A 72,089-nucleotide genomic window follows, 5' to 3' on the forward strand; every position below is an offset into this window, starting at 1 on the left:
TTTTGGTGCAACCTCTTGGGTCATAGGGCGGCGGAATGTACAATGCCCGGTCCACAACAGCTATCAAAACCCCCTGCGCCTGCAGGAACGCCTGGGAAGAGTTCAGGTCGACCCCGGCAATCTCCCGAATGGACTCAAGGGGTAGTTCACACAACGCCGGTGAACACTGTCCCGATGACCTAGCAGGAGGGTTCCCCAGCAACGGCAAAGGCACCACTGGTGGCGTACGACAGTGATGACAATGAATCCGAGGATCCAATGGTAACCGAACCAATTCAGCCTTTCACCATCCCAATTATGATAAGGGAGTTACACACACAAAAAAGGGCCCGATACGGGGCGTTACTTGACTCAGGGTGTACTCGGTGTCTCATCAATCAAAAGATAGTGGATGAGCTAGGTATAGGAGTAAGAAGACTGGCGAGGCCCATTAGATTTGAGCAGGTAGACGGCTCGATTCTCGGGGGGAGGCCGGCTACCCATGTCATGGAGCCGGTCCGGCTACAGATAGGAGAACATTGGGAACTCATCCTATTCATTGTAGTAGCCACAATGAATGAATTCCTGATATTAGGCTTAGCATGGATGGACAAATGGGGTCCCATGATATGGTGGGAGGGGGGGTTCCAGAAACTACAGATAGCCACTGGCCCCAGTCTACCACCACACAAACGGGGGTGGGCGGAGGGGTCTGTAACCCATGATAAGCCTGTGTGTCAAGCCACCCAGGACCCCACATTCCCTCAGGTTTATACTGATCTGGCGGATGTATTCAGTGAGGCAGAATGCAAGAACTTGCCCCCTCATATGCCCACAGACTGCGCCATCGAGTTGATACCTAGGGCAAGGTTACCAAAACCCCGGATGTATTCGATGATGCCACAAGAAATGGCCGAGTTAAGAAGGTATATAGATTAGAACCTGACGAGGGGTTTTATTAAGCCCAGTAGATCCCAGTTAGCTGCACCTGTACTTTTTTGGGAAAAAAAAGATGGTGGGTTACATCTGTGTTGATTTCCGGGGTCTCAATGGCGTTTGTGTGGAATATCTCTACCCCTTACCATTGATGAAAGACCTGTTAGCGACCCTTGCGAAGGGCCGGTTTTTTTACCAAGTTGGACTTACGGGAGGCATATTATCGGGTCAGAATCCGACCGGGTGATGAGTGGAAAACCACGTTCAACTGTCCATTAGGGAGCTACCAGTTCCAGGTGATGCCATTTGGGCTGCAAGGGGCCCCAGCGGTGTTCATGCAGCTCATCAATGAGGTGCTGCATGAACACCTATCCCGGGGGGTCCTTGTATACCTTGACGACATTTTGATATACACCACCACAATGGAGGAACACACTGGATTAGTGAGGCAGGTGCTTCAGAAACTCCTAGCGGCCAAGTTGTATGTGAAGCTTTCCAAATGTGAAATCCATCAAACCCGGTTGGATTATCTAGGCTACCGTATTTCTAGCCAAGGGGTGGAGATGGATCCACATAAAGTGCAGACTGTTCTGGAATGGCAAGCTCCCCGGACTAGGAAGCAATTACAGAGCTTCCTAGGTTTTGCCAATTTCTATCGGCAATTTGTTCCATCTTTTGCACGGGTCGCCTTGCCGTTAACTGACTTACTACAAACAAAGAAGACCAATACCAAACCCTGGCCAGCCCAACCCCTTTCCTGGATGGTGGAATGTCAATGGGCGTTTGAGACATTAAAGGCCCACTTTGCACCAGAGCCCATATTAAAACACCCTGATCCCGAACAGCCGTTCGTTGTTCAGGCCGACGCCAGTGATGTTGCAGTGGGCGCGGTTTTATTACAATTGAATACTGACGGCCGTTTACAACCCTGCGCCTATACATCTCGGAAGCTAACACCTACGGAAAGGGGTTGGACCATCTGGGAAAAAGAGGCCTTTGTGGTAAGGTGGGCACTCCTTACATGGCGGCACTTGCTGGAAGGGGCCCAACAGAGGTTCGAGGTGTGAATGGACCATAAAAATCTTGAGGGTTTACAGACACCCAGACGCCTATCACCAAAACAGGTCCAATGGGCACAATATTTCCAAAGGTTCCGTTTCACCCTCAAGTATGTCCAAGCCGGGAGGAACTTCCTTAGCTGACGCATTATTACGTATGCCGCAGTACCATAGCCGCAGGGAGGATGTGGTACAGGCTATCATCCCGCCATATCAACAGGTAGGCCGGGTGGCCGGGGCTGCCATAGGGGAACGCCTCACTGAGGAGCTAAAAATGGCGTTGATAAATGACCCATGGTTAAAGGGGAATCAAGGGCTGTGTACAATGCGAAATGGAGTAGCATGGAAAGGGGACAAAATATATATCCCAATGGACCTTCGGGTCATGGTCCTACAACGGTGCCATGACGTCAAACCAGCTGGCCACTTCGGGTTTCTTAAAACCTTACATCTCGCCAAACGGCAATTCTGGTGGCCTTATATGAGGGCAGAGATAGAGGAATATGTCCAGAGCTGTCCGATTTGTGCCATGACGAAAGCACGACCTGGAAAACCACTCGGCCTATTACAGACAGTGGCTAATCCCGTTCGTCCATGGGAGGAGATCGCCATCGACTTTGTGGTAGATCTGCCTGATAGTAACGGGAACACGGTTATATGGACTGTAATAGATTTATTTTCAAAGCAGGCCCATTTTATACCCTGTGGGGGAATCTCTTCAGCACGGAGACTAGCTAAGTTATTCATTGAACATGTCTTATCGACGTATCATCTCAGAGGGGTTCAATTTACTGAAAGATTTTGGTGTGATTTCATCTGGCTGATCGGCTCCACCCAGGGGCTAAGCTCTGCATTTCATCCTAGCACCAATGGAGCGGCTGAAAGAACTAACACCATGATTGAACGCTACTTGAGATGCTACGTCGACTACCAACAGAAAACCTGGGCTAGCCTCCTTCCCTTTGCGGAGGTGGCGTATAATAATGCGGTTCATGGGAGTACTGGATTCACCCCATTTCGGGTAGTTAACGGGATTGAATTCGTAGCCATAGTGGAGCAATGACCCCCAAAACCCCGAAGGAGTGGGCTGATGCAATACCTGATGTCTGGGGTTCAGTCAAAAAGGCATTACAGAAAGCAGTTGAAACATATAAGAAACAAGCCGACAAAAAACGGGTAATGCCAAAACCCTTTAAGGTCGGGGATATGGTATACCTCTCAACCAAATATATCAAATTAAGGGTGCCCTGCAAAAAATTAGGACCAAAATACCTGGGCCGGTTCCCGATTATTCAAGTAATCAACCCTGTAACAGTAAAATTGAAGCTCCCATCCCTTCTGGGCCGCATACACCCCGTATTTCATAGCAGTTTGCTGAAGCCCGTAGAATCCCATAAATTGAGACCCATACCAAGCCTTCCCGGAGCTGTGGGAGGGGATCACTATGAGATAGACGGCATTCTCAATTCATTTATTTATTTTTATTTATTTGTTTCCATTTCTATACCGCCCTTCTCCAAATAGGACTCAGGGCGGTGAACAGCCAAAGTAAAAAAAAAAAAAAACAGAACATACAAAATTTAAAAAAAGTTTAAAATAATTAAATATTTTGGCCGTAAATTAAAACAATCCGATTTAAAATCAATTTAAAATTTAACTCATGATTTAACTCATAAAATTCATGATTGCAGACTCCAGTATCTGGCCCGGTGGAAGGGGTACCCAGTCACCGACGCATCCTGGGTACCTGGCAGGGATGTGAACGCCAACAGACTCTTAGGGCAATTCCACCACCGTCATCTAGACAAGTATCTAGTATCTTTGTTCTGTCTTCCAGGTGGACCCCTGGTAGAGGGGAGCCGCCTGTGAAGCCCAATCCTCGGGCTTGACACAATTGGGGACAACGCGGAAGTAGTGGAGGCGAAGGCAGCAATATCTGGCAGCGGTGTAACCTACCAGCACATGTCCTGGATCCTGGGAGACGCCGAAGAGCCCATGCACCTCTTGCCTGAACACTGGCCTGGAAGGCTGCCGGGGAAATAGCCTGACATACTCTTTAGTCATCTATGCCAGATGTTAGCTGCGGGGGGGGGGGGGGGGGACACACTGTAGGATAATTGGGTAATTGATGGTTGGGTAATTAGATAATTAGGAGAACAAAAGCCAGATAATTGGGGTTGGAGAGTGGGGGATAAAAACAGCGCTGGAAGGCGGCTGCTCCCAGCGCTGAATTCACATGTCTTATTGCATTTTCACCACGTTCTGTGGCTTGCCTGTAATGGATGAAATAAAGACACAGCTCCAGCTACCATTGTGGTCATGTCGTGTTCGCTTTATTGTAGTTCCAGCCAGGTCAGCCCTGACAGGCTGAGAATGGCTGTCTGAGGAAGCTTTGCAAATAGCTGAGGAAAGAAGGGAAGCGAAAGGCAAGGGAGAAAGAGAAAGATACACCCAATTGAATGCAGAATTCCAGAGAATAGCTAGAAGAGATAAGAATGCCTTCTTAAATGAACAATGTAAAGAAATAGAAGAAAACAATAGAATAGGGAGGACCAGAGATCTCTTCAAGAAAATTGGAGATATGAAGGGAACGTTTCATGCAAAGTTGGGCATGATAAAGGACAAAAATGGCAGGGACCTAACAGAGGCAGAAGAGATTAAGAAGAGGTGGCAAAATTACACAGAAGAGCTATACGTGAATGAGCTCAATATCCCTGATAACCACGATGGGGTGGTCACTGACCTTGAGCCAGACATCCTAGAATGTGAAGTCAAATGGGCCTTAGGAAATCTGAGCAACAACAAAGCTAGTGGAGGTGACAGTATTCCAGCTGAGCTATTCAAAATCTTAAAAAGACGATGCAGTAAAAGTGCTACACTCAATTTGCCAGCAAATTTGGAAAACTCAACAGCGGCCACAGGATTGGAAAAGGTCAGTTTACATTCCAATTCCAAAGAAAGGCAATGCCAAAGAATGTTTAAACTATCACACCATTGCACTCATTTCACATGCTAGTAAGGTTATGCTTAAAATCCTACAAGCTAGGCTCCAGCAGTATGTGGATCGAAAACTAGCAGAAGTACAGGCAGGATTTCGAAGAGGCAGAGGAACTCGAGATCAAATTGCCAACATACACTGGATCATGGAGAAAGCTAGGGAGTTCCAGAAAAGCATCTACTTCTGCTTCATAGACTATGCTAAAGCCTTTGATTGTGTGGATCACAACAAATTGTGGCAAGTTCTTAAAGAGATGGGAGTACCAGACCATCTTATTTGTCTCTTGAGAAACCTATACGCGGGTCAAGAAGCAACAGTGAGAACTGGACACGGATCCACTGATTGGTTCAAAATTGGGAAAGGAGTCTGGCAAGGCTGTATACTGTCACCCTGCCTATTTAACTTATATGCAGAGCACATCATGAGAAAGGCAGGGCTAGATGAATCAAAAGTTGGAATTAAGATTGCCGGGAGAAATATCAACAACCTCAGATATGCAGATGATACCACTTTAATGGCAGAAAGTGAAAAGGAACTAAAGAGCCTCTTGATGCGGGTGAAGAAGGAGAGTGCAAAAGTTGGCTTGAAACTCAACATTAAGAAAACTAAGATCATGGCATCCGGCCCTCTCAATTCCTGGCAAATAGATGGGGAAGAAATGGAGGTAGTGACAGATTTTATTTTCCTGGGCTCCAAGATCACCGCAGATGGGGACTGCAGCCAAGAAATTAAAAGACGCTTGCTCCTGGGGAGGAAAGCTATGGCAAATCTAGGCAGCATACTAAAAAGCAGAGACATCACCCTGCCAACAAAAGTGCGTATAGTCAAGGCTATGGTTTTCCCAGTTGCGATGTATGGCTGTGAAAGTTGGACCATAAGAAAGGCTGAGCGCCAAAGAATTGAGACCTTTGAACTATGGTGCTGGAGAAGACTCCTGCGAGTCCCTTGGACTGCAAGGCGATCAAACTGGTCAGTCCTACAGGAGATCAACCCTGACTGCGCTTTAGAAGGCCAGATCCTAAAGATGAAACTCAAAATACTTTGGCCACCTAATGAGAAGGAAGGACTCACTGCAGAAGAGCCTAATGCAGGGAAAGATTGAGGGTAAAAGAAGAAGGGGACGACAGAGAAGGAGGTGGCTGGATGGAGTCACTGAAGCAGTAGGCGTGAGCTTAAATGGACTCCAGAGGATGGTAGAGGACAGGAAAGCCTGGAGGAACGTTGTCCATGGGGTCGTGATGGGTTGGACACAACTTCGCAACTAACAGCAGCAAACTAGTTAAACAGCCACTAAATTCTGTGTACACTCCTCAAGAGTAGGGCCTTGAAAATATATTAGATTTTCCAGTCAATTTGTCTTGATCATTTTGCTTACTCCCTTTGCAGGCATGGTTTTGTTGTAATGTACTTCTACATTTGATTTGCTGTACAAAATTTTCCTGAAGTAGCTGATATTTTTCCTTCTTCCTCCTCCCTTGCTTTAGTTTGCTGGAGGAAATGGTCCAGGAACAAGCCCTGGGAGAAGTGTGCCACCTGTTGCACGATCATCACCACAACATTCCTTATCTAATCCGTTACCTGTAAGTATTTGACAGAATAGAGTAGTATCCTGAGAAATTTCTGAGCACATTTATACATCTGTTAATACATTATGTGATGGAAACAGTGCAGATCTTCAAGGATTCATACAGTAGGATCTCTCTGCCTTCCTGTCCTGTCCTTCTCTTGATTCTCAGGAAGTGTTCATCTTCATCACCTTTTAAGCAAAATGTTACAACATGCAGGTATATAGTACACAGGTCTATAGTTGCAAAAACACTCCAACCTGTATCATGATAGTTAAAGGCTCATTTCTTAAGTTTCATATTGCAGCTATCCTTCATGGTTATTGTCAGGTTTTTCATATATCTGCCTCTCAAGCAGGGGATGCCACTGGCAGAATATGCCATCCAGAGTCACCTTATGGAGGGAGATGGGTGACATAAAAATGTAATAAATAAATTCCCAATATTCTGTTTAAGTACAGGTTTGTTTTTCTCAGGGTCCAGGATGTGTCCCTTTACTAAGCCTATTACTATGAGAAGAAAAAATGAGGTGATAGATGGTGTTTGAGGATGCTTGTCTAAACATTTTTTTAATCTAAATCATTTATCATGGTTTTTGCAAATCCCCAGAGAATGTTTAAGTCATTGAGCTCAAGTACTAGTCTACTCTGTGTGTGTGCGTGTATGTATGTGTGCTTTCTGTGTTTCTGCTGTCTTTGACTTCTATTACTAACAAATAAACCAAGAGTATAAAGGCATTAAAAAAATTCAAAATTGAAGGATTCCAATCAAACCTTTGTTTTGTAAAAAAAGAAAAAAGTATTTTCTCATCATTTTCTCTCAGTAGATACAAAGGACAACAAATTCTTTCAAAGGTTTTGCTTCCTGAAAAACTTTTGGTGATTATGATAGACCCCTTCAAACTGAACACAAATATAATTTTAGAATGACTGTATCATGTAGAAATCTTGAAAAATATGAAATTAACTTTTAATGACTGTAATGTATTTAATTGCATAATGTTTCTGTCACGCTGCATGAGTTCAACAGGGCTAAAAGTGTTTTGTTGCTGATTTTCGTTTGTACTTAAGTGTCTAATGCATATTGCTGCAGTGTCTCCAACAGTAGTCTGCCACCATTGATGGATATCAGTTACCCTGATACCGTTTTTCCATTGTGGCAATGTCCTGGTGAAAATTTTCACCATGCTCGTCACTGACTGCACCTAGATTTGAGGGAAAGAAGTCCCAAGTGTGAATGCAGAAAATAAATCTTCAGTGACATGTTGCACTTCATGGTCTTGTATGCTGTGAGACTTTTGTCAATCAGCTGAATGTAATTTGGTGCTCGGTAGTTGCCAAGAAAATTCTCAATGGCATCCTTGAATGCTTTCCAGGCGATTTACTCTGGCCCTGCTAACACATCTTTGAACCACTTGTCATTGATGATGTATCTGATCTGTGGACCAATAAACATGCCTTCCTTAACCTTGGCATCAGTTATTCTTGGAAACATCTGTGTCAAATAACAAAAACCTTCACCTTCCTTGTTTATCGCTTTTGCAAATTTTTTTGTCAGTCTGAGTTTTATGTGAAGCGGAGGCAAAAATATCTTTATTGGGACAACAAGTGCTTCATGTGCCACATTTCTTCTGTCCTGGAACCAAATTCTTTTGGCATGGTCATTTCTTTTTAATGTAAACTGACTCTCTTGCACGGCTGTCCCATTTGCATATGTAACAACAGTACTTGGTATATCCAAGCTGCATTCCAAGCAGCAGAGCCACTACTTTCAGTTCTCCACAGATATTCCAGTTGTACTTGGTGTACTGGATGTGCTTCAACAACAGTTCCGTGTTTTCATGTTTCTTCCATGCGTGCAGCATAGCCAATAGGTACGGAAGGGTGTACATTGCCATTGTGTAACAAGACAGCCTTGAGGCTTAAATCTAATGAATCAATAAAGAGATGCCATTCTAGTGAGCCATGCTCACAACCCAAAGCTGTGAACAAACCGTCAATGTCAGTACAGAAAACGAGGTTGTGCAAAGAATCTTGTTAAATCATCTTGGCAGCTTCGAAAGACAGTCATTTTCATACCTGGTGATAGCAGACACCATCCTTGCAGTCTTGAACCCAATAGATTTGATTTTGACAAACATAAGTCCCTGACCAAGTCATTTAATTCTGCCTTGTGTTATGTGATGAGGCTCACCAGAGATACACACTTCAAAATCCAGATCATTGTCACTGTCTGTGCCTGACTGGTGCACTGCAGTATCTTTGTTTCATCTAAGCTCTATTTGTGGTTTTGGTACTGGCAGATTGTCGTCATGTGACACTAGTCTCATGACTGAAGACAGATTGAGGTATTTAATTGATTTCTTATTTTTAGCAGAGAAACCAGCAACATTAGTCAGACAGAAGTAACAGTCTGTCAGGTGATCATTCTGTTCTTGCCGTATCATCGCAACAGCAAATGGCATTGACTTCCGAGTCCCTCTGAGCCAAGCTCTAACATCAACAGCGCATCTTGCATAACAAAATGTGAGGAGCTCAAACCTTGTCTTGATCACCAATCTTACAACCAAAGTGCACTTCATATGCTTTCTTAACAAGTCCAGTCACAGTTTTTTTGAGGGTTAAGTGTGCACTCACCACAAATGTAGATCACGGCTGTACCGACATTGAGTTACACAAAGCATCTTATAATACAAGTGAAAATTAGTAAACTTAAAATATATATAAGAAGAAATTCAAAAACAGAAGATTTGTATAAAATGGTACATGACAGGGTAAATTACAGGTTAGTTTCATGATTAGCATCCAAAAATCTGTAAGATACACCCTGACGTGTTCCGGAAGCAAAATCTTTGTTGTCCAGTGGAATTAGACTAAAGATTATAAAGGTCCATATTACCTGGCAGAAATTATACCTGAATGTGGCTTCTTTTCCCCAATGATTTTTAAAAATCATTCTTCATTCCCATTTAGTGTAGCTAAAGATAATCTTTTGTTCTTCAAGTGAAATATATAAGGAAGACATATCTTTCTTCAAATATTTGAAGAGTTATTGAAAAGTCAAAAAAGTGATAGATAAGAGCCAATATGAAGTAGTGATTAAGGCATTGGACTGACACTCGGGAGACCCAGGTTCTGATCCACCCTCAACCATAGTTAACCCCTTTTAGTATCTGAAAGGTGGGGGGCATCACTTTAATTTTTAAAATCAAGGCCTCCATGGCCATAAGAATAGTTAGTAGCAATGCCATGAGAAAGAGCAAGGACACTACCCCCTTCCCCCAGTGTCCAGTGTTTTGGGAGTTCTGATTCACTCTTACTGGGCCTTCTGCAGTTTTAAGGCACTTGTGTTTTTTATTTCATTTTGATTCACTATGAAACAAAACCACACAGCAATAGGTCATTTGCCATCAGGTTTTGTTAATATGATTCTTGCGGACCCCTGGGGCCGCAGAAATGAAGAAAGAAGTGTACAGTATTTTACTCATGCAACTGCAAGGTATCAAATGAACCCAGGCTTTTGCTTTTCAAGCATGTAACACTAAAGTTTATATTATATTAAAAAATAGAAGGAACTCAATGCTGATCTTTTCATTTGCTTTTAAATATACGGTATACTTTAGAAGCACTGGTGTTGCTTTTATTAGATGTATCCTCCCTGCAAAAACATTTTGCTAGCTTTGTGTCCAAGCTGCTGCATTGCTCAGTTTTATAACTTTTTCTCCACACAACCTTTTTTTCTAATGATTTTCTTTAATATGTTACAGCGGCGGATGGAGCAGCCGCTTTATGGGGTAGACAGCAGTGCAGCCAAGGAAGTGCTAGAGGAGCATTCTGCTCTCCCAACGCTGGTATCGGTGATGATAGCAAAACAGCGGCTAGAGGGCGAGCAGCTGGCTCAGAGGGGTACAAGCCTCTGTCTTCAATTTGCTTCGGTGAGCAAGGTCTTAATGATGAAACTCAAGGGGGATGGAATGGATCTTGTATGGTTAGACAGTATGTAGCTTCCCACTGCTACAGTAGAATCTATTTTATTTCTTAAAATTCTGGTTCTTGGTTGCTACAGTTCATAACAGTATAATAGCAAAATAATAATAATTCCACAACATAGAATTATTTTGGAATTAGCCTTTCTTGAGGTAGATGTTTGGAAGGCGAAACACAATTATTTTGATAAAAATGTGGAATGTTAATTTGTGGCTATTAGAATTTAGAAGCCCACCGTTTCTCACCTCAAAAAGTTTATACCTTATGAATCATCCATTCACTTCTTTTCTGCAGTGCTTCCGCAAATTCCATCTTGATACACATTCAAGGAAAAGGGACCTTGAAGAACAAATTCAATTTCTAGAGGTTGCTATTCAAGCCATTGTCCCATAAGCCAGCACTTTGTCAAACTTAAAAAAAAAATCCTTTTTAAAAAGTCTTTGAACTCTTTCTGTGAAAACAATAATTAATGCAGTTTACATTATCTGTGTGAGCGGACAAACTTGAATTTTGATTAAGGCATGAATCTCATGTTTACACAGTTTAAAATTTTATTCCTGGCCTCTTTTAACAGATTACCTTTGGGTGTAGAACTAGTAAAGAATTGGGTATAAAACATGCTGCCTCTTAAGGTTGACCAAATTCAGCTAGTTAGCTTAAAGCTTTTTCTTTCAAGTAACTGGGGAAGAATGTGTTTTATAAAATACTGTACCTACAGATTATATGCTACATCTCTTCTTATTACAGGCCCAGCAAGGCAGTCCTTCCTCAGCAATTTCAGGGAACACAGAGCATTCCGGCACCTCTCAAAAACAGATTTCCATCCAGCACAAAAAAACACAGGTACAAGGCAAATGAATATCATAGTGCAAAGTTAGATCTGACTAAAATCAGATATATTGTCCATTTGAGAAAGAAATGGAAGTATACTCTGGTTTCTCTTCAGATCATATAAATCTTTTGCCTTTTATTAGAGAAAGAAATGAAAGCTTATGATGTAAGGACATAACACTGCCAGAAGAAACTTCAAACTTAATCAGCAATTGATAATTCCTTCTAAGAATGCTTAGCTTTAGGGGGCATTGTGCGACGTAAAATAGTCTCCATTGGATAACAAAATTCAAAAATATTTTTGATGTTGTTCGTGCCTCAACCTTCCAACTTCTATCTTTTTCTGTAATCAGCAGCTTCTGCCCTTTGAACAATAAATATAATATTTTGTTTTTTTTAGCAATGAAAATACTGTTAGTCCTGATTTTTTCCCCTTTGTAAAATGGATATTCAGTTCATATTTTGGCCTAAAGATTTGCTCATTCTTTAGTATGTATGAAGTATTTCTACTTAGGCTTCTCAGTTTTTTAAAGTATTCATTCTTGCTAAGAACACCTGGATCAGGACAAACATTGAATATCTTCCTTTTAAAATTTAAGGAACCTAGGAAGTTCCTTCACTTCATTTTTGTTTTTTACTGTTGATTGCTTTAAATTATAAATTTAAATTCCAATTCATATAAGGCCCCATTATAGCCTTATGTAGCTGAGGAGATGCAAGGCACATTTTTCAGTCACAGGAGAATGTGTTTTAGGAAACCAAGCTAACTGTTTTCAGAATATTTAAAAATTACTTGCTTTTGTAAGTGAAAGCTTGGGTGTATTACATATTGTTTACATTTTTTTTGTCTTTTCCCAAGGCTAGAACTTGTATCAGACTTTGCTCTTCCTCTGCTTTTTTTTCTTTAGATTGTTCATTTGTTTGTTTTTAATGTTATGCTGTGTTTCTTTAAACCTCCTATTACTCCCTTCTCCCTCTCTTTTTTCCTCTGTCTGAGGCATCTGGCTATTTGGAAGCATTCAGATCCCCAAATGTCTAAAGCAGGGATGAAATGCTCCCGGTTTGGACTGGCTCGGGCGAGTAGGTAGCGATGGCGGCAGGCAGTTGGGAGAACCGGTAGCAAAAATCCCTGCCCCCGCCCCCCATGCCCAGCCGAGCCGCGCGATCATCAGAGGCTTTTTTTTCTTTTAAATGCCTCTGACGAGCCAAGCTCTGATGATCCCAGCTGAGTTGCCTGATTGGCAGAGGGTTTTTTAAAAACCCTCTGACGATCAGGCAACTCAGCTGGGATCGTCAGAGCCTTTTGAAAGCATTTTTTAACATGGTTTTACATGTAAAAAATGTTTTTAAAAATAAAAAAAAAATTGGCCATGCCCACCCAGTCATATTACCCCCCCCACCAAGCCACGCTCACAGAACCGGTAGTAACAAATTTTAGATTTCACCACTGGTCTAAAGTATATCTCTCTGTCACTATTGCAGCGAACACTAATGTTGCTGTTTTGGGATAGGTTAATTGTGAGCTCACCTCAGCCACTCCACCAGAAATGAGCAGAACTTCATATGCTAGTACTCATTGCCATGTATACAAAAATGAAGATTCAAATCCCAGTTCAGCCTACATTTGGGTTAACTTGGTGAAGAATATTATCAGTGATCATGTAGTACTGTAGCCTAGACATGCTGGCTCATACTGCCACCAGAAGGGCTTCTAATTGGATTGCACTGATCAAGTCTTTCAAAATTTTATCAGCTTGCCAAGTTTTCAAGGGCTACTGTTTTATCTGTAAACCACCCAGAGACATGCAAGTGTAATGGGATGGATGGATGGATGGATGGATGGATGGATGGATGGATGGATGGATAATTAGGAACCTGAGGGATCAAGATGCTTGTATCTCAGCTTTTTCCTATCAAACATGGACTTTGTCTACTTCAACTCCAATGTGCTCTTATTTAAATGCATAGGGAAACTGAAGACCATGTTCACAGGCAAATTGTAGACACTGAGTGATAGTTCCATTTGTTTTGAAGCATCTGTGGCACCCCTCTTATACGGACTGACTCTTCTGGGAGATAATTATTTAATTCCCTTTATTTCACAAGTGAGTTTGTGGGAATCAAAAACACAGTGCCTGTGGAAATAGATTTGCCAGCTTCATTAATTCATTCAGTGCTTGGAGCAGAGTGGCATAGAAATATCATTAAATAATTGTGGGGAAATTCAACCCATTTCTAGTAGACCAGATAAGGCTTTTTTTTTTTAACAAAGTTGAGAAGACCAGGCTTAGTTATACTTTTCATCAGATGTTTTGATTTTGTTTAAAAACAATCCTCCTGGCTAATTATAAGACATTCCACTCCTTGATTATGTTGTTTCAGACAACAAAACTATATGCTAGCTTTTGTGTTCATAACATATTTGACTACTTTGTAGATCATTTCTTAAGAATTCTTTTTTCCCTCTCAAGTCTGATCTTACAATGGAGAAATTATCTGCACTAGAAAACAGTAAGACCTCTGATCTGGAGAAAAAAGAAGGCAGAATAGATGATTTATTAAGGGTAAGTAGTTGTAAATTCAACATCCCATATTTAAATTTCTAGCCATAGAATATATCTAATATAAATGTAGGCAAGAGGTTAGTGATATCATTTAATGTTTATGGAATGGAAATAGATTATTGTGGAGAAAATATAAGTAATCGCTGAGAGCTGACACTGACTTGATGGCATATAACACTATGTAACACAATTTTTGTTCCTGGTTTATAAGTGTTATATTTCAACGGCTTATGTCCAAAGCCTATGCAAAAGCAGCTGTATTCATCACAAACTTTGATTTTGTGACCACAGCCTACAAAAGTTTCATATTTATACAGACAAAATAGGCAAATGTTTATCTTCATTAATTAATCAGAATAGAGCTGGAAGGGACCTTGGAGGTCTTCTAGTCCAACCCGCTGCTCAAGCAGGAGACCCTATACCATTTCAGATAGGTGGCTGTCCAGTCTCTACTTAAAAACATCCAGTGATGAAGCACCCACAACTTCTGAAGGCAAGCTGTTCCACTGGTTAATTGTTCTCACTGTTAGGAGGTTTCTGCTTAATTCCAGGTTGCTTGTCTCCTTGATTAGTTTCCATCCATTGTTTCTTATCTTGCCTTCTGGTGCTTTGGAAAATAAGTTGACCCCTTCTTCATTGTGGCAGCCCCTCAAATACTGGAATACTGCTACCATATCATCTCTATTCCTTCTTTTCTCTAGACTAGCCATACCCAAATCCTGCAACCATTCTTCATATGTTTTAGACTCCAGCCCTTTAGTCATCTTACCGTGTTTCCCCGAAAATAAGACCCTGTATTATATTTTTTTGAACCCTGAAATAGTCATTTATGAAGATATTGAAGAGTACTGCGCCTAAGAAAGAACCTTGTGGTACCCCACTGCTTACTTCCTGTTGGATGTTTATCCTACGGTTGGGTAGATAATATATAGAAAACTATGTTCTGTAACTTTAACTGCTACAAAGATGACTAATTGGCTGTGCTAAGCAGACATATAAGGAAGGCAGGAAGTTCGTTCACTTCTGCTCTCACTCTTGCTCCTGCTCCTGCTATTAGGAGGTTGAACTGCTGGAAGGAACTGTGTCTGTGTTTGAAGAGAACTGGAATTGTAAGCAAACTATGTTTTGTGTTAAACCGTGATTGTTTGAAGAAGTTGTTTTGAGAAGCCAAGTTTGTTTTTATACTACAAGTAAAGACTGTTTATTTTTCTTTAAACGTTCAGAGTCTGTGACTATCTGTGTGTTTTGCTAAGCATCGTATCTATTCGCTGTCTGGTCCTTTGCACTACTTTGCAGAGGGCAGTTTTACCCTCAACACTTCCCTCCATGTAGACGTAGTACCATTAAGGACTACTTGTTGAGTATGGCTTGTCAGCCAGTTACGAATCCATCTGATGGTGATGCTTTCTATCCCACTTTTTTCTAGTTTACCAAGAAGTAGGTTGTGGTCTACCTTGTTGAATGCCTTGCTGAGGTCTAAGTATACTATGTCCACAGCATTTCGCTGGTCTACTAATTCAGTCACTTTGTCAAAGAATGAAATAATATTGGTTTGGCATGATCTGTTTTTAACAAACCCATGCTGACTTATATTTATTAGTTTACTTGTTTCTAGATGTTCACAGATCTATTTTTTGATTATCTTTTCCAGTATCTTCCCAGGTATTGATGTTAGGCTAATTGGTTTGTAGTTTCCTGGATCTGTCCCCCCCCCCTTTTTTTTTTTTTTTGAAGATGGGAACCACATCAGCTCTTTTCCAGTCCTCTGGTAGTTCCCCAGTGCTCCAGGATTTTTGAAAGATATGGTACAGTGATTCTGAGATGACATCTGCCGACTCCTTTAGAACTCTGGGATGTAATCCGTCAGGTCCCGGTGATTTATATTCATAAAGATCAGACAGGTGTTCTCTTACCATTTTCTTGCTTATTTTAATTTTTATTTCTAGTCTGTCTGCAGTTATGTTTTTGGTAGGTAGTCTCCCATTACTGCTGTGGTATGTTTCCTACATACATTTGTTAATTAATTAGCAAAGAGTTCATCTATTTCTACTGCTTGGTTGGGTGGCCTGTAGTATACAGTTGCAAGAAAAAGTATGTGAACCCCTTGGGATTACGTGGAGTTTTGCATGAATTGGTCATAAAATGTGCTCTGAACTTCATCTAAGTCACAACAATAGAAAAACACAGTCTGCTTAAAATAATACTACACAAACATTAGATGTTGCCATGGTTTAATTGAACATAACATGTAAACATTCACAGTGCAGGGAGGAAAAAGTATGTGAGCCCCTAGCCTAATGACTTCTCCAAGAGCTAATTGGAGCCAGGAGTGAGCCAACCTTGACTCCAATCAGTGTGATGATATTGGATGTGTTTCTGACAGCTGTCCTGCCCTTTAAAAACACACACCTGTTTTGGGTTTACTGGTTTCAAGAAGCACTGTCTGATGTGAACCATGCCTCGCAGAAAAGAGCTCTCAGAAGACCTACGATCAAGAATTGTTGACTTGCATGAAGCTGGAAAGGGTTACAAAAGTATCTCCAAAAGCCTTGATGTTCATGTGTCCACGGTAAGACAGACTGTCTACAAATGGAGAAAGTTTAGCACTGTTGCTACTCTCCCTAGGCGTGGTCGTCCTGTAAAAATGACTGCAAGAGCACAGCGCAGAATGCTTCATGAGGTAAAGAAGAATCCTAGAGTGTCAGCTAAAGACCTACAGAAATCTCTGGCACATGCTAACATTTTTGTTGACACATCTACAATAAGGAAAACATTAAACAAGAATGGAGTACATGGGAGGACACCACGGAGGAAGCCATTGCTGTCCAAAAAAAATATTGCAGCACGTTTGAAGTTTGCAAAAGAGCACCTGGATGTTCCACAGCACTACTGGCAAAATATACTGTGGACAGATGAAACCAAAATTGAGTTGTTTGGGAAGAACACACAACACTATGTGTGGAGAAAAAAAGGCACAGCACACCAACATCAAAACCTCATCCCCACTGTAAAACATGGCGGAGGGAGCATCATGGTTTGGGGCTGCTTTGCTTCCTCAGGGCCTGGACGGATTGTTGTCATTGATGGGAAAATGAATTCCAGAGTTTATCAAGACATTTTGCAGGAAAACGTACGACCATCTGTCCGCCAACTGAAGCTCCGCAGAGGATGGGTGATGCAACAGGACAATGACTCAAAGCATACAAGTAATTCAACAAAAAAATGGCTTCAACAGCACAGAATACGCCTTCTGGAGTGGCCCAGTCAGAATCCTGACCTCAACCCGATTGAAATGCTGTGGCATGACCTTAAGAGAGCGATTCACACCAGACATCCCAAGAATATTGCTACACTGAAACAGTTTTGTGAAGAGGAGTGGTCCAAAATTACTCCAGATCATTGTGCAGGTCTGATCTGCAACTACAGGAAACGTTTGGTTGAGGTTATTGCTGCCAAAGGAGGGTCAACCAGTTATTAAATCCAAAGGTTCACATACTTTTTCCTCCCTGCACTGTGAATGTTTACATGTTATGTTCCATTAAACCATGGCAACATCTAATGTTTGTGTAGTATTATTTTAAGCAGACTGTTTTTCTATTGTTGTGACTTAGATGAAGTTCAGAGCACATTTTATGACCAATTCATGCAAAACTCCACGTAATCCCAAGGGGTTCACATACTTTTTCTTGCAACTGTACCTCTATAGCCATGATGGCAAACCTATGGCACGCGTGCCACAGGTGGCACGCAGAGCCCTCTCTGTGGGCACACGAGCCGTCGCCCAGGTCAGCTCCACCCCGCATGCGCGCGTGCCTCCCACCGGCCATCTGATTTTCGGGTCTGTGCCACAGATGCGCAGGGGGTGGGGCACATGCGGGAGACGCCCAGGGTGGTGGCAGGGTCACGCGAGCATGCGCGGGGGGTGGGAGGAGCATGTGGGGGGGTGCTCTACACCCCCTCGCTGTCCGTTTTGGGCCTAGCAGGCCTCCCTGCAACCTCCTGGGACCAAAAATGGACAAAAAGTGTATTATGGGTGCAGGCACGTGCACGCTCTGTCTCTATTCACTTGGGTTACAGGTGATTCCTATAGCCTCGAATAGACTGGCCACATAGTTGCAGAAGCACAGCCCATCTTGCCGACTAAAGACGTTGGAAAAATGTTGGTGACGCTTTCTCTGATCTGTGACTTGCACACTTTCATCCAACAAGTTCCACTCCTTGAGCCTAGATGTCAGAAGCTCAGCATGGGACTTGGTAAGACCAAGGTCTCTGATCAGATCGTTGAGGTCTTTCTGGTTGGGGAAGTATGGTTTTCTCTCCTCAGCCGCATCTGTGAAATTGTAATCTGTATCTGCAGTATCTTCCTCACTGTCTGACTTGCTTCTCTTTTCTGAAGATGGCTGAGCCCTCTCCAGAGAGATGGGAACGTGGAACTCAGGGCAGTGTGGTACTGGGGCGATGGATGAAGGAATGTCTGGATACATGAGAGGAGGTGCACTCTTGCCAGTTTGACGTTTGGAAGGGTCCACCATTCAGAAGTAGCAGTTGCTTGAGTGGTCAGTTGGTTCCCGCCAAATTCTTGGAATAGCAAACTTCATGGCTCTCTTTTGTCCTCTGTACCAGCCTGTAAACATAGCATAATTATATAAATTTAAAAAATGATATTTCACACATTACCTAATATTGTGCAAGATATTACTATAGGACATAAAATATATATTGTAGTCTGTATTTTCCTAGAACAGGGGTCTGCAACCTTAAACACTCAAAAGAGCCATTTGGACCCTTTTCCCACAGAAAAGAAAACACCGGGAGCCACAAAACCCTTCCCGTGCCTGACTATTTCTTGAGCGGCCACAAAACTAGCATATGTAGTTGAATTAAACATTCTGTTTTCTTCTGAAACTTTTCTTTTCCTGGATTTATCCATGGTTGGCCTAACTGGGAGTTGAAAAGCTCAATAAATCGGTTGCCAGCGGGTGTCGCACATTGGCTGTTGTGACGCATATTTTGAGTGACAGGGAGCTGCAGCAGAGAGGTGAAAGAGCCACATGCGGCTCCAGAGCCGCAGGTTGCTGACCCCTGTCCTAGAACATTGAAAATAGTGAGATTTTTCTTAATTGCAACTCATTGAATAATAAATCACTGAAATTCCATCTAGCAAGCTGCAATTGTTCACCTTACCTTCAAGAGTTTTCTTGCAGTGTTTGCATGTGAAATGAGGTACCCTGGGCTTGTCTTGATCCCCCATAGGCATGCCAAAGTATGCTTTGTAGGCCTTGCATATCTTAACAGACGCTTTCACGGAGTACTTTTTTGCTCTTGTCTTGATAAATTGTCCACACACATAGCAAAATGCATCTGCTGGGTGCAAACCTCTTGATGCCATCTAAATCAAATATTGCTATTCACTATTCTCTTACTCAGCAATTAGACAAATAAAATGTTGATTTAAGGGACATGTACTTTTATACTTCTATGGATACTACTGGATAGTCCCAGAAAGTACTAGAAAGTTTTAAAAGATTCCAGAAAGTTCTAGAAAATTTGGGCCAATTCTAGAAACTTCTGGACAGTTCTCACAGTTCCAGAATATTCAGGAAGTCTACTCAGCATTGAGTGTGAATCAAGAATGTTCTCGAAAACAGATCAATTTCAAAATATTACCCTGATCACAGAAGCAAAGTTTTTGTAGAACAATAGCTATTTTCTATTTATTTTAGGCATAAGGGATTAGGAAAACACACTTTGTACCCAGGAACAAAAACTGAATTGAGATTTGTTATGTAGTGTAATCAATTATGTGGAAAACACTTGATAAGAGGAAAAATGTATCCTCTCTTGATAAATATGGACCTCTAAGTTCATTTGAGAGCTTTACAATCTTGATACTCAAACAAGCTCCCCCCTTCCTTTTTACACTTCCTCTGCAAACTGTTTTTGGATTTCAAGTCTTGTGGAAACCTCCAGAAGGATAGCCATGGTTATTTTCTGCATCAAAAACTATGGAAGTATTTTCTGACACTTAATAAAGAATAATAAAGTCATTAAATGGATTCTGTTCTGGTTATTATTTTGCCATAATAATGTACTAGGGTAAAGCATTTTTCTTAAAGAAACACAAACCCTAATTTATAAGTTTCTTACAATTGTACAATTAATTTTGACGAAACAATTCTATGTAGGTCCAACAGTTGAGCAGTCTGAAATTCTGCAGACTGCAGAATTCTATTGCATACTCCTGAACATCATATAGAGTATTTCAACTTCAGTTTAGTACCTTCTCATTGAATGAATAGGAATAGTCAGTTTTTCAGTTGTCTTTTTATGTGGGGAAACTCTCACATCTCTCAAATCCACAAGCAAAGTAATTGGAATAGTGTGGCACTCTGGCAGAACTCAAGCCTTCTTTTTCTTCCTTTGCAAATATCTCCTTAATTCCTCTCTTTATTTCCCTTCCCTCACCTCAATGTGTATATGTTTCCTTCTGGGGAAATTTAATAATAGTTTGTTTGCTCAGTTGTGAATTATCAGTTTAGGATGAAAATACTTTCTCAATTCTTGGGGGGACACATTTCTTTTCCAAGTGCCCTTTACGCTATTGTTTTCTTCCAGTTTTTGAGGGAAATTTGTCTTTCAACAAGGAGCATTCCGGACTCCTCCCCCAAAATGGCTGCTGAACGGTAGGAGATTTTTCTTTCCTGCTGAGGTTCTGCTGATTTTGCTGCCAAAGCTGGTCCTTTGGCAGCACTGCTCCCTGGATTTCAATGGGAGCATTTAGGAATAACCCAAGGCAACTTTTGGATGACCTTGGACTCACCTGGGACAAGGAATCTTGAAGATTACTGGGAGCTGTGGAAAGTTACGTCATGCATCTCTTAAGAACACCTGGGTTTTAACTACACTTTTTGAAGTTTCTGTTTTACTTTGTTTTTTATCTCTAAAAGTTAGCTGGCTGGTTGAATGCTGATTTATTTTAACCCGTTGCTGGATCTTATCTGGTTTTGTTTTTTGTTTTTTTGTCTCTTTCCTTTGATCTATTTTACTGCTTTGAATAACTCTTGCTTCTCTGTAAGGCAGTCACGGCATGTTCCTGGGTACTGAAAGTGTTTTCACTTGATTTACATCTATATTGGACTTTCACTACAGGGATTTTGCATTTTATTAATTTGCAACAAGTTTGGAGTTTTTTATTTTAATTTTCTTTTAATTGTGGATCGAAATATCCAGAAAATATCCTCTCTGCTTCTCTATCTATTTTCTCACTCTGAGGAATATTACTTCAGCATTCTTTGTTCCCTGTCTCTGAGTAGTTTTCTTATTTCTTGTTGCCAAGTTACATGACAGCAACAATGTATCAGATTATAGACAAGGAACTGTGGCTGACATTTGAAAAAAAAGACTGCTTTGTAGCATACAAAGCCAACTTGAAAACTTTTTTAACATAGCTCTGTTTATTTATTTATTTATTTATTTATTTATTTATTTATTTATTTATTTATTTATTTATTTATTTTTTGAATTTGTGTACCGCCCTTCTCCCCCTAGGGACTCAGGGTGGTGAACAGCCGAAATTAAAATACATACAATATAAAAGTTAAAATAGCTAAAATAAATTAAATCAATAAGCCCCCAATTTAAAACCCCAAAGCTATACAATTAAAAACTAACCCATAAAAAACCTAATTAGGCTAGGCCGGCTTGCTGAAATAAAAACATCTTCTGGGCCTTACGCAAAGTGCGGAGATCCAGGATCAGTCGTATTCCGGGAGGAAGCTCATTCCAGAGGGCGGGTGCCCCCACAGAGAAGGCTCTCCCCCTGGGGGCCGCCAGCCAACATTGCTTGACCGACGGCACCCTGAGGAGGCCCTCTCTGTGAGAGTGTATTGGCCGGTGGGAGGTTATCGGTAGCAGAAGGCAGTCTCGTAAATACCCTGGCCCTAAGCCATGGAGCGCTTTAAAGGTGAGAACCAACACCTTGAAGCGCACCCGGAAGACCACCGCGAGCCAGTGCAGCTCGCGCAGGAGAGGTGTTATATGGGAGCGCCATGTCGCTCCCGTAATCACCCGCACGGCCGCATTCTGGACCAGTTGGAGCCTCCGGGTGCTCCTCAAGGGGAGCCCCCTGTAGAAAGCGTTAAAGTAGTCCAGGCGGGAAGTGACAAGAGCGTGAGTGACTGTGCATAAGGACTCCCGATCCAGAAAGGTGCGCAACTGGCGTATCAGGCGAACCTGATAAAAAGCCCCCCTGGCCACGGCCGTCATATGCTCTTCTAAAGACAGCCGTGTGTCCAGGAGGATGCCCAAGTTGCGAGCCCCCTCTGTGGGGGTCAATGACTTGCCCCCAATAGCCAGCAATGGCACCAGCTGGCTATATCGGGATGCTGGCATCAACAGCCACTCGGTCTTGGAAGGGTTGAGTCGAAGCCTGTTCCTCCCCATCCAGACCCGCACGGCCTCCAGACACTGGGACATCACTTCAAGGGCATCATTGGGGTGGTTTGGGGTGGAGATGTACAGCTGAGTATCATCAGCGTACAGATGACACCACACCCCAAATCCACGGATGATCTCACCCAGCAGCTTCACATAAATGTTGAAGTGGCGAGAGGACCGACCCTTGCGGCACCCCACAAACAAGGCGCCTCGAGGTTGACCTCTGCCCCCCTGCCAACACAGACTGCGACCGGTCGGAGAGATAGGAGGAGAACCACCGCAAGACGGTGCCTCCCACCCCCAATCCCTCCAGCCGGTGCAGCATGATACCATGGTCGATGGTATCAAAAGCCGCTGAGAGGTCTAATAGGACGAGAACAGAGGAGCAACCCCTGTCCCGAGCCCTCCAGAGATCAACAACCAATGCGAACAATGCCATTTCCGTGCTGTACCCAGGCCTGAAGCCGGACTGGCACGGATCTAGATAGACGGTTTCATCCAGGTACTGCGGGAGCTGTTGCGCAACCACACTCTCAACAACCTTCGCAATAAAGCGAAGGTTGGAGACAGGATGGTAATTTGCCAAAACAGCCGGGTCCAGAGAAGGCTTCTTGAGTAACCTCCCGGGTAGCCAGTACCAGCCAGGAGGGACACAGGTCCAATAAACATGTGGTTGCGTTTAACCTCCCCAGAATCCTGTCCACATCCTCAGGAGTCACAGGATCGAACTCGTCCCAGATAACATTCTCAAGACCCGCCTCAGACACCCCGCCGGAATCTACCCAGTCAGAGTCCAAGCCTTCCCGAATTTGAGTGATTTTATCGTGCAGATACTGTGCAAATTCCTCAGCCTGCCCTTGCAAGGGGTCCTCCCGCGCTCCCTGATGTAGGAGGGAGTGGGTCACTCTAAACAAGGCGGCTGGGTGATTATCTGCCGATGCAATAAGAGCGGAAAAGTAATTACACTTTGCCGCTTTTATCGCCACTAAATAGGTCTTAATGTGAGACCTAACTAGTGTTCGGTCGGATTCGGAATGACTGGCCCTCCAACCACACTCTAGGCGTCTTTTCTGGCGCTTCATCTCCCTCAGCTCCTCGGAGAACCAAGGAGCTGGGCAGGTTCGGCGCCAGGTCAGAGGCCGCAAAGGCACGACTTGATCCAAAGCCCCGGCGGCCGTCCTATCCCAGGCGGCCACCAGTTCTTCAGTTGAGTCCTGAGCCAGAGTTTCAGGAAATGGCCCAAGCTCCCTCTGGAATCTATCCGAATCCATCAGGCGCCTGGGGCGGAACCACCTAGTTGGTTCCGCCTCCCTGCGGTGGGGTGTAGCGGTCAGAAAGTCCAGCCTCAGGAGAGAATGGTCAGACCATGACGGGTTCAATAGCTATATCCCCTATATCCTGGCCATTCAACCACTGACCAGAGACAAAAACCAAGTCCAGAGTGTGTCCGCCCATGTGAGTAGGGCTATGAATTAGTTGTGTCAGGTCCATGGCCGTCATGGAAGCCATGAACTCCCGAGCCACCTCAGACGCCTCACCGGCAGATGGCAGGTTGAAGTCCCCCATGACCAACAGTCTGGGGGTATCAACCGCCACTCCGGCAATAACGTTGAGAAGCTCGGGCAGGGCCGCTGTCACGTGGCAGGGAGCCAGGTACGTGATCAGCAGGCCCACCTGGATCCCATGGCCCCACTTCACCAGAAGAGACTCACATCCAGCTATCTGTGTTCCTTTACAATAGCAGAAAACTTACCAAGTGGGTAAGTGATAAATTGGTTTTCCCTAAGAAGATTGAGGAAGATTGGGGAATGAATTTATTATATTCAACTGGACAACAATTTAATCTGGACTCTCTTGGGAAGATAGATTGATTTTGGAGAATGAAATTTATTATATTTAACCAGACAATAATTGATAAGAGAAGTTATTAAGCAAACATGAATATTCGATCCAGGATGAATCAGAGTTAACTGTTGTGATGATTTGGGATAGATAAGAAGCCTTAGTAAACTTTTTATGAGTTGAATACAATAACAGTTAACAGAGAGTTTTGAAATTTTAATCTTGTCCTTTTTTTGTGGCTGCCTGTTAACTATTTTGTCAATATAGTAGATAGATGACAGGTTAATAATTTGCAAATAGAGTTTGAAGTTTAAAAATGTTAGGGCCTGTTTCGCAAGGGGTAGGAAACATATTGTTGCAATATATTTATCAGTATTCAACTAGGGATAGTATGTGTATGGTTTTTTTGCTTTATCACGTGTCCACCATAAATGATAAAAAGTCCCTTCTTTACTTTTACACTTCCAACATTCATTTGACATACCTTTATACATCTTAGATAACGTATCTGGTGTTAAATACCAATGATACATCATCTTATGGAAATTTTATTTTAGATTATAATTTAATGTAAATTCTAAACCCTTTGTCCACATATTTTCCCACTGTTCAAGTATCACGTTATATCCAAAATTCCTTGCCCACTGAATCATACAATGTTTTACATATTCATTTTCCAAATTCAATTTCAATAACATTTTATAGATCTTAGCGATAATATGTTCATCGTTTCCACATAATAAAATTTCCAATTCATTTTTAACAAAATCAAATCCATAGCACTTTTTATCCAGTTTAAATCTTTCAGTTGTTGATAAGTAAACCAATGGCAAACATAACCTGATTCAACTTCTTCCCTCGGCTTTAATATTGGGTCACCCGAGTTAAAAGATAAAATTTTACCATATGTCAACCAGTTTGGCTTTGCCACCATTTCTTTTCTAAAGAAAGCTTCCTGGGGTGACACCCAAAGAGGCAACTTTGTAGAGAGCCTTGTTTTATATTTATTCCAAACTCTTAGTATGGCACATCTAACAAAATGATTATTAAATTCAATGTTAACTTTACTTTTATCATACCATAAGTAGCCGTGCCATCCAAACCTTAATTCATGGCCCTCTAATATTGTTTTATATACCATACAAAAGTAGTCCATTTGAAATATTTCTTAGCTTAGAAAGATGTGTGGAATCGGCTATTTCTGAGGGAAACTAATGAGAGTTTTCTGAAGAAGTGGAATCCTTTCCTCCTCTTGATTATCTTTTCCTAACTTTTTTTTTCATACAGTACTATTATACTACAGTTGCCAAGGACTAGGAAAAAATGGGAAATTTTAGATCTCTGAATCCCTATGGACCACTCAAGTTCCTTGCATTCCCTTCCCAGAAACTTCTGTGGATGATTTAAAAGCAGAATGGCCTCAACCATTAAACCCACACAAAAGTTATTTGCTTCCTTGCTTCCTTTATGGCCCAACATGTTTACTCCTCTTTTGACCTCAAACAAATTAAAATAATGACATTTTCATTCTAGGAGAAATCGTGCATAGACTAAAAAACCCTCCAACAAACTAAATCTCTTCCTGGGTATGATGCCATAGACAGTCAGTGAACAACTGGACAATAACTCTTAGTGCTTGTTTAGCTCTGGTTTACTTAAACCCCAGAGAAATGAATCAGGGAAAGATTTTCATGGCTTCTCTAAAATTTTATTAGTGACTTCATAAAAAGTTTACTTTAATCTCACAACCAAAAACTAGCTCAAATATTTTCAAATTAAAATTCCTTAAAACCATTCAGTAATTTTGCCATTAGAATAAGATACTTTTTCAAAATCTCAAGTCAAATGGGAATTCAGTCATTAATTTCCTGATCCCCCCAAATAATATAATTTTATTCCATGTCTAAGTCCATCCCTTTGCCAAACAACAGATGGTTAAAAACAAGTATGATGGTTAGTTGTTAAGACACCAGGCTAGAAACCAGGAGAACATGAGTTCTACTCCCACTTTAGGCACAAAGCCAGCTGGGTGACATCTTGCCAAGAAACCACAGCAACTTGTCAAGGCAGTTAACAGAAGTCAACACTGACTTGATGGCAGACACACACACGATGTATAAAACTCAGAACAATAAAAATAGCTGTACCAAGGGTAAGACAGATATAAAGAATATTGGGTAGGTTTACACATTGTCCTGATCCAGTACCTATGGGAAGATCCAGGTCTTTAAGGCCATTCTGAACTCCACCAGGTCAGGGCCATATTTACCTTGGTGGGGGATGGTTTTTCAAATGGCAGACATAGCAACCGAATGGAGATGTTTAACTCATGATTCCAAATTAAACCAATTCATGAACACACTCATATCTGTTATCTGTTGAGCAGTTATCTGTTGAAAAGATATTCTACTTTCTGTTGATTACCATCTCTTATCAATTGTTGTCTGATTAAATATAATAAGGCCATTCTCCAAAGACTATCTTCCCAAAAGAGTCCAAATGAAGTTGTTTTCCAGTTAGGTATGATAAATCCATTCCCTAATTTTCTTCAGTCCTGATAGGGGAAACCAATTTATCATTTCTCCACTCAGTCCGTGTTCTGCTGTTGTAAAGGAATGCAGGCTTGAACTTCAAGAAGTCAGGTGGAATCCACTCAGTTCTAAGTCTGTAAGATCCATATATCTTTCAGTCTCCATCGAATCTTCTGCTTTCAAATCAAATTCCTTTTGTGAATCTGATTTATCTACAGTTACTTGTATCTGAATATTTTACTCAAACATTATCATCACATCAAAACTTTTTAAAAAAGCTTTCAACTAGGGATTGTATTTTTTTCAGATGCCAGCCACATTCGCTTGTCTGTAATCTGATACATTGTTGCTCTGTGTAATTTAGCAAAGCTAGATAAGAGAACACAGGAAACGGAGAACATTGAAGTAATATTTCTCAGAGTAAAAAATAGTGAAGCAGAGAAAATATTTTGTGGATATTTTGATCCAAAATTAAAAGAAAAATTTAAAAAATAAACTCTGAAATTTTGCAAATTAATAGAATGCAAAATCCCTGTGGTAAGAGTCTAATATAGCTATAAATCAAGTGAAAACACTTTTACCACCCAGGAACATGCTGTGATTTTCTTATGGAAAAGCAAAAGTTATTCAAAACAACAACATAAAGACAAAAGGAAAAAAAACAGATTAAAGTTCAGCAGGGGGTTAAAATAGATCAACATTCAACCAGCCAGTCAACTTTTAAAGATAAAGAGCAAAGTGAAAAAGTGAAGTTAGAACCCAGGTATACTTAGGAAAACAAACTCAGGACCACTGACCTTCTGCCTACTCCCACAAGGAACTGAAATCTTCAAGTTTCCTCTTCCTGGGTGGGTCCATGGCTGTCTGAAAGCCATCTTGGATCATTCCTAAGTGCTCCCATTCAAATCCAGGGAACAGCACTGCCAAAAAACCAGCTTTGGCAGCAAAACCAGTAGAACATTGGCAGGAGAAAGAAAAGTTCCTACCATTCAGCAGCCATCTTGGGGGAGGAGCCTTTTGAGGTCATTTTCCTGATCAAAAGTGGTTTTGGTATGTGACAACATTTACTTCAGAAATACACACTTTTTGTAGTCTGTATAAAATTGGTAAATTAAGTTCAGTAACATTTGGCTACTTCCTGCAAAGAACAGTAAAGCAGAAATACTGATCTTTGGTAGGCGTCTCTTTGGTCTACTGTTCTGATATATTCCAAGATATAAAATGCTGTCTGTGGTGCTCAAGAAAATGTGGAAATTTGGATTTCTATATACTATAAAACTATCATGTCTCTTTGACTATAACCTTCAATTGGACGAAACAATGCATCATAGACCAACAATTTTTTGAACCAAGGTACCTCAAATGAGCTAAGTTACAGAATGCATCCAAAATCTGGGACTCACAACTCCCATGGTATTGAAATTTGGCAAATTTGTGGCTGCTTCAGTGCTTCTGCAATGCCGTGCCACCACTTTGCCATCCAAAGGTTCTGATCTGTCCCCGTCCACACACACACACAAACACAGCCAGCCGAGGGTTAAGGAAACACTTTGGCACACACCCAGGTCTTTATCTCCAACTTGGCAGCGATTTACACACCGTCTGCCAAGTGCGTTTATTTCCACAAAACAGAAAGATAAGATACTTAGCGTACAAAAAGTCCAATCAGAATAATATTTCTCTCAGCAGTTCCGGACGAGGCTTTAGTGACTATCCAAGGTTTACTTTCGTTCGTCACAAGGATCACTGGCCACCACCCTCTATTATATAGTCTCTGGGGTGTGGTCCAGTGACTCAGTTCTAATCCCTAGCACGCCTCCTGAGCTGCTGCAATCGTTTATCACGCCTTCGGAGGCGTGCGTCCAGGAATGATGTCTCTCCCTCGCTCTCATCCGAGCCACCTGTCTCCCTGCTAATCTCCTCTCCCTCGGCCGGCACCTGAGACAGTGCCAGAGGGGAGGGGCCTGGAGAGGGAGGCCTGGCTGACTCCTCTTCCTCATGCTCAGAGCTTTCTTCCTCCAATGGGACAGGCTCAGAGGGCGGGGCCACAACAGGTTCAATAGACAGGTCCCATCCTAGCCCTCCAGATTCCAGGTAGACAAGTCCTACCATTGGCTGTCAGAGGTTGGTCAGCTGCAGTCAAACCAACAGGAAGTCAAAAGTCACCCCCACTGCTTTTTTGCTCTTGGTCATTCTGTTTCTCTGTATAGGTAGGGAAATATCGCTGAAATGGCCCAACAGATTATGTGTTGTCTAGTAACATAGAAAACTGTTCTCTGAACCTCACAAAAAGCATGTAAACCCACCACTCCTCTTCTAGAATCGGATTTTGATGGCTCTTCTGTCTGGAGAGGCAATTACAAAATGGACCTTTCCTACTTGCTCTAGGAGGTATAAAACCACCTCCTTGAGATTCAGAGAAGTGAAGTAAATGGTAAATCCAAATTTATTGCTTGTGTGCATGAGTATGCTTTTTGTTGCATTTGGTAACTGTGATAGCTTTAATTTATTTCTCCTTATCATTGCAAGATACTGAATTGTAACTAATGGTGAGTAGTTTCTGTTTTGTTCACCTGCTTTGTATTATTATTTTCAGGCAAACTGTGACTTAAGACGACAGGTAGATGAACAACAGAAAGTGCTTGAGAAGTACAAAGAACGGTTAAATAGGTGTGTAACAATGAGCAAGAAGCTACTTATAGAAAAGGTGAGTTTTAACCAGCTCAACATGTTTTGAATGTTATATCCCCATACCCTGCATAATTGGGTACCCTTAATTGTTTCAGATAATTACTCTAGTAGTAATAACAAAAATAATAGACTACATAGTTGGATCATCAAATGTTTGAAGATAACTGGTGTCAGTAAAAACATTACAGGTAGTCCTCGATTTACAACCATTAGTTTGGTGACAGTTCGAAGTTACAACAGCACTGAAAAAAGTGACTTATGACTGTTTTTCCACACTTACGACCGTTGCAGCATCCCCATGGTCACATGATGAAACTTTGGACACTTGGCACCTGGCTCATATTTATAACAGTTGCAGTGTCCTGGGGTTATGAGATCACCTTTTGCGACCATCTGACAAGCAAAGTCAATGGGGAACCCATATTCATTTTACAACCATGTTACTAACTTAACAATTGAAGTGATTCACTTAACAACTGTGGCAAGAAAGGTCATAAAATGGGGCAAAACTCACTTAACTGTCTTGCTTAACAATGGAAATTTTGGTTTCAATTGTGGTCGTAAATCGACGACTACCTGTAATGTTTTTACTGACACCAGTTATCTTCAAACATTTGATGATCCAACTATGTGGTCTATTATTTTTGTATTATTTTTAGAATGTGTATAGAAAAAAGAATGAAGCAGTAGAGAACAAAATTGGCGGCTGGAAATGAAAAATATGGGCTTGTCAACATTAGGAGAGGCATCTTCCAGAGTGTGGCTAAGACACTGAGCTTGTCGATCAGAAAGGTCGGCAGTTCGGCGGTTCGAATCCCTAGTATAGGTCTCCTGCGTGAGCAGGGGGTTGGACTAGATGACTTCCAAGGTCCCTTCCAACTCTGTTACTTACTGATTCACTATCACCCTTATTATTTGTCACTGCTGTGTTCCCACATTCAGTGATTTTGAAGAAAACAAATCTTGACTATCAAAAAGCAAAAAATGCTAATAAAATTTCACACTTGCTTTATATGGATGATCTGAAACTTTATTGAAAATCAGAAATCAAAATCCAGTTATTGATTTGATTGATTGATACTGTAAGAATTGCACTGATATTTTATTTTATTTATTATTTATTAGTTCAATTTATATGCCGCCCTTCTCCGAAGACTCAGGGCGGCTTACAATGCACTTATAGCAATAGCCTTCATTCTTTTGTATATACCTGCTTATTAGGGCTTTTGGCCCCCCATAAGTGGTGTTTCTACAAAGTCATCTTATTGTCCCCACAATCCGGGTCCTCAATTTACCTATCTCGGAAGGATGGAAGGCTGAGTCAACCTTGAGCCTGGTGAGATTTGAACTTGCACTAATTGCAGGCAGCTGGCAGCTAAGTGCTACATAACAGCACTTAGTCCGCTGCACCACCAAGGCTCTTATAGTAATGGAATTGAAATGCTGAATGGTCAAACCATCGGGAGCCACCAGGATGAAGCCTACAAATATCTGGTAATTTTACAGTTGGATAACATCAAGTATGGACAAGTTAAAATGTGATTAGTAAAGAATACATCCAAAGAGTGAAAAAATCACCAAAGACAAAATTGAATGGTGGAAACACAATCAAAGCCATCAACACCTGTGTCATACCTGTGATACAATATCTACTGGAATAATTAACTGGACACAAGCTGAAGTGGACAGTTTGGACTACAATACAAAAAAAAAAACCCCTGATGACTATTCACTATGCATTGCTTCCCCGTAGTGATATTGATAGCTTATATCGGCTGATTATGTAAAAGAAAACCAAGAATAAGCATTGATACAAGATAAAAATTGGAACTTACTGAATGTACAAGAAACAAAACATGAATATTGAAATAATGCAATAAAATACAAACAGAATGCTGGCAAGGAAAACCATTACATGGTCAAATTTTTGTAAAAGATTGAGGGGAAAGTCGATAAAGATAAAACCTCACAGGGGCTTACAACTGGACTGTTAAATTGAAAACTTAATTTGGGAACATAAAAGTTGAAAAAGTAGTTGAAAATGAGTAGGTTAAAATATTGTGGAGTTTCCAAATACAAACTGATAATGTCTTTGCTCATAACACACCAGATTTAACTGTGGTTGAAAAGAAGAAAGTGTGAGGGGCTGTGACCAGCGCCGCAGCAGTACAGTGTGGATTCCGGTGCTCTGGGAGAACACCGATATCCCAGCTGATTTGGGGATCCCTTGGGATCATAGCTGTCCTGTAGGGACAGCAAAGAACGGAGGCACAGACTGGCAGAGAGAGGGAAGGCGCAAGTCCCTTGAAGTGCCGGCATTAGTCTTCGACCCAGCAGCGAAGGAAGGCAGCCATCGGAGCTGTCAAAAGCCAGGGCGGTCGCTAACAAGAAGAGGAAGAAAAGTGAGGATCATCTGGATGAGAGAGTGATGTCCTGGAAACAAGGTTCCTTTAAAAAAAAAATTTCTCTCTTGAACTTTAAAAGTGTTTAGATTAAAAAGAATTGGCAAAGAGGAGAGGGGAGAGAGCGGAACAAAGCTACCTCCCCACTTCCGGAACAGCGGCGAAGAGGCGGAAGCCATTAATAATGACAAATTAGCAAAAGTGGAAAAAGCAAGTTAACAAATTTAATAAAATTGGAAGCAGATTGGGAAAAGGTTTCTCTGACAAATGAACTGTATTTTGAAAACTTAAATTTGCTGTAGTTGGAAGTTTAAATCTGAAAAAGGAAAGTAAATTGATATTTTAACACTATTTCAAGTGAATATGGTGCCATCTAGTGGTGACAGAAGAAACCTAAGAGAGTAAAGGAATAGACCAGAGTGAAACGACCTTGGACAGTGTTTTGGAAACTGGCAAGAAGATTTTGATAAGAAGTAGTCTTGTGACTTTGCAATAGAAAGGGAAAGAGATAGAAGGGGGGAAAAAAGATTGAAAGTTGTTTCTCTTTTTTTTTTGTCTAGTTTTTCTTTTTTCTTTTTTCTTTTCTTTTTATCTCTTCACTCGATGGATTTATAGACTTTGGAAGAATTTGGAATAGTGATATTTTGGAATATTATTCGTTTTTTTCCTGTCTTCCTGGTTGTTTCTTTTTCCATTTTTCCATTTTCTTTTCTTTTCTTTTCTTTTCTTTTCTTTTCTTTTCTTTTCTTTTCTTTTCTTTCTTTTTTTTTTTTGATATTGTAGGAGTACCGTCTTGCTGGATTTAATTTTTTTTATGATTGGTATGGTTTTCGTTTGTTTTTTTCTTTTTCTTTTTTAATTTTTTTCTGGGAGATTACAAATATTTTTTCCACCTTTTTATTGCAGATTGGATATCTTGAGCAAGTACTTGGGCTTTGAATCGTCATTTTTGGCTATAACCTCCCCCCCCCCCCCCATCTTGTTTTTCTTTTTTTCTTTTTTCTTTTTTCTTCTTCTGGCCTTTGTGGGGCATTCTAATTGTTTTTGATTTTTGATCTTTTTATTTTTGGGTTGTTTTTTCTTTTTTGGATATTGTCTTTCTATCCTTTTATTTTTCTATATGGAGCAAATCAGTGTGGATTAAGGTAGCAAGAACCTGAAGAGTCTGAGTTTGAATCTGAAGAAATCGAATTTTTGGATTATAAATTGAGCAGTAAAATTTGAAAGACAAGATGAAGAAAGGAACACAACATTTATCATCACCATCAATATCTGCAACACCTGGCACTATTGGGCCAAAAACAACAGAAAGAACATCACAACAAGAGAAAATAAACACAGAATTAAAAAACTTGCTACAGACTATATATGAAGATCTGAAGACAAGATTGGACAAGGTAGATGGGAGAATGGAAAAAATGGAAGGAGAATTGAAAGAAGTTAAAGAGATGATAGGGAAAAATGAACAACAAATGCAACAAATGGAAGAAAAAGCAGAAGCAACAGAGAAAAAAGTTGAAGAGATGGATTATAGATTTACAAATACTGATAAGAATCGGAAAAAACAATTATAATTCTGAAATGGATAAAAGTGACTACTATTTAAGATTTCAGAATATAGAAGAAGAAAAAAACTTGGCAGAGAAAATTGCAGAGATACTAGCAGAAGCAATGGAAGAAAGCAAGGAAGCGATATTAAATGGGATTGACGAAATATATAGAGTGCACACAAGATATGCGATAAGAAACAATTTGCCTAGAGAAATTCATGTCAGATTTACCAAGAAGACATTGAGAGCAGAGATATTGCAATTGATGAGAAACATGACGATAAAGCACAAAGGAAGAGAAGTGGTGGCACTGAAACAAATACCAAGAAGAGTGAGAGATTTGAGAAAAGAATATTCTCTCACGAAATGTTTGATAAAGAGAGGAATAAATTTTAGATGGTTGATTCCAGAAGGAATATTGGTGAACTGGCAAGAACAAAGATATAGATTAGATTCAATAGAGAAAGCGGAATTATTTTATAAACAACATATAGATGACCAAGAACAGGAAAGATTGAGAGATGAAAGTGGGGATGGACGACAGGAGGAGAAGAAAGAACAGCCAAAAGAGACAATAAAAGAACAAGAAGAGAGAGCGTTGAAAGAAGGAGCAAGAGCAAAAGAAGTTAAAGAACAAAGGGAGATAAGAATGACTAGATCGACAAAGCAAATAAATAAGAAATGGAAGAAGAAATAAAAATAATATCCTTGAATATAAATGGATTGAATTCGGCAATAAAAAGAAGGAAAATATTTAATAAACTAGAGAAGCTAAAATTAGAAATTATATGTCTACAAGAAGTTCATATTAGAAAAAAAAACAAAAAACTTTCGGAACGAAGAAAATTGGGGACATTGTATACGACATTGACATGTCAAAGTAAAAGAGGAGTAGTATTTTATATTAAACAGACAATACAATCCAAACAAATATTTGAGGATGAGGAAGGAAGAGTATTGATGGTAGAAATTGTAATGAAATACAAAAAAAATATTACTTGTGGGTATATACGCTCCAAATGAAAATCAAGAAGAATTTTATGCAAAACTACACAGGACATTACTAAAATATTAGTATGAAGAAATTTGCATAATAGGAGATTTCAATGTGATTGTTGATAATGAGTTAGATTATAAATCAACTAAAATAAATAAAAATCCAAGAAAGACTCTTCTGAAAACATTTCATATAATGATAGATGAACTAAGCCTGCAGGATGCTTGGAGGAAAAGAAATTTAAAGGAGAAACAATATACATTTTATTCAAATAGACATACTGTATGTCATGGTCTAGAATAGATATGATGTGGCTGTCACTAGATTTAATATCTAAGATAGATAAGATTGATATAGAAGCAAATATATGGGCAGACCACAATCCAATAATGATGACATGGAAAGTACAAAGAAAAAGAACGAGATGGACATTAAATCAAAGTTTATTAAATGAGAAAGACTTTATACAATATATGGAAAAAGAATTGACTTTTTACTTTAAAGAAAATAGAAAAGAAGATACAGCATTGCAAAATGTATGGGATACTAGCAAAGCATATATAAGGGGTTTGGCAATGACTTATACAGGAAAAAGAAATAAACAGAATAGACAAGCTCAAAAGAATTTAGAGGAGGAATATAAGAAGTTAGAGAAAGAATTGCAAAAAAATCCACAAGATAAAAAAACCAAAAACCTACAGGATTTGACAAAACATAAATTGAATTTAATAGAAAATGAAGATTTGGCAAGAAAAATAAAAGCATCCAAACAATTTTTTTTTGAAAACGCAAATAAACCAGGAAGATGGTTAGCATATAAGATGAAGAAGGAAAAAGAAGGGAAATTTATAAGCCAATTATCAGACCAAGAGGGAAAGATACGTTACCGAAATGAGGAAAAGAAAAAAACCCCTGAGGAATACTATAAGAAATTGTATCAACAAAAACAGATACCAGAAGGAAAAATAGAACAATATTTGGAAAAAGTAAAGACTCCTAAAATACCAGGAAAATTTAAAAAAGCACTGGAAGAAAGAATATCAATGATGGAATTGATGGAGGGAATTAAAAAGCAGAAAAATGGAAAAGCCCCAGGACCAGATGGGATACCAGCAGAATTATATAAAAAGCTATAGGATTTTTTAAATAATATACTGCTACAAGTATTTAATGACCTATTAATAGAAGCCAAGGTACCGAATTCATGGATGGAGGCATATATAACACTTATACCAAAAGAAGAAACAGATTTACAACAAATAAAGAATTATAGACCAATTTCACTATTAAATGCAGACTATAAAATATTTGCATCAATTATGGCAGAAAGATTGAAAAGGTTGTTAAATGAATTTATACACTTAGATCAAAATGGTTTTCTGCCTAAAAGACAAATTAGAGGTAATATAAGAATTATACTGGATACATTGGAATATTATGAGGCACATCCAGAGAAACAAATGGCATTGTTATTCCTAGATGCACAGAAAGCATTCGATAATGTGAATTGTCAATTTATGATCCTACAATTACAAAAGATGGATTTTGGGGATAGATTTATTAATATGATTAAGACTATATATAAAGACCAATCAGCAAAAGTAATAATGAATGGTGAAATGACAGAGAAAATAGATATAAGAAAAGGAACTAGACAAGGATGTCCATTATCTCCATTATTTATTTTGACTCTAGAAATTTTAAATAGAAAAATAGAAATTTTAAATAGAAAAATAAGACAAGATAAAGAAATAAAAGGGCTGAAAATTAAAAAAGAAGAATATAAGTTACAAGCATTTGTGGATGATTTATTATTCATTATGGAAGAACCAATAGAAACAGGCCCAAAGTTAAGCAAGCAAATAGAGGAATATGGAGAAGTAGCTGGATTGAAGATAAACAAAGATAAAACAAAAATTATAGATATCCAAATAGTGAAGAAGGTGAAATATTTGGGCATCAAATTGACTTCAAGATGTATTACAGTGAAGGAAGACAATTATTATAAACTATTTATTTATTTATTTATTTATTTGTTTAAATTTCTATACCGCCCTTCTCCAAATAGGACTCAGGGCGGTGCACAGCCTAAGTAAAAACAAAGCATACAAAATTTAAAAAAAACAGTATTAAAATAATTAGATATTCTGGCCGTAAATTAAAACAACCCAATTTAAAACCAATTTAAAATTTAGCTCAAGCCAGCCCAGCTAGTTGAAATAAATAAGTTTTCAGGGCCAGCCGAAAAATCCGGAGGTCTGTTATTATACGTAACTCCGGGGGAAGGTTATTCCAGAGGGTGGGCGCCGTCACAGAGAAGGCTCTCCCCCTGGGGGTCGCCAGCCGACATTGTCTGGCGGACGGCACCCTGAGGAGGCCCACTCTGTGCGAGCGTACTGGCCGGTGGGAGGCTATCGGTGGCAGTAGGCGGTCTCGTAAGTACCCCGGCCCTAAGCCATGGAGCGCTTTAAAGGTGGTCACCAACACCTTGAAGCGCACCCGGAAGACCACCGGGAGCCAGTGCAGCTCGCGCAGGAGAGGTGTCACATGGGAGCGCCTCGTCGCCCCCATAATCCCCCGCGCGGCCGCATTCTGGACCAGCTGGAGCCTCCGGGTGCACCCCAGGGGGAGCCCCATGTAGAGAGCGTTGCAGTAGTCCAGGCGGGAAGTGACTAGTGCCTGAGTGACTGTGCGTAGAGAGTCCCGATCTAGAAAGGGGCGCAACTGGCGTATCAGGCGAACCTGATAAAAAGCCCCCCTGGCCACGGCCGTCAAATGGTCTTCTAAAGACAGCCGTGCGTCCAGGAGGACGCCCAAGTTGCGAGCCCTCTCCGTGGGGGCGAGTGATTCGCCCCCAATAGCCAGCGATGGCGTCAGCTGGCTATATCGGGACGCTGGAAGCCACAGCCACTCGGTCTTGGAGGGGTTGAGTCGGAGCCTGTTTCTCCCCATCCAGGCCCGCACGGCCTCCAGGCACTGGGACATCACTTCAAGGGCATCGTTGGGGTGGCCTGGGGTGGAGATGTACAGCTGGGTGTCATCAGCGTACTGATGGAACTCCACCCCGAAGCCACGGATGATCTCACCCAGCGGCTTTACATAAATGTTGAACAGAAGGGGCGAGAGGACCGACCCTTGTGGCACCCCACAAGCAAGGCGCCTCGGGGTCGACCGCTGCCCCCCCGTCAACACAGATTGCGACCGGTCAGAGAGGTAGGAGGAGAACCACCGCAGAACGGTGCCCCCCACCCCCAACCCCGCCAACCGGTGCAACATGATACCATGGTCGATGGTATCAAAAGCCGCTGAGAGGTCTAACAGGACCAGGATAGAGGAGCAACCCCTATCCCGAGCCCTCCAGAGATCATCCACCAACGCGACCAATGCCGTTTCCGTGCTGTGCCCAGGTCGGAAGCCGGACTGGAGCGGGTCTAGATAGACAGTTTCATCCAGGTACCGGGGAAGCTGTTGTGCTACCACACTCTCAACAACCTTCGCAACGAAGCGAAGGTTGGAGACTGGACGATAGTTAGCCAAAACAGCCGGATCCAGAGAGGGCTTCTTGAGGAGGGGCCTCACAACCGCTTCTTTCAAAGCGGCCGGCAGGACCCCCTCACTCAAAGAAGCGTTAACAATCTTCTGGAGCCAGCCTCGTGTCACCTCCCGGGAAGCCAGTACCAACCAGGAGGGACACGGGTCCAATAAACATGTGGTCGCGTTCAGCCGTCCCAGGACCCTGTCCATGTCCTCGGGAGCCACAGGATCGAACTCCCCCCAGATAACACTCTCAAGACCTGCCTCAGTCATCCCGTCCGGACATACCCAGTCAGAGGCCAGCCCTTCCCGAATCTGAGCGATTTTGTCATACAGATACTGCACAAAGTCCTCAGCTCGGCCCTGCAAGGGGTCATCCCGCGCTTCCAGATGGAGGAGGGAGCGGGTCACCCTAAACAGGGCGGCTGGGCGATTATCTGATGACGCGATAAGAGCGGCAAAATAGCTAGATTTTGCCGCTTTTATTGCCACTAGGTAGGTCTTAATAAACTAAGAAATCAAATTGAAATAGACTTGGAAAAATGGAAAAATTTACAATTATCTTTAATGGGAAGAATAGCACTAATCAAAATGAATGTATTGCCAAAACTGTTGTTTCTCTTTCAAACAATACCGATAAAGTTGGAGAAGAAATATTTTGAAAGTTTGAATAAAACGATGTGGAAATATATATGGCAAGGGAAAAAAGCAAGAATTAACCTTAAATTGCTCCAAGATTCTAGAACTAGAGGATGATTTGGTCTACCGAATTGGGAATTGTATCACCAAACGGCAATGTTGTTGTGGCTCCGATCCCCGAGCCCATCTTATCGGAGGAAGAAGGCTCCGAACATGAAGGAGAGGAGCCGGCCAGGCCTCCCTCTCCAGGCCCCTCCTCTCTGGCAATGCCTCAGGTGTCTGCCGAGGGAGAGGAGATTGACCAGGAGCCAGGTGTCTCCGATGACAGCGATGTGGGTGATAAGTTGTTCCTGGATCCACGCCAACGAAGGCGAGATAAACGTTTGCAGCAGATGAGGCGTGCCAGGGATTAAGCTGAGTCACTGGACCACACCCCACAGGCTATATAAGGGAGTGGTGGCCATTTAGACTCTGTGACGGACAAAGCTAACTTCTGGCTAGTCACTTTGTACAACGCCTGATCTGCTGAAGGTTTCATGTTTGAGCTGGACTGTTTTGAAAACTGTGTGTGTTAGTTGGTGTTATCTGGTGGAGGAACACTCCCTCTTCTTGAAGTAAAGCACTTGGCAGACGTTATCGTATTGCTGCCAAGTTCCTGATAACGAACCTTGTGTGTGCCGAGTACTTCTTTAACCCCCGGCTGGCTGTTTGTGTGTGTGTGGGGATGGGGACAGAACAAATGTTAACTTGGATTAAAGAATGGATTTTATTGAGAAATACAAGACTATTGACTTTGGAAGGACATGACTTACAATTAGGCTGGCATGCGTTTTTATGGTATGGAAAAAATAGGATACATGGATACTTTCAGAGACATTGTGTAAGAAATGGATTGTTAGCGGTATGGGAGAGAGTAAAAGAAAAACATTATACGGAAATACCAATGTGGCTTTCAACAATAGAAGCGTTGACGCATCCAAATATGATTAAAATGGACAAGATTGTAAGATATAAAGACATTTTAACAGAGAAGGGAGAACTGAAACAGAAGCAAGAGTTAGAAAAACAAGGGATCAAGACTGATTGGTATACATGGCTGCAGATACAATCAAGATATGATAAAGATTTGAAACAATATGGTTTTAATTTGGGGGAATTAGAATTGGACCAGATACTGACTGGAAAAGATGAAAAAATGATTAAAAGACTGTATAATTATTTGTTGCAAATTAGATTAGAAGATGAAGAAGTCAAAGAGACAGTGATAACATGGGCAAAAAACTTTGGCTATGCAATAGAATGAGAGAAATGGCAACAATTATGGGAAAGGAATTATAAATTGACAATGGCAACTGCATATAAAGAAAATTTATATAAAATGTTTTATAGATGGCATATGCCACCAGAAAGATTAGCAAAAATGTTTAAGGATAAATCAGCTAAGTGTTGGAAATGTTCACATTTGCCGGGATCATATTATCATATGTGGTGGTCATGTACAGAAGCTAAAAATTATTGGTCTAGAATACAGAAATGGTTGGAGGAAATCAGGGTGGATTTGATTTAAATCAAACTGATTTAAATCACGATTTAAATCACTAGTCAGTAAGGCTTGATTTAAATCATAGTTTTCTACATAAAGACTAATTCTTGCTGGTATAACTTTAATATGCAAGTAGATGAAGATTTTTAGAATAACAACTTTTCATATTAGTTTTTTTATCCCCAGTTTAATAGGTTAATCATTCATATTTGGACAACTTTTCTGTTGTACTTAGGAAGGAGAAAAATAATCATTACCTTAATAATAACAATTTAAATAGATTTATTCAACTGAAACAATAACATTACAGCATATGTTATTTGCTTAAACAAACATCCATGTTTGTTAACTAATTTGGCTAAACAAAATATATATATTTTAAGAAACTTAGACTGTCAGCCCAGCCTACACATGAAAAACTTAAATACTGTCCTCTGTAGCTCACTCGTCATCTTCATCTTCTTCTTTGTTCATAATCTGGAAAAGAAAAACAAGCTTTCCTGCTTTATCGGGTCCCAAACGATTTCTCAATTTAGAATGAATGAGTCCAAAGGAAGAGAATATTCTTTCAACGCCTGCAGAAGAAGCTACTGCTGTTAAAGGTGAAATCATTACTTGAACAGTCTCTAAATCCAAGTGCTTGAGTGACTTCCACCAGTTCACTGGTGTGACTTTCTTTAAAATATCTTCAGCAAACATATATTTCTTGAATGGTTTCCCCTTAGCTTTGAAGTTTATTATAGTTGGCATTACAGATGGATGATTGCTGGATACCCATATCATAGCTAACTCCTCTTCCTCAGCACTTAAGTTTTGACCCTGATACTGGATATTGACAATATTTGCCAAAAAATGAGCTGGAGACAGTACTTGTCCCATTCGTTTTTTTAATGCTTGTAATTTAATTCTGTCCATGTGTAGTTCTGTTTTTAAGTGTTCGCTCAGTTCCTTCCAAATTTCAACAGCATCAGCAATAAAACAGCTATTTTTCTGTATTTTGTTTAAAGCTTCAGAGATGGGTTTCAGGATGCTCAGCATATGTTCAACATTTCTCTTAAGCCCAATGTTGAGGATTTTGGCCGTGACAGTGCCATCTATTTTATCTTGATTTTCTTCACAAACTGTCATCAGAATAGGCCAGTTCTTGATATACTGCTCAAAACAGTCCACCACAGAGTTCCATCTAACATCTTGTGGGAGCGTTAGCTTGGTTCCACCCATCCTTTTCAGAGCTGCTGCAGCAAAATGATTGTTACGGAAGTATTTAGCAATTTCAACAACATTAGTCTTTATTTCTGGAACACTTAAGTCTTTGGCTAAGAGGTGCAGCAAATGAGCACTGCAACCATATGTTATTAGCTTTGTATTCCCTTCCTGCTCTTCTAAATTTCTTCTCATCTTGGATACATTTGCAGCATTGTCTGTGACCAAACTGCGTACTAGACATTTGAATTTTTGTTCACATGTTATTATAGCTTTTACTGCCACTTCTTGTAAGTATTCTGCTGTGTGTGCACACAAAAAGATCCAAAGACTTGTCTGTCTGTGGCTGTGCAGTATTGTGCTCAGAAAGTTTCACTTTCATTTTGTACTGCTTGTCTGCTTGCCCCTTCCTCCTCACACTTAGTTTCACTTTCTTCTTGTGCAGATCTATTCCACTCCAAACAATCAGAAAAATATTGTTTCTATTCTATTCACTGAACTTCTTGAAACTTAGCACTGAAGGGGTTGATTCTGTATTCATAGGTTTGTAGAACAATAGGATTAAGGTCTTTTTCTCAACTCTGTTCATGTTATAACATTTTTGCTGTGAAGAAGAGGCATGTGATCTCTGCTGAGTCAAATTCAGTTTTGAGAACTGCAAAAGTCAACCAAGCATCTGTGATAATATCTTGTAGGCAGAGAAACTGCCCAGTAATCTTACAAAAACTTCTGGAAGAGCATGACTTTGTGAATGGATTAATGGAATTTATTTACCAAAAAAATTAAACATATACAGCCTTATTCTACATAATTAAAAAACTAATCTTTATTTCATGATGGAATAACCTTTGGATGGTAATATATTTTCCTCAAAAAGCATTTTATTTAAAAAAATCTGATTTAAATCAAAAAAATCCGATTTAAATCAAAAAAATCTGATTTTTTTGATTTTTTTAAAAAAATCATTGATTTTTATCCACCCTGGAGGAAATGCTACATAAACCTATAGAATTAAAACCAGAGTTTTTCCTCCTGGGTATTCTGCCAGAGAGATATAGTAAAGAAGATGTGTATTTAATAATACATATAACAACAGCAACAAGAATTGTATTTGCACAAAATTGGAAGACAGAAAAAATCCCGTCAGAAGGTGAAGTAATAAAAAAGATTTTAGACTGTGCGGAAATGAATAGATTAACCTTAAGAATAAAAGATAGAGAGGAATCTATGTATTTCAGGACGTGGGGAAGATTTTATGAATGGTTAGAAAAGAAATGGATAAAAAATGACAGATAAATGAGGGAGATAATAGAGGAATAAGATAAGATAATAAGGAGAGGAAGGAAGGACAGGGGACAGGAGTAGGAGAGAAGGCCAGAATGGGGAAAGAAGAGAGGAGTGGGGGAAAGGAAGGGGAAGAAGAAGAAGGCTTGTTGTGAAAAGAGGGAAGAAAAGGTAGAAGAGCAACTCCAAATGTAATTCAAATGTCTTATTTTAATGCTTTATTTAAGGAAAATATATACATATATGATTAACTATGTATAAGAAAATGTACATTTTATATTATGTGTATAAAAAAAATAAAACTGAAAAAACTTCAAAAAAAAAGGAAGAAAGTGTGAAGTAGAATAGAAGACAAAGAATTTGAGAAGATCACAAAGTATCAAGTTCTGAAAATCAAAGTTGAAAGATTATGGCATAAATTGACTGTGGTGGTCCTAGTGACTTTTGGCACATTGGCTCCACTGACATCAAAAACTCTTGTAATGATTCTTTAGGAGAAATATTAATTGAAGTATTTAATACGGTATTAAAAGAGGCAAAGGCAACAGCTTCATGGGCGGAGGCAAATATTACACTGATTCTAAAGGAGAACACTGATTTAACACTAATCAAAAACTATAGGCCCATATCGTTGTTGAATTCGGATTACAAAATATTTATGGCAATGATGGCCAAAAGACTAAAACGATCTTTGAACGACTTTATCCACGTAGACCAAAATGGTTTTTTACCAAAAAGACAAATAAGAAACAATATGAGAACAATTCTGGATGTGTTAGAATACTATGAAGTGCACAGTGAGTAACAGGAGTATGACCATTTAAAGCCGTTTATTTAAGAAATAGTCTGTTCTTAGGGTAGCTGGTATCCTTCAAATGCTCAAATCCAAGTATTAATAATAAAATGTTTAAAATAAAGCAGAGTTGGACCAGGGATGCTTCCTTTGGGAGACTGCAGATTAATACAGCTCAAAGCAAAATGATGTAGACTGAGAAAGTTAAGTCAAGTACATTCTTCCAAAGAAAGGGTAACATAGAACTCTAGTACATTTCTGAAAAATCTGATATATATTTGTATCCCACCTTTATTATTTTTACAAATAACTCAAGGTGTCAAACATACATGTCTCGTTTCTGCTCTCTTACCAATAACTTATGTATTACAATATGAGCAATTTGCCTTAAAATTTAGAGATAAACACACTGCACTCTCCTAAAACTCAAAGTGATGGTTGTCATTATACACAGTGGAGAAGACAGAATGAGGGAAAGTATGCCAATTATGGTTTTCAATCTTGTGTCTAAAATTTTTGTTCCTTTTCTAATAATAAAACAATATTGAATCAATATTGGAAACATGTAACTGTGATTGAGGAAATGTCAGACCCTGAAACAATTATGTTATGCTGTTCAAAGGAGGAGATAAATTCATTATTTAGAATTAATGGTAACATTAATTACAAGAGATACAGGTAATCCTCCACATACAACAGTTCATTTAATGACTGTTCAAAGTTACAACATCACTGAAATAGTGACTTATGACCATTTTTCACACTTACAACCGTTGCAGCATCATCCCCATGGTCAGGTGATTTATATTCAGATGCTTGACAAATGACTCCCATTTATGATGGTTGCAGTGTTCCAGGGTCATGTGATCCCCTTTTGTGACCTTCTGACAAGCAAAGTCAACGGGTAAGCCAGATTCACTTAACAACAATGTGATTCACTTAACAACAGTGGCAAGAAAGGTCATAAATTGGGGCAAAACTCACTTAACAAATGTCTCACTTAGCAACAGAAACTTTGGGCTCAATTGTGGTCATAAGTCGAAGACTACCTGTAGTTTATTGAACTAATTAAAAGTCAAACTATTGATTTTTAATTGAAAGTCTTAATATACAGTAGTATGACCTATTTTAAAAAATCTGGCAAATAGTACTATTGTAAGCAAGAATCAGCACAGTTTGCAAGCGAGTTTATTGAGCAATTGAAAATGTGTATTTCTTCGAAACCTACTCAATTCCAGATTTTGCTAGTTAAATAAGCTTTCAGAACAAATATTCCCCATCAAAATGTATATAGGTATGACATTCGTAACAAAAAAAGAACTGGTTGAGCTACCATCCAAATGACCTGTATTTCTTCAGGAAGCAGTATGGGTTTTAATGTCTTTAATGTTTTTAATTTTTAAGTGTTTTTATAGTGATTTTTTGAGTGTATTGTGAGCTGCCCTGGGTCTTCGGAGAGGGGCGGCATATAAATTGAATGAATGAATGAATGAATGAATGAATGAATGAATGAATGAATAAATAAATAAAGGATATTTTCTACTGTTCAGTACCCTGATAAATTTTTAATTTAATTTAATTTAATTTAATTTAATAATTAATTTAATTTAATTTAATTATTTAATTTAATTTAATTTAATTTATATGCCGCCCCTCTCCGAAGACTCAGGGCGGCTCACAATACATTTTAAAAATCATTATAAAAAGACATTGAAAAATTAAAAAACATTAAAAACATTAAAAACATTAAAAACTCATTCACACCATTCATGGCCGGATCTCGCCAGATCACAGGAGCGAGATCAACGGCCCCAGGCCTGCTGGAAAAGCCAGGTCTTCACCGCTTTTCGGAAGGCCAATAGGGTGGGGATGGTCCAGACCTCAGGAGGTAACTGGTTCCAGAGAGCTGGGGCAGCCACAGAGAAGGCCCTCCCCCGCGGGTCCGCCAGCTGACATTGTTTAGCTGATGGGACCCAGAGGAGACCAACTCTGTGGGATCTTACCGGTCGCTGGGAGCTATGCAGCAGAAGGCGGTCTCGAAGATAACCTGGCCCTGAGCCATGTAGGGCTTTAAAGGTAATAACCAACACCTTGAATTGTGACCGGAGACCAATAGGGAGCCAGTGCAGCTCACGGAGAATTGGTGTAATGTGGGTGTACCTAGGTGCACCCACGACAGCTCGCACGGCTGCGTTCTGGACCAACTGTAGTTTCCAAACACTTTTCAAGGGTAGCCCCATGTAGAGCGTGTTGCAATAATCTAACCGTGAGGTGACAAGGGCATGAGTGACTGTGAGGAGAGCCTCCTGATCCAAGTAGGGTCGCAATTGGTGCACCAGGCGAACCTGTGCAAAGGTCCCCCTAGCCACAGCAGTCAGATGTTGCTCTAATCTTAGCTGTGAGTCTAGGAGGACACCCAAATTGCGAGCCTGTTCTGACGGGGACAATTTCTCCCCCCCAGAACCAAGGATGGACAATCGACATAGTCTTTAGGAGGCAATACCCACAGCCACTCGGTCTTGTCTGGGTTAAGTCTGAGCCTGTTGACTCCCATCCAGACCCTCACAGCCTCCCGGCACCGGCACATCACATCCACCGCATCACTGAATTGACGCGGGGTAGAGATATACAGCTGGGTATTATCCGCGTATTGCTGATATCTCACCCCGTGTCGTCGGATGATCTCACCCAGCAGCTTCATGTAGATCTTAAATAGGGGAGAGAGGACCGAGCCCTGAGGCACCCCGCAAACGAGGGGCCTAGGGGTCGACCTCTGTCGTCCTACCAACACCGACTGTGATCGACCAGAGAGATAGGAGAACCACCGTAACACGGTGCCTCCCACTCCCAGCTCCCTTAGTCGTCCCAGAAGGATACCATGGTCAATGGTATTGAAAGCCGCTGAGAGGTCAAGTAGCACCAAGATGGAGGAATGACCCCCATCTCGGGCTCGCCAGAGATCATCCATCAGCGTGACCAAAGCAGTTTCCGTGCTGTAGCCAGACCTGAAGCCAGACTGAAAAGGGTCTAGATAATCTGTTTCCTCCAATGACCGCAGGAGCTGAAGTGCCACCACTTTCTCTACAACCTTTCCCACAAAGGGTAGGTTGGAGACTGGATGAAAGTTCTTTAATTCTGCTGGATCCAGGGAAGGCTTCTTGAGGAGGGGCCTTACAACCTCTTCCTTTAATGGTTGCGGGAAGACCCCTTCCCTCAAGGACGCGTTATGGATGTGTTTGAGAGATTAAGAGTTCTGGGAATATGCTGCAGGAAAACTAATAGCTTGCATGCATCCTTTCCTCTTTCTTACAGGGAGCCAGTTACAGTGTACAGGTAGTCCTCACCTATCAACCACAATTGGAATCAGCAATTCTGTCGCTAAGTGATGTGGTGGTAAAGTGAAAAGTCGTGTGACCACACCCAACCTACAAAGTCAGTTCATCAGTTCTGGCTGTGATTGTTAAGCCAATCCCTGTGGGTTGTTAAGTACAATGTCACATGACCATGACTTGCAACTTCCTGCTAGCCTCCCCATTGACTTTGCTTGCTGGAAGCCAGCTGTGAAGGTCGCAAATGGCAATCACGTGACTGAGGGACACTGACTGCCGTAAATGTGTGCTAGTTGTCAGGTGGCCAAATTGGGATCACGTGACTGGGGACACTGCAACAGCTACAACTCTGAGGACTGGTCACAAGTCTACTTTTTTAATGCCACCATAACTTTGAACAACTGCTGAACAGATGGTTGGTAAGCAAGGACTACCTGTATGTCTTTTACATGGAAATCTAAAACTGCCAGACCTCTGGGAATCAACTCTGCTTTGTTCATGTTGATATTAGTTTTGATTGGTTGAGTAACATTAGAGACCAATTTGGTCTAGTGGTTAAGGCACCAGGCTAGAAAGTGGGAGACCATGAGTTTTAGTTCTGCCTTAGCCATAAAAGTCAGTTGTGTGACCTTGGGTCAGTCACTTTCGGCCCAACTCGCAGGGTTGTTGTGGGGAAAATAGGAGAAGGAAGGTATGTTGAATATGTTTGCGGCCTTGAGTTATTTGCAAAAATAATAAAGGTGGGATACAAATAAATAAAACATTACAATGTTGTAAGCTGCTGTTGTGGTCTGCCGGCAGCCTGCGGAGCTGGCAGCAGAGTCGGACAGCGAGGAGGTTGGGAAGGAACATGGGCCAGTCCTGGAGTCTGGGGAAGGCTCGGACGAGGGCTCTGTGTCAGAGGCAGAGAGGGGGCTAGGGCCATCTGGGAGTTATGTGCTGCCTCAGGAGCCTCCAGAGTCGGACATCAGCGAGGCAGAGGAACAGGGGGAACCTGTTCCCAGTGCATGCATGCGCAGAGCTGCCAGAAGACAAGAACAGTTAAGACAAATGGGACGACTTGGGAGTAGGGCTTGGAGTTGATTGGCCCCTCCCATAAGACATAAAGGAGGAGCAAAGGCACGTGAGCCTTTTCAGGAAGCAACTTTGTTCGTTCTGGTCAGTTTAAATTCTGAAGCTCCGTTTTGACTCTGTGCTCCGTGTGGCCTTGCAAAGCTAATTGCCAATTAGGTATTTGGCAGCGTGTCAAGGGAGATAAAGGTGGGTGCTTATCAGCCTTATCCCGAAGGACTGTGGCAGACTTCTGTTGGACTCCTTACAAACTCTTTGTGACTCATTACGGGCTGTGAATGAACAGCATTCACAGCCATTGAAATAAAAAGAGGGTTTGGGGGACTAATTGTGTGCTTTTTACTGTCTCAGGAAGCCTAGGTCAGAACAGCTGCCCAGAATTGCATTTTTAAAATGGGTGACCAGACAAATAATTTAAATAAGTAAATAGGGATATTCAAAGCATTCAGATACTTTACCGTTTCTTTTCCAGTCGAAACAGGAAAAGATGGCTTGCCGAGATAAGAGTATGCAGGATCGGTTGCGATTAGGTCACTTTGCTACAGTCCGGCATGGGGCCTCTTACACAGAACAATGGACAGATGGCTATGCTTTCCAGAACCTAATCAAGTATGTATTTTTATATTGTTCTACTTTCTCCAGAAGTAGAAAAGAATACTGGTGATTTACTTGATCAAACTTTTTTTTATAAATCCGCATGTAACTTAAGTGTTTTTGTGACTTTTGTTCTCTTAAATAAAGGTTTGCATGAAATCAGGAAAGGAGATGTATTACTTACTGAAACAAAAATACCCTCCATAATATATATAAAACTGCAAATGCAAAAATACCTTGCAAATATATTATTATGACCCACGGTGGCGCAGTGGTTAGAGTGCAGTATTGCAGACTACTTCTGCTGACTGCTGGCTGCCTGCAATTTGGCAGTTCAAATCTCACCAGGCTCAAGGTTGACTCAGCCTTCCATCCTTCCGAGGTGGGTAAAATGAGGACCCAAATTGTTGGGGGCAATACGCTGACTCTGTAAAACCGCTTAGAGAGGGCTGTAAAGCACTGTAAAGCGGTATATAAGTCTAAGTGCTATTGCTATAAGCATGTTCCACTGCTTGGTCTACTGCTAGTAAGAAATGCTTGGCTATCATATACAGTATAATTAGGAAAATCTTGCTAATGCCAGGAAAGTAACCTTCAGAGTTGGCAGGTCAAGAGTTGAGCAAGCCTGCATCATACCTTCAATTCATCAGTCCCTTATCCTCAACAATATGGGTGTCTGACCACAGCAAGTGCATTTAGGAGCCTTATTCATATCACTGTCATAATTTTCACCACTGTTTGCTATATGCCTTTGAATGTAATCACAGATGCACTTTCTGAAATAACATAGGAAATAAGTAAATTAAAGTTTTAATGTTCCATTATGTGTGTCACTATGATAATTGATGAGCATAATTTATGCATACAGTGGATATAAAAAGTCTACACGCCCCTGTTAAAATGCCAGGTTTTTGACATACAAAAAATCAGACTTTAAAAATTCAAAATTCCACCTTTAATAAAATATACAAGCTGTACAATTCAATTGAAAAACAAAATGAAATATTTTAGGGGGAAAAATAGCAATAAAAATTACAACAACGTGGTTGCATAAGTGTGCACACCCGCTTATAAGTAGGGATGTGGCTGTGTTCAGAATTAACCAATCACATTCACACTGATGGCAAATAGTAGTCAGCACATGTCTGCCATCAATTAAAGTGGCTCTGATTAAGCCCATATAAAGTTGAGCTGTTCTAGTAGGATTTTTCTGACAGTTACTCAGTTGCATCTTACAGCAAAAAGCCATGGTCTGCAAAGAGCTTACAACACATCAAAGGGATCTCATTCTTGGAAGGTATCAGTCAGGAGAAGGAAGGGTACAATTTTTTTTTCCAGGCATTGGATGTACCATGAAACACAGTGAAGACAGTCACGAGCAAGTGGGAAAATATGGCACAACAGTGACGTTACCGAGAACTGGATGTCCCTCCAAAACTGATGAAAAAATAAGAAAACTGGTCCAAACGGCTGCCAAGAGGCCTACAGCAACAGGAGCTACAGGAATTGTTGGCAAGTACTTGTTGTGTACTACATGTGACAACAATCTCATGCATTCTTCATATGTCTGGACTGTGGGGAAGAGTGGCAAGACCTCCAATGGCCTCAACGACTCTCTAAAAGAATGCAAATGACCAGCTGTCTTCAAGGAACATAAATCCTTCCATTCCCCACCATCCAGTCAAAGCTGAAGAAGCTTCTTGGATGAGAAGCAAAATTTCTTCAAAGAAAAACAGGAAAGTCCAGTTGCCTCCTGAAAAAGCACCTTTGGGACAACCATGACCTGGATGACTGAGAATCTCTCTAGACTTTTAGCTATGCATTTTGGGATAAACACCCTTTGAATGGTATGGGAGTGTGAACAGATTTCCAAAAAAATTGCACACTACAGGAACCATTTGCACTTCAGTTTTAGATGCAGAAAACACAGACTCATCCCCAACAGCCTGTGCCTGTCTTCAACAGTGAATGGACACAGGGCAGAAAACATCATGCAGCCAAGAAGGCGCCACACCCATTTGTACTACTCAGGTGACCCTGAGGACACAGATAAACCTCCAATGGCCTCAACGACTCTTTAAAAGAATGCAAATGATGAGCTGTCTGCAAGGAAAATAAATCTTTTCATTCCCCACCATCCAGTCAGAGCTGAAGAAGCTTCTTGGATGAGAAGTGAAACGTCTTCAAAGAAAAACAAAGTCCAGTTGCCTCCTGAAAAAGAACCTTTGGGACAACCATGACCTGGATGACTGAGAATCTCCATAGACTCCAAGACAGAAGCATTTTTTTAGAAACAAAACCTTCCAAGCCTGACTACATTTTGCAGAAACCTACATCAAGTCTGACAAAAGCCTATGGGAAAATGTCTGATAAAAATTATGTTTGGTGCAAAAGCAACACTGCGCATTGCCAAAAGTATACCATACAATGAAGCATGGTGGCGGCAGGATTATGCTTTGTGGCTGCTTTTCTTCAGATGGAACTGGGGCTTTAGTCAAGGTAGAGGGAATTATGAACAGTTCCAAATATCAGCCAATTTTGGCACAAAACCTTCAGGCCTCTGCTAAAATTCTGCAGATGAAGAGGAATTTCACCTTTCAACATGACAACGACCCAACACATACCCTCCAAATCAAGAAAAGAATGGCTTCACCAGAAGAAAATCAAAGTTTTAGAATGGCCCAGCAAGAGCCAGGACTTGAATCCAATTGAAAATCTGGGGTGATCTGAAGAGGGCTGTACACAGGAGATTCCCTCGCAATCTGACAGATTTGGAGCACTTTTGCAAGGAAGAGTGGGCAAAGATTCCCAAGGCAATATGTGCCATGCTGATAGGCTCCTACCCCGAACGACTGAATGCTGTCATAAAATCAAAAGGTGCTTCAACAAAGTATTAGTTTAAGGGTGTGTACACTTAAGCAACCACACTTTTGTACATTTTTATTGTTATTTTCCCCCTAAAAGATTTCAGTTTGTTTTTCAATTAAATTGTACATCTTATGTTATATTAAAGGTGGAAAAAATTCTGAAGTGATATATCTTGGTCTGATTTTTTTTGACATCTCAAAAACCAGGCGTTTTTACGGGTGTGTAGACTTTTTATATCCACTTTACCTGAAAACGTAATGCAAAAAAAAGCTTGAATTCTGTAGCTGCAAAATGCAGCTCTTGTTTTATAAAAAAGAAAATTTGTACACAGAGATTGCTTTGATGTTGTTAAGCAGAAATTAGACTGTAGGGAACAGTTTCTTCTCCAGCATTGCAACCCATGGAAAACATGAGAAACTAGATGTTAGGTGCTTAGGGACATTGGACTGAATCCAGATTTATTTAATCAGTTGGGCGCAGAAATGTAGACATTTTATAATGTTAGAATTGTAAGCCACCCAAAATCACTTGGGTGAGTTGGGCGGCTATAGAAATTGAATAAATAAATAAATAAACCCCTGACCAAATTACAAGAATAGAAGCTGATGAATCTCTGCAGGATAAACATAAATCTCTTTCTACAAATTTTCACTTACACATACTTACAGTAGCTGTGTGTAGTTTTTTACAGGTTTAAGATATGAAAAGTAATACAGCAGCTACAAAAAAGCAGCTACACCCTTCCAGTTAGCACTTTGTAACAGCACCTTTGGCAAAAAAGCTTCCAAATATTTTTTATATCCAATTAAGAATTTATATACACTTACGTCTGGATTTTCCCCCTACTCTCCTTTGCAGGACTCCTCTAGTTCAACAATATGATAAGCAAAGACCGTTGGAAAGATGGAACTTTTTTCTTTCCTTCTGAAATACCTTACTTACAAGGGGAAAAAGACAGTCTAGGCTTCTCAATAATCATGCATAAAATGGCTGATATTTTACCCGGTGTGGAAGACACAGAAGAGACAGAAAGGTACACATGTCTGGCCCTGAACCCAACAACTGATAACAATTGTCAGGGCTAAAAATATTTCCATCCACAGAGAACATTAAAGTAGTTGTGCTACCTGCACAGGACAACAAAACACTTTGTGTTTTGTTCCTGAACACTTTGAGGTGTATCTTATAACAAGTAACCCAGCTATAGACTTGCTATAGGATGATTGGTGACAGCAGAAATCTCTTGCCAATGTCGGTACAGCCGTGATCTACATTTGTGGTGAGTGCACGCTTAAGCCTCAAAAAAACTGTGACTGGACTTGTTAAGAAAGCATATGAAGTGCACTTTGGTTGTAAGATTGGTGATCAAGACAAGGTTTGAGCTCCTCACATTTTGTTATGCAAGATGCGCTGTTGATGTTAGAGCTTGGCTCAGAGTGACTCGGAAGTCAATGCCATTTGCTGTTGCGATGATACGGCAAGAACAGAATGATCACCTGACAGACTGTTACTTCTGTCTGACTAATGTTGCTGGTTTCTCTGCTAAAAATAAGAAATCAATTAAATACCTCAATCTGTCTTCAGTCATGAGACTAGTGTCACATGACGACAATCTGCCAGTACCAAAACCACAAATAGAGCTTAGATAATGAAACAAAGATACTGCAGTGCACCAGTCAGGCACAGACAGTGACAATGAACTGGATTTTGAAGTGTGTATCTCTGGTGAGCCTCATCACATAACACAAGGCAGAATTAAATGACTTGGTCAGGGACTTATGTTTGTCAAAATCAAATCTATTGGGTTCAAGACTGCAAGGATGGTGTCTGCTATCACCAGGTATGAAAATGACTGTCTTTCGAAGCTGCCAAGATGATTTAACAAGATTCTTTGCACAACCTCGTTTTCTGTACTGACATTGACGGTTTGTTCACAGCTTTGGGTTGTGAGCATGGCTCACTAGAATGGCATCTCTTTATTGATTCATCAGATTTAAGCCTCAAGGCTGTCTTGTTACACAATGGCAATGTACACCCTTCCGTACCTATTGGCTATGCTGCACGCATGGAAGAAACATGAAAACACGGAACTGTTGTTGAAGCACATCCAGTACACCAAGTACAACTGGAATATCTGTGGAGAACTGAAAGTAGTGGCTCTGCTGCTTGGAATGCAGCTTGGATATACCAAGTACTGTTGTTACATATGCAAATGGGACAGCCGTGCAAGAGAGTCAGTTTACATTAAAAAGAAATGACCATGCCAAAAGAATTTGGTTCCAGGACAGAAGAAATGTGGCACATGAAGCACTTGTTGTCCCAATAAAGATATTTTTGCCTCCGCTTCACATAAAACTCAGACTGACAAAAAAATTTGCAAAAGCGATAAACAAGGAAGGTGAAGGTTTTTGTTATTTGACACAGATGTTTCCAAGAATAACTGATGCCAAGGTTAAGGAAGGCATGTTTATTGGTCCACAGATCAGATACATCATCAATGACAAGTGGTTCGAAGATGTGTTAGCAGGGCCAGAGTAAATCGCCTGGAAAGCATTCAAGGATGCCATTGAGAATTTTCTTGGCAACTACCGAGCACCAAATTACATTCAGCTGATTGACAAAAGTCTCACAGCATACAAGACCATGAAGTGCAACATGTCACTGAAGATTTATTTTTTGCATTCACACTTGGGACTTCTTTCCCTCAAATCTAGGTGCAGTCAGTGACGAGCATGGTGAAAATTTTCACCAGGACATTGCCACAATGGAAAAACGGTATCAGGGTAACTGATATCCATCAATGGTGGCAGACTACTGTTGGAGACACTGTAGCAATATGCATTAGACACTAAGTACAAACTGTGAAACGCTGGGGAAATCAGGAAATCCAGGCAGTTCAAATGAATATAAAGGTTTATTGCAAGCTTAAGCTCCCCCCTGGGCCACCAACTGTCCAGTATCCACCAATCCAGTGCAATCTTTTTTGTTTTGGGAAACAGTCTGCTCCGCTCAGAAGGCTCTCATCGTTCGACCTTGAGGTGTTGAGATTCTCCCAGGCCACAGACGGTGCACATGAATTCCTCAATTCCCTCCCAGCCACCCATACATTCCAATCATTCCTCCCCCCCCCGGGTTTCTGTTGTCTGGCTGCGAGCGAAAGTGTGAGTCGACCTTCACATGCTGACCCTCCAGAAGAAAGATTAGTCCTACAAAAGAGCAAACATACATGAAGTTATATTACATACAGTTTTCTGTTTCGACATCCTACCAGGGCCGGGTGGGATGTTTGGCATGGAACCAGTGAATAAGTCTAGATGCCCTAACATCTTTTGCCACCACCCATTCTGCATCTGCTAAAGGGTAACCCTTCCATAATACTAGATACTGCAACTTCCCTTTGTAGTACCTGGAGTCAAGGATTTCCTTGCTCAAAATGTTCCTCTCCCTTCACTAGGATGGGAGGGGGAGGTGGCTTCGTAGCAGGTCTTAACACTGAGCCTATGGAAAGTTTTCAACAGACTACAATGAAACAGTGGATGGTTGCGCCTGAGGCTTTTAGACAGCTCCAATTCCACTGTCAACGGATTTATGATCTGGACAATTGGGAAAGGTCCTATGTACTTGGGTCCCAGGTTTTTGCAGGGTTGCCCCAAATTCAAAAACTTCGTGGACAGATACACTCTGTCTCCTACTCTGAACTCCCTCTGGGGTGCCCTATTCCTGTCTGTTTGTCTTTTCTGCAGTTCCCTCACTTTTTCTAGCACCTTATGCACTGTGACCCACGTGGCTTTCAAATTATCCAGCCACTCGGCCAATGAGGCTGACAAGGGTCTGTCGTGAGAGAGTTCTGGCATAGGCACAAACTCTAACCTAGTGGCCACCTGGAAAGGGGTAAATCCAGTGCTACTATGCACCAAGTTATTATAGGCCATTTCTGTGAAAGGCAGAAGCGCAGTCCAATTGGTTTGTTGATAAATCACATAACATCACAGGTATTGCTCCGGGACTGAGTTTGTGTGTTCACAAGCCTGGTTTTGTTTGAGGATTATGGGCAGAGCTAAATCCCTGGGAACAGCCTATCAAACTCAGGAATTCCCTCCAAAACTTTGACGTGAATTGCACTCCCTGGTCTGAGATGATACACTTTGGGACCCCATGCTGCACAAATAGCTTAGCCAAGGACCAGAATGAAGCAATCCTAGAGCACACCACAAAATGGCTCTCGGCTTGTCATTCGTTCAGAACTGCGATAGGAAATAATCACCAGTAACGCACAGAGAATCAGGGTTTACTTTGGCAATGATAAGCTTGCAGTCAAAAGTAAAGTACAAGTCGGTGTTTTGGTTCAAAGTCAGCGCTGGGTGTAACCACACCACAGCGCTATTTAACAAAAACTCAGCCCCTTAAACATACATCCGGTGATTATCAATCAAGCACCCCCCACTCCCTTAACAGTAACAGCTGCGAGCACCAGAGCAGCGAGGACAGCAGAATCGGAGAGGCCCGGCAACGTCATCAATCATCGCCCTGAATGCTGCTATCCAGGAACTGTTTGTGTGTTCGCTGCGGCTGCTTATCTCCACTCCTTTGTCTCCTACACCCCCCATCGATGGCGAGCTCCGGTAGGACTCGACAGGCGGCCCCCCCTACCAGGAGCTCACCTATAAATAGAAAGCATACAAATGTTAGTCACTGTTACGATCCTGCATTAGGTTTGTCTGGGTATTTCCGATGGAACCGTTGTATCAATCGGGCAGCGTGAACATCGGGTGCTGCCACCCACGAGGCCTGTATTACAGGGTATCCTTTCCACCGCACAAGATATTGTAACATCCCCCTATGAACCCTGGAGTCCAATATTCGGTCTATCTCATATTGGTTGGTATGCACGGGACCTGGTGGAGTAGTCAAGGTACCTGGCCTTTCTATCGTCACCGGTTTCACCAAACTGCTATGGAATACGGGATGTATCCTACTGAACAGAGGGGGAAGTTTAAGAGCTACGGTTACGGGATTGATGACTTGTGTTATGGGAAATGGTCCTATATATTTAGGTCCTAATTTTTTACTGGGCAGTTGGAGTTTAAGGTATTTCGTAGATAAGTATACTTTGTCTCCTATCTGGAATGGTTTTGGATCAGCTCTTTTCTTGTCTGCATATTTTTTGTACTCGTCTGCTGCCTTTTGTAATGCTGTTTTTACACTTGGCCATACATGACTAATTTTATCGGCCCAACCGCGTGGCATGTCAGCGTCTGTCATAGGGGGATCTAACTCTGGAATGGCTGAAAACTCTCGGCCATATATTACTTGGAAAGGGGAGAACCCAGTACTGCGGTGGGGTATGTTGTTATATGCCACTTCGGTGAAAGGCAGGAGTCCTGACCAATTCATCTGCTGGTAAGAAACGTAGCATCTGATATATCTTTCGATCATGGCATTGGCCCGTTCAGCCGCCCCGTTAGTGCTCGGGTGGAATGCTGAACTTAACCCTTGAGAGGACCCAATTAAACGGACAAATCGTCTCCAAAACTTAGAGGTGAATTGAACACCGCGGTCGGATATAATCCTCTTAGGTGCTCCATGGAGACGATAGATATGTTGCAAAAAGAGTTCGGTTAATTGTCGCGCGGATGGTATGCTTTTACATGGCACAAAGTGGGCCTGTTTCGAAAACAGATCTACCACCGTCCAAATTACAGTGTGGCCATGGCTAGGGGGGAGATCGACTATGAAATCCATAGCGATCTCTTCCCAAGGCCTGCTAGGATTCGCGACTGTCTGTAATAGTCCTAACGGTCGTCCAGACCAGGGTTTGGCGGTTGCACAGGTTGTGCAACCTTTTACGTATGTTTCTATGTCCTTACGCATTCGTGGCCACCAGAATTGCCTCCTCACAAGGTGTAGAGTTTTTAAGTACCCAAAATGGCCTGCTGATTTGGCATCATGGCACCTGCATAACACTACGTTCCGTAAACGTTCTGGAACATATATTCTATTCTCCCTCCACGCTATTCCATCATTATAGCTAACCATAGAGGGGTTTTGGATTACCCATTGATCCTGTTGTAAAGCTGTTTTAAACTCGGTACGTAAGTGACCATCTACTTTTGTAAGTCTTAATAGGGTTTGGGAAGGTGCAATTAGAGGTTCTATCACTTCCTCTCGCTTGCTATTATACTGTGGCATCCGGGACAGCGCATCAGCCAGGAAGTTTTTCCCAGCAGGAACATACCGCAACCGGAAAGAGAAACGCTGGAAATATTGTGCCCACCTTATCTGTTTGGGAGATAGTCGCCTGGGCGTTTGTAAGGCTTCTAAGTTTTTATGGTCCGTCCATACCTCAAAAGAATGAGACACCCCCTCCAAGAGATGTCGCCATGTCATCAACGCCCAACGGACCGCGAATGCCTCTTTTTCCCAGATCGCCCATGCCCGCTCTGTCGTGGTTAACTTTTTAGACGTATAGGCACAAGGTTGTAACCCTCCCTGCTGTGTTCTTTGTAGGAGTACTGCTCCTACAGCCACGTCGCTAGCATCTGCCTGGACTACGAATGCCTGCGTTGGGTCTGGATGCTTGAGTACTGGTTCTTGAGCAAAGAGTGTTTTTAACTGCTCGAAAGCCATTTCACACGCTGACGACCACGTCAATGCTTGTCCCGGCTTTGGTTTAGCTGTGGCCGGTTTGGTCCGTAACAGATCCATTAGTGGTAGGGCTATTTCAGCAAATCTGGGAATGAACTGCCGATAGAAGTTTGCAAAGCCTAGAAAGCTCTGTAATTGCTTTCTGGTTCTAGGGGCCTGCCATTCAAGCACTGCCAACTGTTCCACACTCTCCTTCACCTCCTCTATCAGTGGTTCCTCCCCCTCCACATCTCCACCACACTCCTGCTCTTCCAAGGCCGTCCCTTCTGCCATATCCCCCTTTGCTGCAAAGCCACAGGGAATCCTCACCTCTTGCAAAAAGGAACCAAGCGCTGACTTTCTCTCAGCTTGTCGTTCGTTCAGAACTGCGATAGGAAATAATCACCAGTAACGCACAGAGAATCAGGGTTTACTTTGGCAATGATAAGCTTGCAGTCAAAAGTAAAGTACAAGTCGGTGTTTTGGTTCAAAGTCAGCGCTGGGTGTAACCACACCACAGCGCTATTTAACAAAAACTCAGCCCCTTAAACATACATCCGGTGATTATCAATCAAGCACCCCCCACTCCCTTAACAGTAACAGCTGCGAGCACCAGAGCAGCGAGGACAGCAGAATCGGAGAGGCCCGGCAACGTCATCAATCATCGCCCTGAATGCTGCTATCCAGGAACTGTTTGTGTGTTCGCTGCGGCTGCTTATCTCCACTCCTTCGTCTCCCACACCCCCCATCGATGGCGAGCTCCGGTAGGACTCAACAATGGCCTTGTTTGGAAAAACAAGTCGGTAATAGTCCAGATCACGGTGTTCCCAGTGCTTTCTGGCAGCTCCACAATAAAAGTCCATAAAGATTTCCTCCCAGAGTTTCGTGGGGTTGGCCACTGGCTGCAACAGTCCTGGGTGCTTGCCGGGTCACTGTTTCATTGAAGCACACACAGGGCTGCTGGCTACATAAGTGTCAGACTTCGATGCTATCTCAAAATAAATGAATTTCCAAACTGCCAATCTTTAAGGAAATCTTCTCTTTATTTGAGCACAGCAACTGGATCATGACTTGATGTGGACAAGACTGATCTTTTGCCTCCCAATCCCTCCCTTTCCGATCCCCAATTATCTGCTTCTCATTGGCTATCTTCCAAGTCACTCTACTGACTTCTTGTCTCGTCATTTCACAGGAATGTCCCCCCTCCCTTCATTTCCACGACAACCCAGCTTCAAAGGGATTTAGCAAGCAAAAGTTCAGGGCTTATCTCTCTCCTCTCTATGCCAGCGGTGAGACGCTGACATCCGGCCCCTCTCCCTTCACTCTCTCCGTGAGGCCTGCGCGAAATAAACAACAAGTTTAGTACCTCACCCCGTCCGAGGGTGTACCCCACCCCATCCTGGCTTGTCCGGGTGATCTGCATGGAATTTAGTTATGAGACGGTCAGCTTGGATGTTTGTGCTCTTCACCCAGGAAGCTTCTGACAAGGGGTAACCCTTCCACTTAATTAAGTACTGGAGGCACCCTCTGTGCCACCTCGAATCGAGAACTCGCTGTACTTCATAGTGGGTCTGGCCTCCAACCATCAAGGGCCCTGGGGGGATCACGTGGCACCGGCCTTAAAGTTGACCCTACCACAGGCTTCAGGAGGCTACTGTGAAAAACGGGGTGTATCCTCCCTAGTAACCGGGGCAACTGCAGTTGTACTGTGACCGGGTTGATTATTTCTACTATTGGAAATGGTCCTATGAATTTCGGCCCCAGTTTTCTGGTCGGGAGTCTGAGTCTTAAATACTTGGTGGAGAGGTAGACCTTCTCCCCTACTTGGAACGGCCTCTGGGGGGCTCGGTGCTTATCTGCTTGTTTCTTATAAGACCGTGCTGCCTTGTCTAATGCCCTCTTGACGTTCTCCCAGGTTTCTCTCAACATTGCCATCCATTCGGTCAAGGTAACTGAGGAAGGAGGCTCCCTTGGGTATTCTGGCATGGGGACAAAATCGATGCCGCTCACTATCTTAAATGGGGTTAGTCCTGTACTACTGTGGACAGCATTGTTATATGCGACCTCCGCAAACGATAAGAGGTCTGCCCAGTTCGATTGTTGGTAGTCCACGTAGCACCTCAGATATTGCTCTATCATGGCATTCAATCTCTCCGCCCCCCCATTGGTGCTCGGGTGAAACGCCGAGCTGAGGCCTTGGGATGATCCTATGGATCGAAGGAATTCCCTCCAGAACTTCGCTGTAAACTGGACACCTCGATCGGAGATGATTCTTCTGGGTACTCCGTGCAGGCGGTAGATGTGTTTTACGAACAGTTTGGCCAATTGGCGGGCTGAGGGTAGTCCGCTGCAGGGTATGAAATGTGCCTGTTTGGAGAATAAGTCTATTACAGTCCAGATTACTGTGCTTCTGCTGCTTCTCGGCAGTTCGACTATGAAGTCCATAGCAATCTCCTCCCATGGCCTTGACGGTTCAGCTACTGGCTGCAGCAGCCCCAGGGGCCTTCCTGGTCGGGTTTTCATCGTGGCACAGATGGTACAGCTTTTTACATATCTGTCTCCATCTTTTCTCATGTGGGGCCACCAAAACTGTCTCCGTGCTAAGTGCAGAGTCTTTAGGAAGCCAAAATGTCCCACTGGTTTGACATCGTGACTTCTCTTGAGGACCAAGGTGTGTAAGGCCTCTGGGACATAAAGTTTCGTCCCTCTCCATGCTAGGCCATCTCTCTTTGTCAAGAGATGTTGATTGTCTCGGAACCAGGGGTCCGCCAACGTTTCTGCCTTGAGCCTCGTCGTTAGGTCACTGGCGGGTTGGCCCTGCTGGTCTCGATGCTGTCGTCTGGTGGTTACTTGGCCCACTCCTTGGGCAGGAGGAATGATGGGATTCACTATCTGCTCACGTTCACTGTTGTATTGAGGCATTCGGGAGAGGGCGTCGGCCAGAAAGTTCTTCCCCCCCGGGATGTGCTTCAGCTCGAAGTTGAAACGATTGAAGTATTGGGCCCACCGGACTTGCCTGGGCGATAACTTCCGTGGGGTCTTGAGGGCCTCCAGGTTTTTGTGATCAGTGCAAACCTCGAACGGTGTCTGGCCTCCTCCTAGCAGGTGTCGCCAGGTTAACAGCACCCATCTCACCGCGAACGCTTCTTTTTCCCATGCCGCCCATCGTCTTTCTGTGTCGGTGAGTTTGCGGGATGTGTAGGCACAAGGTTGCAGGTCCCCCTGGCTGTTCTTTTGAAGTAGGACTGCCCCTACTACCACATCGCTGGCATCTGCTTGGATGACGAAGGGTTGTTCGGGGTCAGGATGCTTCAAGACCGGTTCTTTTGCAAACATTTGTTTTAGTGTCTCGAATGCCTGTTGGCAGGCCGGGTCCCACTGTAGAGGCTGTCCCGGGCAGGGTTTCGTTGTCGGACTTCCTGTCTTTAGGAGGTCCGTCAGAGGTTTGGCAATTCTTGCAAAGGAGGGGATGAATTGCCTGTAGAAATTCGCGATTCCCAGGAAGCTTTGTAGTTGCCTGCGGGTGCGAGGGGGTCGCCAGTCTAGGATTGATTGTACTTTAGCCGGGTCCATCTCTATCCCCTCGTTTGACACTCGGTAACCTAAATAGTCTAGATGCGATTGATGAAACTCGCATTTTGACAGTTTGACATAGAGGTTCGCTTTCAGCAGTTTTTCCAGCACTTTGCGTACGAGGGGTATGTGTTCGTCTATGGTCTCCGTGTAAATGAGAATGTCATCTACGTAGACAAGGACCCCTTTGTACAAGTGGTCATGTAGAACTTCGTTTATCAATTGCATGAACACAGCTGGGGCTCCCTGTAGCCCAAATGGCATCACCTTGAATTGGTAACTTCCCAGGGGGCAGTTGAACGCTGTCTTCCACTCGTCTCCTTCCCTGATGCGTACTCAGTAGTAGGCTTCGCGGAGGTCTAGTTTGGTGAAGATCTTCCCCTTGGCCAGGTGGGCTAGCATGTCTTTCATGAGGGGGAGGGGGTATAAGTTGTGTACGCAGACGGCATTGATCCCCGGAAGTCGACTACCAGACACATAGAGCCGTCGTTCTTCTCTTTGAAAAGGACTGGTGCCGCGACCCGCGGTTTGATTGGCTCAATGAAACCCCTTCGTAGGTTCTTGTCTATGTAGTTTCGCATTTCTTGCATTTCATGGGGCGTCATGGCATACAATTTAGGTTTAGGTAGTTTCGCCCCAGGGATGATTTTGATGGTGCAGTCGGCATCGCGGTGGGGAGGTAGGACATCACACTCGGTCTCGCTAAATACCTCTGCTAGGTGTTGGTAGTCTTTTGGAATCTGCTCTGTTTCATGGGTGTTGTTGGATGTGGGCCCCAGCTGCTTCGTGGTGCCCTTCGGGAGGGGCCCTTGCGTCGGTGCCATCTTTTTTTGTTCAGGCGGGAGACATTGGGGCTCGAGTGTGGGGGGTGTTTGTTCTGGTTGGAATGGCAGAGGTTGGGGCCCTTTGGCTATCCTCAATCTGCGGGTCCCCTCTTGCCACCAGATAATTGGACCCCACTTGCTGGCCAGGAAAGTCCCAGTATGACTGGATCGGCCATCTTGGGGGCTATTATGAACCGTATCGTCTCCCAGTGATCCCCTAGTTCTAGCTTCACTGGTTCGGTCAGGTGTGTGGCGCAAGCTCCGCCTACTAGGGTCCCATCAACTTGCTCAAATCGAATTGGGTGGTTGAGCTTCTTAGCTCGGATCCCCAATTTTAGGACTGTGGGTAGATTAATCAGGCACCTAGTGCAGCCCGAATCTATCAGGGCTTGGAAAGTCTCTTGGGTACCTGTCTTTGGGGCTGTTAGGCGTATGGGGAGAAGGAAAGGGTGGATGGGTCCACTCACCATTGGGTCATCTTCACCCTCGTCCTCGCTGTCATACGAGTCGGGGGATTGGTCTCCATCATCCGGGACTCCCCTTGTCTCGGTCAGGTGGGCGAAGACCTCTGTGCCGGGGGGGGAGACTTCGTGGCGCATCGGTGGCTCGCTTGGGGCCCCGTTCTCGTGCCTTTGGCTGAGGGTTTGGCCTCGGGCCCGGGGTTCCACAGGCTGCTGCTAGATGGCCCATTCCTCCACATCTGTAGCATCTCATTGGGCTCCGCGGAACGAAAGGCCTTTGGGTAGGCCGTGGTGCCATGGTTCCTCGTCTGGTCTGTGGCCTCGGGTCCGATTGGTATCTCTCCCTGGCCTCTGGTTGCTTTAGCATGTCTTTGGCGCGCAGTCCCCTTTCAACTTGCATCGCCACGCGGAACCATTCGGAGAGTCGGTTCAGGATGTCCCGATAAGCGGTCACTTGAGCGATCTGCTTATCTAGGCTCGTTCTGAAAAAATACACTAGCAGTCGCTCAGGTAGGGGAGGCAAGGTGCCCACGACTCTTCGGAACTCACGAATGTGCTCCCTGATGGGCTTCCCTCTCTGCATTAGGCTTCTGAGTTCGTCTTCCACATATGGGTCCTCCCCTACTTCCTCGAACCTCGCCCGCAGTAGTTGCAAGAAATCATTTGCGTCTTGCAGTTGGGGGGCTTGTAGAGGGCTGATGACCAAGTCTTTGCTTCTCCCTCCAGCCCTTCTGAAATGGCATTGACCAGGGCTCTGGGGAATGGGTAAAGGTGCCCATAGCACTTGATATAGACCTCAGCTGCGTCGAGGAACTGCGCCACCTGGTCTGGATCCCCATCAAACTTCCCTCTGAACCGGGGTGGCTCTGCCCTCGGTGGCCCCTCCTCCCATAATGGGGCTCTGTGTGCCTGTCTAGGGTATCGTTGGGTTTCTTCCTCATCTCTCATTCGGGGGCTGGGGGGTGATGCCTTGCGTAGGCTGGTATGCTTGCTGGGCAGAGGAGGAACCCATGGATGCACACTGGGACTTTCTCTCCTTCTGGTGTGGGAGGGGGGCGGGCTGGGCCCCCATCTATGGTGACTTAATTCAACAGGGTCAGCTGGCCTTCTTCTATCTTTGGGCCTGCAGGATGGACCCTCTTCCAGGCTGACGGCACGTTCAAAATCTTGCTTTAACTCCTCCATGGGGCTTTCGAGTGGCAGGGTTGAAGTTTTTTTCTGTCTGGCCTGCTGCCAATCCCATAACCAATTCGCCCTTCCCAATTCACTCAGGGGCTTCCTCTTACCTTTAGCGTCTGGAAAGGGGAATTCAGCTTCTGCAGATTTTGGCAAAGTCCACCAAGGTTCATCATTTTTTCTTCTCTTGGGCTGGAGCACGATCGTCTGTCCTTGGTAATTCTGTGGCCGGGGGGGGGGGGGGGGGAAGGGGGGGTTGCAGCTTTGCTGGGGGAGGGGGTGGCCCCGTTGCATCCAAGCTGGCTGGAGTAGGGAGGGGTGGCTACTTCACAGCCGTTTGGAGTAGACTTTCAGTAGAGAGCTGGCTTGCTGCCATGGCTTCAGAACCTTGCCTCCAATCCGTCCAAACATTTGGTAGGGAGCTGGAGGGCTGGAGGTTTGCCAGTTTGGCTTGGAAAGTTGTGAGTCTTGTCCATCTGTCAGACTTCGATGCTATCTCAAAATAAATGAATTTCCAAACTGCCAATCTTTAAGGAAATCTTCTCTTTATTTGAGCACAGCAACCGGATCATGACTCGATGCGGACAAGACTGACCTTTTGCCCCCCAATCCCTCCCTTTCCGATCCCCAATTATCTGCTTCTCATTGGCTATTTTCCAAGTCACTCTACTGACTTCTTGTCTCGTCATTTCACAGGAATGTCCTCCCTCCCTTCATTTCCACGACGACCCAGCTTCAAAGGGATTTAGCAGGCAAAAGTTCAGGGCTTATCTCTCCTCTCTATGCCAGCGGTGAGACGTTGACATCAAGCCTCTATGTCCTTCTTCACCTTTGGCCACCAGAACTGCCCTTTCACTAGGTGGAGAGTCTTTAAAATCCAAAATGCCCTGCTGCCCGAGAATCATGACTCTGCTGTAGGTTTAGAGTCCTCTGGCTCGCTAGCACATACACCTTACTCCCCATCCATGCCAGTCGCTCCTTTAGAGATAGACTGCCTCTATGCTGTTCAAACCACTCGTCGCCCACCAAAGCATCTCTCAGTGGTTGTGTTAGATCTTTGTCTGGTTTCAATGGTGGAGCCCTCTGCTGCCTCGTGAGGGCTGGTGCTGCGAACTGTCTAGATGGGATGATGGAGTTAATGACCTCCTCTCGGGCACTGTTGTACTGTGGCATCTGGGAAAGACTGTCCGCCAGGAAATCCCCCCCCCCCAAGTAGGTAGCAGAGGGTGAAGTTGAAACGGTTGAAGTATTGAGCCCATTGGACATGCTTAGGTGACAGTTTCCAGGGGTGGGGGGCTAAATGCTTCTAGGTTCTTGTGGTCTGTCCATACCTCAAATGGAATCTTACTGCCTTCTAGGAACTGCCTCCGTTAGGAGGCCCCATCGGACCACATAGACTTCTTTCTCCCAAATAGCCCATCACCTTTCAGTTTCAGAAAGCTTACGCGATGTAAAGGCGCAGGGCTGCAGCTCCCTCTTGACATTCTTCTGAAGCAAGACCAAGCTTACAGCTACATTACTAGCATCTGCCTGTATCACAAAAGGCTCAACTGGGATGGGGTGTTTTAGGACCAGTTCTGCAGCAAAGAGGTGCTTTAGTTTCTCGAATGCGACTTGGCACCTGAGAGACCAGAGTTTGACTGGGCTTGGGTTTCACACACACCTTATGTTTTCAGTAAGTTGGTAATCGGCAGGGCTATCTGTGCGAATGTAGGGATGAATTGACAGTAGAAGTTTGCAAAGCCGAGGAAACTTTGCAACTGCCTCCTGGTTCGAGAGGGTTCCCATTGTAATATCGCCTTCACTTTAACAGGGTCCATTTCCACCCCCTCTCTTGAAATGTGGTACCCCTGGTAGTCTAGGCTAGTTTTGTGAAAATCGCACTTAGACAGCTTGGCATAAAGCTGGGCTTTCTGTAGGTTCTCGAGTACCGCCCTGCGGTCTTGGTATAAACTAATATATTGTTCAGGTATACCAGGACGCCTTTGTACAGGTGCTCATGCAAAACTTTGTTTATCAGCTGCATGAACATAGCAGGCAGTCCTTGCAATCCAAATGGCATCACTTGAAACTGGTAGCAACTAAACACAGTCTTCCACTCGTCCCCCTCCTGAATCCTCACTCGATAGTATGCCTCTGTCAAGTCCAACTTTGTGAAGATCCTCCCTTTGGCCAGATAGCCTATCGTGTCCCTCATTAGCGGGAGCGGGTATATGTTTTCCATGCAAATACAATTCAGTCCCCTATAAATGTACACACAATCTAAGGGACCCATCCTTCTTTTCTTTGAAAAGCTTGGGGGCAGCCATCCTTGATTTCACCAGCTGGATAAATCCTCTAGCTAGGTTTTTGTCTATAAATCCCTGGAGCTCTTCCATTTCCTTGGGTGTCATTGAGTACATCTTTGGTTTGGGTAACTTTGCCCCTAGCACAATCTCAATTGCACAGTCTGTGGGTTGGGAGTGCATCCGATTACTTTTTGCTAAAAACCTCCACTGGGTCACAGTTCCCCTCCCTCCAGTTTATTAGTGGTTTATGCTTTTGCTTCCCTAACCATGGCCACAGGGCTAGCTTTTAACACTTTCAGTAATCCTTGCTGGTCGGCTGTTTTTCTCTGCATGTGCCACTTGGTCTTATCCTACTTAACAGAGGGGTGCCATTTTTTCTACCACGCTAGCCCTAGGTCCATACCTTTTGTCATCCCAGGGACTACAGTGAATTGAATAGCCTCTATATGGGCTCCAGCTTTGAGCTTTATGTGCTCGGTCAGGCAGGTCCCTGGCACTCCACCTGTTATGGAGCCATCCAACTGGGAAAAGGACATGGGCTGTCTCAGTTTTCTCAGCCTTATCTCTAGCTTCTCTACCACCTGGGGGCTAACAAAGCACCTGGTGCACCCTGAGTCCAGTAGGGCTGTGAGGACCCCCCCCCTTACTCCTGAGGAGTACACCAAAATCTGGCTTTCCTGCGTAGTGTGTTTGCGGCACTCCATTAGGTCAATCTCCACTTTAGTGGCCACTTGGTGCCATGCTCGCAGGTTGCGTGGCACCCCCGGCAGGGTAGGCAGTTGTGGTATATAGCTCTTTGTTTAGTCCTTCCTGAAATAGGTAAATCAGCATGTGCTTGGGCCAGTCTCTCAGGTGGCTGGCCAGACTGCGGAAGTCTTGAACCTGCTTTAGGGTGCCAATGCGGGCCTCTGCGTGTCAAGGTGCCATAGGATCTTGAAACTGCTCTCGCAGTGCGTGCATGAAGGTCTGCAGGTTGCTCAGCTCCGGAGTCCCCTCATCATGCAGAGATACCAACCATCCAGAAGCATTCCTTTCCAGGTTGGAGGTGATGGCATGAACCTGGGCTGCATCATCTGGGTACATTACTCACTTCTTCCTCTCCTCCGAATCTTTGTCTGCCACCGACATCTCGGGGTTGTTGGCCTCCTGGCGAGATCCAGGTAGTCTACTACTATGAGAACTGGCTTAATGTCAACTGTCCTGTTGGCATATGCAGTAAAAGAACTCCTGGGACATTATTTTACCAAGAATATAACTGATAGATCCATATAGGCTCAGTAGAAGCAAAGTCAGTTCAGACTTTTTGCAGAAAGAACTACATAGTTTAAAAAAAACCCTCCCCCCCCCGGGTCACCCACTGTCCAGTGTCCACCAATCCAGTGCAATCTCTTTGTTTTGGGAAACAGTCTGCTCAGTTCAGAAGGCTCTCATTATTTGACCTTGAGATGTCGAGATTCTCCCAGGCCCCAGAAGGTGCACATGAATTCCTCAGTTCCCTCCCAACCACCCATACATTCCAATCATTCCTTCCCCCCTCCCTGGTTTCTGTTGTCTGGCTGTAAGCGAAAGCACAGAGCGAGTCGGCCTTGATACTTGACTTAGATCACTTAGAACATCTCTTCTTGTGCTTCGGGGGATCTTCTTTGGAGAGCAACGCTTGTTGAAATACCAGATGCACCTTCATTGATGGAGGCAATTGGAGGTAAAAGGGTACAGGGTTGATTTGTCAGAGAACTTTGCATGATCCCACAAATTTAGTGTCTAGCTTCCTGGAAGGTCTTGAAGTGGCTAAGAACTTGATAGAGAGCCAAGCCTTGTCTCCTACTGCTTTGGGTGGTCCCTCCCGCCAATGCAATGGGCCTTTGTTGCCTTCTTTGTAAGCCTGTTTTGCTCAGAATGAGATGGCTTACCACCGCCAGCTCGCCACTGCCAACTCACCACCACCAAATTGCCGCAGGACAATGCCACATGGCCATCTCACTGGGGAGACAAGTCGCTATGGGTGCTCAGAGAGGCGTTTGGGCAGTGTGCAGAGCGTGTCAGGATGGGCAGTGGGGAAACAGCAGCGGCCAAGGTCTTCCCATTTTCACACACACACCCCACCAATGCTGCCACCGCTGGGCTCAGAGATGCCACCAATGTCACTGCCACCACTCCGCCAGGCTCACCAACAGTTCCACTCTCAGTGTTCTGGTGGCATCAGCGGCACCTCCGAGCTTGGCATGGCAGTGGAATGTGAAAATGGGAAGCCCCTAGCTGCTGCTGCTTCCCCACTGCCTGTCCCAATGTGCTCTGCTCTCTGCTCAACCATTCGCCCGGCTGCCTTGCCCTCTGGCTGCCTACAGCAAGTTGTTCCTTTGGTGAGTTGGCTGTGTGGCATTGTCCTGCGGTGACTTGGTGGCATTGTGTTGGCAGAGGTGAGCTGGCCATGGTGAGCTGACCACGAGTTGTCCTAGACCCTGTTTCACTTTGTCATGCTGTTATTTCAAAAGGTTTGGGGCAGCAGGTTGCTCCTGTAAGAAGTCAACTGCCCAGAAACACTTAAATCCAGTGCAGGGTGGTCTGGGGTATGTGCCATATATGGCTTGAAATGGTGCCATTGAAGTCAATGAATGCAGCAAATGGTTGTAAGAAAATTCTGCAAGTGTCAATAATGATGGCTAGTTGTCCTGGCTGTAGATGCAGTAGCATCTCAAGTACTGTTTGAGGATCTGGTTCAGCTTCTCCATTCAAGGCAGGATGATGGGCTGAGGAGAGGTTGACCTTGACATTTAGTAGTTGGAAAAGTGTTTTCCAAAACCTAGATTGGAACTGTACACCTCTGTCTGAAACAGGTGCTGAGACCATGCCATGGTAGTGAAAGATGTGGTCTAGAAAAAGTTGGGCTGTGTCTTTGGCATTGGGTAATCCCTTGTGCGGTAGGAAATGAGCAATATTGGTGAAAAGATCTACCATCACCAAAATGGTAGTGAAGCCTTGAACAGGGGTGTAAATCAGTGATGAAATCCAGAGAGACTGTATGCCACAGGTTGGCCGTGAGTTGTCCCACACCCTGTTTCGCTTGGTCGACCTGCTGTTTCAAAAGGTTTGTGGCAGCAAGTTGCTCCTGTAAGAAGTCAACTGCCCCTGAGACAGTTGAGTCCAGTGCAGGGTGGTCTGGCAATATGTTAGGGTGCGTGCCATACTTGGTTCAAAATGGCATCATTGAACTCGGTGAGTGCTGTGAATTGTAAGAAAATTCTGCAAGTGGCAATAACACCAGTTGTCTGTGTATTTACTTTGCAGATTGTGAATCTTTGTTAGCTTGCAGGCAGGTCTGGTGGGTGTGGTTGGAGGGCTAATCGCAGTGAGAAGGGCATTGAGGGCTATTAAAGGCAATAGATCAGTTCTTCCACTTAATAGTGTGATCGTGGTCTTGTAACCAAGCAGTTCCTAGTACCAATAGAAGATCGATGTGGTCAGCCACATCAGGTAATGTGGCATGAGTGAGGCCTGGTTTTAAAATTCAGCCAACGATAGTTAACACTGGCAGTAGACACTTCAGAGGAACAGTGGGAATCTTAAGTTTCTGGACTGTGACTAGGCTTATGAAGTTGGCAGTGAATGAGTGAATGAATGAAGCCCCAGAATCTACCAACACAGGGATGGTGGTTTCCTGACCACTTGGACATGTTAGGATAGCATCAAATTTTATTAACGTACCTGAGCGTGGAAGTAATTGAACTCTGTTCAGTGCTTGGGTGTGCGCCCCCCCCCCATGAGGGGGGTGGCATTTCTCATTTCCCTGGCCTTGAGGCTTGTCATCCAGGCAGTGAGTAGCGGAGACATTGCTGGGTGCTCTGTTGCCTCTTACAGGAGGTTTAGTAGGGCAATTCCTGACCATGTGGCCAGGTTTTCCACAATAGAAACAGAGGACAAGCTCTCTGCACCATTGCCATTCTTCTGTTCCCGGGGCCGGTGTGGCCACTCCAATTTGCATTGGCTCTTCAGCGTCCAAGTCCAAGGGGGCAGGGAGGCTCTGGTTAGTGCCAGGAGGAGGCAGCTTTGTAAGCAGCTGCATGGGCTGCTGAAAAGTGCTCTAAGTTCTGCAAGTTGAGACTCAGCTATTATAGCGGCTAAGTAGAGGTCTTGTAGTCTGGGGGGAATACCTTGTTGTGTCAGTTGTGTGATTATGGCCTTGTTGAGCCCGCTCTTGAATTGTGCTCATAAGACTGGCTCGTCTCAGTTGAGATCTGCGAGGAGCTTGAAGTCTTCAACATATGTTCTCACAGAGTTGTTGACCTGGTGGAGCTGGTGGATGCGGTGTTTGGCAGTTTCCATCCAGATAGGGTCTCCAAAAGGCTTTCTAAATCTGGTGAGGAAGTTTGAGAAATTATCCAGGACGGGGTCATTGCTTTTGATGAGTGGATGTGCCATCTGGCAGTAGAGTCGATTAAAAGACTCAGTATGAAGGAGACTCTTGATCTGTCTGTCAGAAACTCCCCTGGTCGGGTGCCGATGAATACTTCCAAATGGGCTAGGAATGTTCTCATCAGGCTCTCTGGTGAATCTCTGGTAGGCAGCTGGGAGTCTTGGGGATAAGTGCGGCGGGAACTGGCAGTTGTGCCTTGGGTGGTTGTGGTTGCAGCGGAACCCCTTGAGTCAGGATCTTTACTTGCTGTATCAGTTGTTGAAGACTGGCTGCAAAATTCCTCATTTGGTCTTCTATGCTATCTTGGCGTCTGCTGATAGACCGTACGTCTGGCTCATCCACTTGTGGCAGCTCTGGGGTCTGAAGCCATGGCTTGGGTATTCCAGAATCTGAAAATTTTGGTGAAGAGTAGTAGTTCAGATTAATGTCAAGCCCTGGGGAAATCAGGAAATCCAGGCAGTTCAAATGAATATAAAGGTTTATTGCAGGCTTATGCTCTCTACAAGAATCTGAACTACTCACGGTCAAAGCAAACAGGTGGTAGATAAGAGTCAGTGGAATTCAAGGTGGCCTAGACTTAGATCTCTTCTGGGCGCAAAAGGACTCAAGACTGATGACGCACCTTGGGCTCAGCCTGGTCATCTACACAAACGAAAATCAGCAACAAAACACTTTTAGCCCTGTTGAACTCATGCAGCGTGTCAGAAACGTGATTAAATATATTATAGTCATTAAAAGTTAATTTCATATTTTTCAAGATTCCTATGTGATAGAGTCATTCTAAAATTATGTGTTGAGTTTGAAGGGGTGTATCATAATCACCAAAAGTTTTGGAGGAAGCAAAACCTTTGGGAAAAAAATTCTTTTCCAATTAGGTTAACCTTATTATTTGAAAACTGTGTGAAACTATGAACACTTTTTAAATTAAAAATGGGCTTCCTCTCAATTATTGCTTAGAAACTGGATTTAGCATTCTGTCCCTTATTTCATAATAGCCAACTACATTTCCAGAACCCAAGCTTTTAAATATTTACTGATGTATTGTTCTGATTTACCTACCTAAGGATGTAGAAGGCCAACCACTTCCTTGTGGCATATACAGTATTATTTTATGTTGTCTAATTATGTCCATGTTCTACTTTCATTTAGGCAACAGGAAAGGATAAATTCCCAAAGGGAAGAAATAGAAAGGCAACGGAAAATGTTAGCAAAACGAAAGCCACCTGCTATGGGCCAGGCTCCTCCAACCACCGCTGAGCAAAAGCAACGCAAAAACAAGCCCAACGGAGCAGAAAATGAGATGTAGGTAGAACAAACATTTCAGAATCCTTTCTGGGGTTGTCAAATGCAAGGAGCCTTCTAGATTTTACCCAAGTAGGCCTCCCAAGATTCTACGTTTGTGTTGAAATGTCTCTCCACAATTATAAAAGAGATTTAGTTTTTCTTTTCTTTTTTTAATTTTTATTTTATTTTAATACAAACATTTTTCATTAAACAGTGTGTCATCT

At 42.9% G+C, this 72,089-nt stretch overlaps 2 long non-coding RNA genes across 2 annotated transcripts in view; both read left to right on the forward strand.

The window, feature by feature from the left end:
- Positions 1-11,278: 11,278 nt before the first annotated feature.
- Positions 11,279-29,401, forward strand: LOC139317526 (uncharacterized). Its single transcript, XR_011600463.1, has 3 exons — positions 11,279-11,365; positions 13,825-13,917; positions 29,323-29,401. It is a non-coding gene; the product is annotated as an uncharacterized lncRNA (long non-coding RNA).
- An 18,836-nt stretch (positions 29,402-48,237) lies between these two features.
- Positions 48,238-72,089, forward strand: part of LOC139317524 (uncharacterized) — a 38,740-nt gene continuing 14,888 nt past the window's right edge. Inside the window, exons 1-2 of the long non-coding RNA XR_011600461.1 lie at positions 48,238-48,371; positions 71,731-71,883. This is a non-coding gene — a long non-coding RNA (uncharacterized lncRNA). The remainder of the gene's footprint in view (positions 48,372-71,730; positions 71,884-72,089) is intronic.

This window comes from Pituophis catenifer, unplaced genomic scaffold, assembly GCF_029215685.1.
Source record: "Pituophis catenifer annectens isolate HBS135680 unplaced genomic scaffold, rPitCat1.0.hap2 SCAF_5, whole genome shotgun sequence".
Taxonomy (NCBI): Eukaryota; Metazoa; Chordata; class Lepidosauria; order Squamata; family Colubridae; genus Pituophis; species Pituophis catenifer.